We start from the raw sequence: 72089 nt of genomic DNA, 5'->3' as shown, positions 1-72089 counted from the left end.
AGGATGCTCAAGAAACGTGTAATGAATTCTGGTTAGACAACTCAGAGGAGACTGTTTAATGCAGAAGATAGCATTTGAAAGGGCACTGAGGAATGGATAGGAATCTGTTTGGTAGAGAAGCTTTTGCGAGTAAATAAAATCAAAGAGGAGTAGAAATGTTTGCTGTCTTAGATACTGCCTGGGCAAGTGGTCTATTGTGAGAGCAGCACTCAGGAAAAGCAATAGCTTAAACTATTAAGAAAGGTGGCAACGTAACTTACTCTAACAAAGAGCAATGGTGGAGGGGGGGGGACAACTAAGTGGCTCAGTCGGTTAAACATCCAACTTTGCCTCAGATTATGATCTAACAGTATGTGAGTTCAAGCCCTACACCAGGCTCTGTGCTGACAGCTTGAAACCTGGAACCTGCTTTGGATTCTGTGTTTCCCTCTCTCTGCCCCTCCCCCACTAGCCCCCTCTCAAAAATAAATAAACACTAAAAAAAAAGAAGCAATGAGGAAGCACTGAAAGTCTTTCAGTGGATATAACATGATATAACTTGTATTTTAGGAAGTTAAGTTTGGTGGCTGTATCAAGAGTAGCTTGTCAATGAGACTTCTGGTAAGATGGCTATGGAATTAACTCCAAAGAAAGACAATGAAACACTGAACTAGTACACTCGTTATGGTGGAGGAGAGGGAGACTGAATGCTAAGATACTGAGAAGAGAAGGATCAACAAATGTGGACATGGCATGAGTGTTAGGGGTGAGCTAAAGGTAGCACCATGAGAAAATTACAATTAACTAGCACTTCCCAAATATGAAAGAAAAGGTGAAACCTATTCAGGATGGAAGATGGGCCCCCTTTTGGCTGGGAGAAATGGGGTAAATGGTTAAAACACAGATTAGATATAGTTGTTCTCTTAGAATGTACATCAGGCTTCAAGTATTTCAAGATGAATCATTTTTGAGTCATGGGGTACTATAGCTTTTATTTATTTATTTATTTATTTTTCAACTTTCTCTTTGTTTTCAATTTTATTGAAATTTCATTTTTTCAATTTTATTTGAAGGAGAGAGCATGTGCATGCACTTGGGGGAGGGACAAATAGAGAGGGAGAAAGAGAATCCCAAGCATACTCCACGCTGTCAGTGCAGAGCCCGATGCTGGCCTTGAATCCACAGACCAAGAGATCACGATCTGAGACAAGATCAAGAGTCGGAGACTCAACCAACTCAGCTACCCAGACACCCCTGTGCTGTACCTTTTAACACTGAGAAGTTGTAATGCTGAGAATGAGAATCATGACAGTGAGAAAAAGAAAACTAAATCTCTCAGAGTCTGTCTTTTGAACTGACCATTACACTATAAAATGAACAGTTGAGGTCTAACCCTATCATCCTTCCTAAATGCAGTGAGTTTGTAAAACAGAAATCTAAGTGAACTATAATCAATTTTTTTCACACTTGTTGAACCAAAATATAGACTAAGTGCTATTCAATGGGGTTTGCTTTTTTAGTACATTGACAAACTGGTTATAATCTTACGAATCAAGGTACCAAAACATAAACAGGATTCTACACAAAGAAAAAATCTATTTCCTAAAGGTATAGGGAATAAATGTCTCCAATAGAATGCACAAATAATTTATGATCACTATTTAAATTGGTAATTGGAATTTATTTCTTTAATAAATTCTTTAATAGAGCTGAGTATTAGATAGGATTTAAACTTTATTCCCTTAACCATCAAACAAATGTAATAACACCAAATTGCAGAAGCAAAAGGAAAAAGGAAATAAAGGATAACTGTTTACTTGATAGGATCCTGATAGTTTGTGTATATACTGTGTGTGTATACATATACATATATATATATATAAAGAAATGGGATTATATATATGTTATATATATTATATATTTATATATGTTATATATATTATGTATTTATATATATTTATATATTTATATGTGTGTGTGTGTGTATATATATATATAAAAGAAATCTAATCTTTCATGCGTAGAAGAACAAAATCAGATATTTATATAGTTCCTCAGTTTGGGGCTATAAAAGGCAAGAACCTAGAAAGAAATGCTTTTCCAATCTAGTCTGGTTCTTTGGCCCATGATGGTTAACACCTTTTCCTATCCGCTTAGTTGTGCCTCTTAGTCCTCAACTACTAGCCTTAATTCTGTTTTGCAGGCCAGCTTGAATGGGATCTATTTGAGCTGCTCCAATCTGCTTTTAATCTTCACCCTTGTCATGTAATTGGGATTCCGAACTGTTCTAGGATCCATTTCTGTCAATTCATGATAGGTGCTTTTGACGTCATGACAGATTTTAGGGATAAAATGATAAGACATACCCGACTTCGTCATAATCTGTAAAGAAAAAAGATGAAACATCAAAAAATAATATTGGATGATAATTACAATAATAGAGTTATATATCCATTGTAGGGGTGGCAGAGAGGAAAGAATAATGAAATGACAAAAAAAGGCATGAAAGAATTTGTTTGCCACACCTTATTACACACATGTATTTGTTTCTCTTCCCATATCTTTATTTTCATAACCTGCTAAAGTCCCATTCTCCCTCAGGAGAATTGAGTTCTGCCGTTGAATATCAATCTTTTTTGATAGTGGCCATTAGAATTCCCTGATGCTGCCTTTTGGTTCCAGATCCTCATTCTGAATGGCACCTGCCCCAAATTCCCTATTTGTGCATCTACTTTCTGTCCTGGATACCTTTTGCCTAAACTGAGATACTGTTGTGACTCTTGGATACTGAGCTTTGCATCTATTGTAGATCAAGCTGTCCCTGAGGTAGAACTTTAAAGAATCAGGTGTGAATGATCTATAAAGAAGCACTCCCTGGATAAACAAGTGAGGGGAAAGAGGGAAAGAAGCCAAGCAGTAGTGTGATTTCAGGTGTAGCTCCAGACACAGCCAGATCCCATAGGGAGCTCTGGAATATAAATTACATTTTAGAGATTGTCTTATCTAGAGGGAAAGGAGCTGGGATTTTGTATCCTTCTAGGAATCAGTCATTGGCTACAGGTAGACCTGGAAGTCTGTGGTGGGGGACCTAACAAAGCAGGCACTTGCAGGCTAGATAACTCAGTCTACAAGGGTGAGTCTCTAAAAGACTTAGGTTCAGCTGTTAGCACAGCAACCAGAAGATGGTGAATGCTAAGAAAGAGGGTCAGAAGGAGCACCAAATCTTCCCCATTTTCATGCCTGTGATGCCTAGTGGGCAGGCATGTATCAGGTGCTGGAATCTCCTCAGCCTTTTCTTCCTGCTAGAGTTTGCTGGGTTATGTTGTCCCCCAAAATGCCTGCATTCCTAGAAAGCTATGGACCCTTCAAAGCTGAGAAAAAAACTGAGGATGTTCTTGCTGCTTAGGAGGCTAGTAAAATCCCAGATGAGCAGAGAGCTTTTGGTTAATATTAAAACACTATTCCATGTTGAATACAGATTTTGAAACTTTAATACATGCAAAACAAAGGTAAGATTGATCTTTGGGTTTGAAAAGCATAAGCTGTTTCCTGATCAGTATCAAAAGCAGGATAAAATATTTCCAGGATATTTGTATTCAGATTTATTGTGCTCCAATCTTTCTGATTAGAAAATTTATTCATGTTACAACATAAAAACAAGTGTAGGATAGGGGTATACAGCTTAAATAATTTTTTGCAACTTCAACCATACAGAGTATTTTAATATTTTAAACCATGATTTTTATTTATATTGTGTGATTAGTAATTAAAAGTAACAAAAAACATTTGCTTTTTTCTCTATTATTCTTACATGAGGCTTATCTTTATAGTGGTTTTCTGTCCTTTCTTCCTATTTCTCTGAAATAAAATATTTAAACAGTTCATATACCTAGGGTGTCTGGGTGGCTCAGTTGGTTAAGTGTGACTTGATTTTGACTCAGTTCATGATCTCACAGTTCATTAGATTGAGGCCCACATCTGACCCTGCACTGACATAGGAGAGGCTGCTTGGGATTCTCCCTCTCCCTCTTTCTACCCCATCCCCTGCTCATGTACTCTCTCTCTCAAATAAATAGATAAACTTAAAAAATTAAAAATAAAAAAATATTACAGGAGTTCTAAAAATGTACATCTATATACCTCTTATGAGAAAGACAAATAATAATGATGTAATCGTATGGCAAGAGTTTGCTGAGATTAACAACTTTCAGCTTAAATAGAAAGCTAACAGTGATTCAACCCAGTATCTAAGAACCTAAATTAATATTTGTAATTGTCAATATGACACCGTTATTATTGTGAACCAAATGGACGAACTTGGACTTAGGGTAGTTTAAATATATTCTATTTTTACTCTATTTCTTGGAAATTGATAATTTATGTACAATAATTCTTACCTAATGAGACCAGTCAATTATCCATTTTCCTGTCATTCTGGATAAATGGACACTGACTCTATCTTTGTTTCCATCATTCCATGTTTGTGGTGACGTCATAGTCCAATTTTAAAGATAATTTTATTTATCACACTGGAATTGTCCAATGCCTGGAAAGGTTACATCTGTAAAGTAAACATATAACACTATGGAGCCGAGTGGAGCCCAAATGATTTGTTTACATTTAACATTGATTTTTTTTAAAAGCTCATTTCCCTGTTTTGTTACAGATGGCTGTGGAAAAAAAACAATAGAATCCCCGAATGAAAAAATCCCCAGATTACTTTGTTGTAAAAGCGGGTCCCTGACATTCTTCCTGTTTGGCTTGGAAGATGCTGACATCCACTTTGTTACCTTTGTCTCCGGAGGTAGGAATAAAGGTTGTTCATGCCTTGATACTTGGATGTTTCTTCAGACACAGAATGGTAGCAGATTAAAGGGAACCACATGTTGAATTGGCGTGATGGCAGTGTCAACGGGAGGGGAGAGCACACTATTTGTACACATTTGTGACTGTAGGTTACTTTTCTTCATGTTCCAATTTTGGTAAGCTTATGCAAATAGGTAAAATTAGCAGTTTCCTTTTGTTCCCAACAAAAGTCCATGAGACTGCTGGGAAGACAATGCTGCCATTTGCCTTGTTACCTTGTTACTTCTGAGTAATAAGGAAGAAAAAGATAGATGGCTGGTTAAATACCTCGCTTCTTACATTGGTAAATTAACAGTTTTACTGCTTTCCCTTACTTAGTAGAGTATGAGAAAGCTGATAGTCTCTGAAGTCTGTGGAAATTTTATTTCATAATCTCATTGAAACTGTTGGAATTGTCATTCGTGCATTGAGTTCAAGTTGTATTTTACTTAAATGGCCTGCAAATTTTTTTTTTTTTTAAAAAAACAATCTTTTAATATGTTCTTACTTAGTGTCTGGATCCTTGTTTTGCTTTCTGTGTCAAAGGCTATAAAAAGGAGGGCATGATGCATTTTCCTGGTACTTTGAACAACATATAAATATTAAAATTAAACAGAAATTCACAAAACATCAGAGGCATTGTTCCTTTAGTGGACTCCAAGTGGGACACATAGGAGTTGTCCCTTTAGCAGTTACTCTGGATATGAGGCTGGATATCAACTTATCAATAATTTTTCCTTTTAAAACTATATGCTTTATATATACACATGGCACAATCTAAAGAGTGTTTATTAACACGGGAGAGCAAAGATTTTAATTTAGTTTCTCTACAAAGTGATATGTCAAAATGAGTCCTTCTGGCCCAGACTTCATTTCCTGGCAACACTGGAAGTAACTTGAACTGCCAAAGCTCCATTTTAAATTATGAAAATATGATCCCCACAGAGGCAGAGGTCACTGATGGACTTTACCAGGCTTATTTAGTATTTTCTGAAAGACAGTTGCCCTGGAAAGTAGTTAATAGCACAGGCTATCATATCCAATTGCCAGTGTATCAGGAATTCTGCTTGGCTCAACCTGAAAAATATATCCAGAATCTGACAATTTATTGGCATTTCTTCCCCCTTTTCCAGGACACATCACCTCTTGCTGTGATTCCCGACTATAATCTCCCGACTGGTTTCGCTGCTTCCACACTGCCCCTACTGCAACACACACACCAGGTTCATTACCACCACGGTCGTATGAGCAGGCCTTTGAATCACAAGTCAGATAAGGTTGTTCCTCTGCTGATATCCTGCAATGGTAGCCCACATCACTTTTCTTTTTTTTAATATTTTTATTTATTTCTAGGAGAGAGAGGGAGACAGTGTGAGCAGGGAGGGTCAGAGAGAGAGAGGGAGACACAGACTCTGAAATAGGCTCCAGGCTCTGAGCTGGCAGTCAGCACAGAGCCCGACGCGGGGCTCGAACCCACGAACCGCGAGATCATGACCTAAGCGAAAGCCGGACGCTCAACCGACTAAGCCACCCAGGCGCCCTGGTAGCCCACATCACTTTGAATGAAAGCTCAAATCCTTACTTCAGCCTCCACTGCTCTGCATGTCCTGCTTCCTTTTCTGCATCACCTCTTTGACCTTACTTCATGACCTCCCTGTCCTTCCCTCTAGTCTTCTTCTCCAGCCCCACTCACCTCCTCACTCTTCCTGCCTCAGAGCTGTTTCCTTCTCCCCCCTCTTCCAGATATTTCCATGGCCTACTCTCACTTTTTTTCAACTCTTTGTGCAATGTTTCAAATGTTAGGTTCTCATCGAGGCTGCCCTTTATCTCCCTATAGTACCCACACCCCCACTGGACACTTCCAATCCCTTAATCTTCTTCCCCACCCCTCCATCCCCCCATAGTAGCACTTACTTACTATTTTCATTTCTCCCCGCCTCTTCCACTAGAATGTGAACTTCATGACACTGGGAATTTTGACTCTTACATTCACTGATGTACTCTCAGGGGCTAGCACATTATAGATGCACAATAGGCATTTGTTGGTTGAATGAATGAATGAATACATTGCTATTTTCTGGCAGTGACAGAAAAGAGTGCTTTGGGTTACAGTAATGCAACCAACCTTTTATTGGGAATGTGTTGGTATCTTCAAGAGGATGTCAATAAATGGTTCCTCCTGCCTAGTCTAGGTCTAAACCAACTGATAAACAAAGCTAAATTTCAGCAGACAGAGGACACAATATCACCATATTACTAACAAGATTATTGAGAGAACATGTTTATGACTGCAGGCAAATCACTTGCCTAGTATTGAACAATCAAATTACACACGTTTCCACAAAGCGGTACTGGACCATAGCCAATATTTCCCAACAGGAGCAGAATGGGTTCCCAGAGAAGCAGAGAAGAATCCCCACTCCCCAGAATAAAAAAATAGGGAGGAACTGAGCTATCCATACACTTTCTCCTACCAAATTCACAAATGACATGTTTTCCTTCTTGGGGGTGGGTGGGAGGTGGGGCAGTTGAGGTTCGGTGAAAGGATAAAGAGAGGTTTCACATACAGAAGAAAACACTGGGAATGGGAAAGAAGAATTGTCCCCTAATGATATTTATAGTTTTCCTCTCTTGAAAAAAATGACTTTGGTTAAAAGTAATATATCTCAGATATTTGGAATTGTTGCTTTTGCTTTCAGCAAACACATAGAGATGAAAAGTCAGTCAAAGTGCTTGGAATAGAAAGAATTGCTCAAAATTTAAAACTGGGACCCAACCCATCAGCTGTCATAGAAAAGTTAAGAGAAGGCTATGCTTTTGTTTTTAATTTTAATTTTTTTAATGTTTATTCAATTTGAGAGGTAGAGAGTGAGCAAGGGAGGAGAAGAGAGAGAGGGAGACACAGAATCCAAAGCAGGCTCCAGGCTCTGAGCTGTCAACACAGAATCCAATGTGGGGCTCAAACCCACAAACTGTGAGATCATAATGTGAGCTGAAGTTGGATGTTTAACCAAGTGAGCTGCCCAAGCTTGCCATGGGCTATGTTCTTAAAACAGCAATCTTTCAGTGGCCCCTCAACTCTAGCAGTGTTGCACACGTTTTCAAATCACAAATCACTCCTTTAGTTTTCTTCAAATAATGAGAAACACATCATGAAGAAAGCACAGTTTGGTGTTTGTTATGTGCTAGAGATAAAATAGTGCACAAAATAAATATTGTCCTTATCCTTACAGAATCAACTGGGTTAGAAGATGGGAAGTGAAAATAGACTATCAGTAGCTCCCAACTTGTATGCATATTGAGGCTAAGGTGAGAAATGTTTAATCAATGTTCACAAAATGCCTCTTATGCTTCAGGCACAACATCAAGTTCAGAGCATATAAAAATATGCTTCCAAAAAAAATTAGAGTTTGAAACTGGAATGATAGAAGTAGTAGATAATTAAAATACAGTATAAAATGTATTATGTTTTGACTTGTACATGGAGCTATGGGATGCAGAGAAAGAAAACTTAATTCAGGTTTAAGTTTCAAGAAGGATTCTTGGAGAGAGGAGTTTAAGCAATAGCATAGAAATATCAGAGATAAAAAGAAAGTGAGTTGGAAGATAGATGTGAGATGCTTGCATAGAATACAGGATAGTGAACTATACAGAGATGAAAACGCAGCATGAGAAAGTAAGAGATGGGAAGGCTAAAGGATCAACTTCTACATATGTTTAGGTAGAGTGAAAGGAAGGGGGAATGGAAAGAATGGGGGAAAGAAAAAGCTCAGATTTTTCCAGAATAAAGTAAATGAAGCCTTCAAATTTAAAAACCATACTGTGTTCTAATGAATAAACCACACACATGAATGAGAATGAAGTAGCTGAGCAACAAGGAAAAAGTAAAAATTTAAAAAACCAAGTAGTAAAGAAAAAGGGTTATTTACCAAGGAATAACAACTGGATAGCAACAGAGTTCTCACTAGCAACAACATGATGGGAAACATTAGAATTTTATCTTCAAAGGAGTGTGGGAAAATAAGCAGTAGACTAGAACTGTCTTCTCAGAGAAGTTATCACTCAAAGTGAAGATGAAATAAAACCACTCCCAGGATATACAAAGACTAAGTGTTTATTACCCATGGGCTCTTGAAGAAAGTATTCTAAAGAATGAAATTCAACAGAGAAGAAACGAGGACTGCAGAAATCAATGGTGATCAAAGGACAAGAAAACTGGAAATTTGTGTGGTGAAGGTCTGGGGGAGGAGGTGGTGAGACGTGTCAGGAAGAGAAAATCAGTGGCCAGACAGGCCATCTTGGTATTCTCAGGGGTTTGGACTTCTCCTGAAGGTTTAGGGACTGGTGGAAGGGTCTTAGCAGGGCAGAGACACTGTGTGATGTGCTTTAGTGAGATAGCTCTGGTAAGAAGATAGAGAATTTGGGAGTGAACAAGACAGATGCCATGAGGCTAGTTAGAGGTTATGGGTGTAGTTTAAATTAGAAATGATTAGGGCCTGACTAAGGGTGGAGCAAGGAAGAAAGCAGTCAGATTCTGGAACAATTATAGTAGTAGGATCTCAGGAGTCTGTGAATGATTCCATGTGGGGAAAAAGAGGAAGCCTCAAGATGTCATTGGTTTTTTTAGGACAGCTTTGATGGAGCCCAACTGTAGCAAGAGGAGAACGGGAGGTGACCATGGGAATGCAGATGACCCATGAGAACTCATCCATGAATGGGTGGTAAGAACTAGAGAAGCAGTCAGAGATAGACCAGAATGAAGAAGGATTTTATAATGGGAGACTCATTCCCAAATTGAAATGCTAATGGGTGAGAACAAGCAAGAGATGCAAAGGTTAAAGGTAGCGAGGATGAAAGGTGCCTGATAGAAGGGCACAGGGAGGCAGAGGCTGAGAGCCTTGTATATAAGGGAAGATAGGGAAAGAGGCAGATAAAAGAAACTCACAACTTCCTCTTCTTTTGAAAGTCGCACCATGACTGCACAAAGCAGTGATAAGCACATGCCAAGAAAATCAATGAATAGATGAATGAAAAGGTGGATAAATGATAAATATATCCAGGCAGGTCCAGAAACACAGTATAACTCTGAAAAAGGCCAACATGTTCTGAAGACAGGTGTGGTAGACCTCTAGTGGCCAAAAAGAAAACTCAAAAATCTAATGGCTGAGAACAAAATTTAAATAAGATGGATAAGGTAAATATATCTGCAAAAGAATAAACAGATAAAAGCATTGCTCTACAAAGATCCTGTTGTACCTAATCTTTAATGTGTTCAGTTTCTTTTCAATAGAGTTTGATAGTATTTGCATTATGAGTTTACTTTCATAATTGACTACTTAGAGTGATTGGCTTATGGAAACGAAGCCAGTAATCTTTTAATTAATATTAAACCTTAACAACAACAACAAAATACCTGTAGGAGGGGGATAATTACTGATTTGTGAAATTTCATATACAAGGTAGATAAAAGTACTTACTCATTTTCAAATAGAGAAAAGAGGAAAGAGACAATTATAACTAAATGAGCCTTTGATTGCAGAAGCCTCAAATATGAGAAGGGTGTATTTAAACACAACAATAGCAATAGGGGGTTAAAAATATGTAAAAATAGGGGCACCTGGGTGGCTCAGTTGGTTAAGTGTCCACCTTCAACTCAGGTTATGATCTCATGGTTCGTGGGTTTGAGCCTCACATCAGGCTCTGTGCTGACAGCTCAGAGCCTAGAGCCTGCTTTGGATTCTGTGTCTCCCTCTCTGTCTGCCCCTCTCCTGCTCACACTCTGTCTCTCAAAAAATAAATAAATGTTAAAATAAATTTAAAAATAAGTAAAAATATAAAACTGTAAAAAGCAAGCTAACAAACTATTTCAATCCTTGAAAATGAATAATAATGTTCCATTGTCAAATTACTTTGAGTAATCTCAAGGAAGAATTATTCATTGACCTGAACTATAATTCTTTTATGAACCTGAGTGTTTTCTAATGAAGATGAAGTTGAGTTATCCTAAGTTAACAATCAAATAAAGTTTGATACCAGCTTCAATTAAACTCAAAAGATCTCAAGTTTGGAAATCAAGATATTATCTTGGATGATCCAGATTTTCTGTTACAATATATTTTATCAACAATATACAAGGCCTTAAGTAGATGAAGGAAAATCAGCCATTTTAAAAGCTCAGGTCATAATTTCATGGTTCTTGAGATGGAGCCCCGCATTGGGCTATCAGCACAGAGTCTACTTAGGATTTTCTCTCCCTGTCTTTCTGCCAATCTCCCTGTAAATGCTCTCTCTCTCTCTCTCTCTCAAAATAAATAAAATAAACTTTAAAAAATAAATACAAGTGTTATTTGTGGGAATTATGCAGCTGGAGGGGGAAGTGTGAGAGAGTAAGGAAATACTGAATTTGGGAGTATAGATGTTTAATCCATCATTTGAATTTAAAAGCCTGAATTAGCAGACTTGAAAGCAGCTGAGTTCTTTGGGATTTCTTTGGTTCTGACTCCTTTTCAATGTTCAACTCAATACCACTGTATCTGAGAATAACATTAATAAATGTATCTTCATTTTTTCCTAAACTTTTTAAAGGCACCATATATAGTATTTACATTCCTTATTGGCTCATCTGTCTGGGATTTAGTCATCAGGCATCATTCTATATTTAAAAAAAAACAAAGATATGAATTTGACAGGAATAGAAGCAGTAATCTGAAAACAAGTAAAAAAAAATCATGTAATGTTCAGGCATTTATAATAATAAAACATCTCTTAAAAGTATAGTCATATGCACAAAGAAGGAGAGATTATCTCTGGATTTTTTTAATAGATAGTTTTATTCTGCATTTCTTGTACATACGCCCAAAGTTCTCTGCCTTCAGCATACATTTGTCAGTTTTTAATTTTGTCCTCTGAGCTTTATTGAAATATATTTGCCAAAATAAAAATTGTATATACTTAAAGTGTACACCATGCCTTGATATACGTATACATTGTGAAATGATTACCACAATCAAGGTAATTAACATCCATCACCTCACATAGTCGCCATATTTTTTATGGTTACAATACTTGAGATCTACTCCCAGTAAATTTCAAGCATACAATGTAGTATTATTATCTATCATTACCATGCTGTATATTAGATGCCAGAACTTATTCATCTTTTTATTTATTTATTTATTTATTATTTATTTTTATTTTGTATTTTTGAGAGAAGGATCATGAGTGGGGGAGGGGCAGAAGAAGAGGGAAAGAAAATCTTAAGCAGGCTCCATGCTCAGCACAGTGCCCCACGTGGGGCTTGATTGCACGACCCTGATATCACAAGCTGAGCCAAAATGAAAAGTTGGATGCTTAACAGACTGAGCCACCTAGGTGCCCTCAGAATGTATTCATCTTACAACTGAAGATTTGTACCCTTTAACTAACATTCCCTGCCTCTCACAACCCCTATTCTACTCTAAGAATTCAACTTCTTTAGAGTTCACACATAAGTGATATCACACAGTGTTTAACTTCCGTGTCTGGCTTATTTCACTTAGCATAACGTCCTCTAGGTTCTCCCGTGTTGTTGCATTGTGAATAATGTGTCAATGAACATGGGATTGTAGATATGTCTTTAAGATACTGATCTTATTTCCTCTGTGTATTTACCCATTGTAAACACTGTGGGATTCCTGGATCATATAGTAGTTCTATTTTAAATTTTTTGTTAAACTTCAATACCATTTTCATAATGGCTTCTATGAATTTACATTTCACCAGCAGTGTGTAAGGGTTTCCTTTTCTCCACACCCTCTCCAAAACTTGTTATAACTTGTCTTTTTGATAATAGCCATCTTAACAGGTGTGAGGTACTATCTTACTGTTATTTCTATTTCCGTGATGTTTAGTGATGTTGTGAGCACCTCTTCATATGCCTATTAACCATTTGTATGTCTTCTTTGAATAAACATCTATTCAGGTCCTTTACCCATTTTTAAAACCAGATTACTTGGGTTTTTCTACTCTTGAATTGTGTGAAGTCTTTATATATTTTGGATGTTAACCTCTGATCAGACATATGATTTGCAAATATTTCTTCCATTCTGTAAGTTGCCTTTCTACTTTGTTTATTGTTTCCTTTGTTGTGTAGAAGCTTTTTAGTTTGGTGTAGTCCCACTTGCTTACTTTTGTTGCTCATATATTTGGTGTCATATACAAAAACTGTTGCCAAGACCTATGTCAAGCAATTTTTCCCTGTTTTCTTTTAGGAGTTTAATGGTATAGATATTACATTTAAATCTATACTCCATTTTAGGTTAATTTTTGTGTGCAGTATAAGGGTCCAATTTCATTCATTTGCATCCAGTTTTCCCAAAACCGTTTATTGAAATAACTATCCACACCCTACTGTGTATTTTTGGTGCTCTTGTCAAAGATTAGTTGACCATAAATGTGTGGACTTCTTTCTGGACTCTAAATTCTGTTCCATTGGTTTAGGTATCTGTTTTTATGTCAGTACTGTACTGTTTTGATTATTTCAGCTTTGTAATATAGTTTGAAATCAGTAAATGTGATGCCTACCCATTTGTCATTCTCTAAATGTTATTTTCAAGGGTTCAGTTTCCCTTATTGACTACAAACTATAACATGGCTTACAGAACCTATTGTGTCTTTGTGGACAAGTTCTAAAGCATCTCTTGATATTCTGAGAACTGTCCAGAGCTGATCTACATGCAAGGCCAGACAATAATGCATATTTTCTGGAATAATGTGATGATATCAGCCTTCGTTTAATCATTTTTACACTTAGATGTAGGAAATACTAAGGGTAGCTATTGATGGGGTCAAAACTTCACAGAGAATAGCTGTAAATATCAGGAATAAGAAGGCAGGAGAACCTGGAGAAAGTTTTATATTTGATTCAACAGATTTCTAACCTTAGGAAAGTCAGACTCTTGCAAATAAAAATCTGTTTCAATATACAACCGTATTCATTCCTGCATTTAGGACTACTATGCATATAGACCATAGCAGTATAGCTTCTCAACAATGTTATTTATTCTGGCAATGCTGAGTTCTGTGGGCCCACGACTTCACTGATGCTCTTGCTTTGACCCCTCCCTCTATGCCTCCCCTTCTCTTGCCTTTTCTTCTTTCCTTTCCTCTCTCTTTTGTCTCTTAACAATTACATATTGTTCCCAAATAAGAGAAGGGACTAGTGGGTTCAGGTTTGAAACTACCAGACATTTAATGTCTTTGTGTGTGTTTTTTATTTAGCTAACTTTTCTTCCTTCCCTCCTGTCTTCCTGCCTTCCTCCATCTCTCTCTCTCTTTCTTTCTCTCTCTCTCTCTTCTTTCTTCCTTTCTTTCATTCTTTCTTTTTTTCTTTTTTGGAGAGAGAGAGCATGCACCAACAGGGGAGAAGCAGAGGGAGAGGGAATGAGAGAATCTTAAGCATGCTCTATGCCCAGTGCAGAGGCAGACACAGGGCTCAATCCCATGATCGTGAGATAATGACCTGAGCTGAAATCAAGAGCTGGATGCTTACCTGACTGAGCCATCCAGTTGCCTCTATTTAGCCAACTCTTAATTAATTCATTTAGCAAGCATATGTTTGCTAATAAATATTAACACATAATTATTTTTATAAAAAAGATTTGCTTAGGAAATAGTGACTTAAAAAAGAAAGGAAAACTCAGTCTCTGCTGACAGTGCCTTCACAGGCTAGTGGGTGTGATTAAGAGTAAACAAATAATCACCCCAAATAATTTTTATCATGAATTAGAATGAATGCTATGACAAATAGCACAAGTACATGTGTGTGGGAAGGTGCCAGAGGAGATATGACATTTAACCTGAGACCTGAGAACAGAGGTTATGGTTCTCCTGGGACGATTTTTATAATGTCTGGAGACACTTTTGGCTGTCACAACTGGGAAGGTGAATATTTACATTTCCTGATCATGTAGTGTGCTTTGGTTTTTGTCCATAACAGAGATATTTTCAAAATGAAAAAAATCTAGTTTTAATCCCCATAAATGATATTGCCTAAGAATCTCTGCATTGATTAGGCTTCAATTGTTTGAGAGTGAGAGTAGATAGCACCTAACATAAAGAAATTATTACTTACTTTTCAATGTCAAATCGGATATTTTTGAGCACCTGGGAAAATAATTGCCTTTGAACACACTTAGAGAAAGAAACATTTTTTTGAGTTCTAATACTTTCCTTTCACGTATCAAGACACCTGCCTATGACTCATATCATAGTGTTTTACAATAAGAGGTTCAGCAGATTGTAAAGGAGGTTCTGATGTCAGGGCAGTTCCTTTAGGCAGGAAGAAGGAGAAAATCCTTTTCATGCTGGGGGAGGGAACCAAAGGAAGGGGAGGAAGAGGAAAGCATAGTAGGATGTTGCTTCTTTGTCCTTAGTAATACTGAGAAAGGTATCTAAAGCACTGAGAATTTAGGGAAATCCGGGAGTCAAAGGTATGCTTTATGTATCTCAGGGTTTCCCTTTGCCTTGTTCTTTTCTCTGACTTGTTGCCATTGTTCCTGCACTAGCTTCCCTCAGGCTGGCAAAATGGCCGCCAGCTATTGTCATAGCTCACATCCACTATCAGACCCTGAGAGAATGCTTTTGATGGAGCATTCTCCACAAGTGTTCCAAGATCCAAACTGATGAAAGAGATTTAGATCATGCATCTTAACCAATCTGCACGAGTCTGTCACTGTAAGGGGAATAAAACGTGCTAATCACTTCGTTATTGTCATATCCCCCACAGAACTCCAGGAGAGGAGTCAGTTTCCCTACAACTACATGGACCCCAAACGGAAATCAGGCACTATTGGTAAAAGGGGAATGGATTCTGAAGACAGACACAAATGCCCACCTTTGTCTTCTCCTTACGGCACCTAATAGCCATACATACTCTCAACATGCTCAAGCTGACATGGAATGCATATACTTCATCTCAAAAAATACAACCCAGACTGATCTAGTTACTGACTGAGATTCTAGGAGCTTTGGTAGGAATCAAAATCCTATATATCACACAGTTTGCCGTCTACATTTATTTGACTTATATTTGATAGACTATCTGCATTATTCTGGGGGACCCTTGTCTAGAAGATGAAGTGGGAAAAAAGTTTTTTTTTAACTTGCTCTTCCTAGAGTGTTTCAATAGATCATTCAAATTGTGGTCATTAGACTGTTTACTCTTCAAGGCTTGCTTCAAAACTTTCCCCTTACTAGGTCTTCTGATCTTAAATTATTAATAACAAACTTGGCCCAATCCCCATATGGCACTCACACTGAACTATTTTCAGGTACAATAAACAAGAACCAAACGCTAACAAATATTCTGTCTTTGACCTTGTTATTCCAAAATGCTACCAATGTTCTATCAAGGAGATGGTTTTCTTTACTGTGGTAAGCAATAAACATGATCAGAGGTCCACTTACCCCCTCCCTTGTCCTTGAAGTGTGAGTTCTGCTTACTTTTTCCACTCCCAGAGGCTGCTCCAAGGATATAGCCTTGATCTGGTGATCGTGATGTGGTGTTTAGAACATCTGCATGGTATATATGAGTGAAGCTGGTTAAGACCTCTAAATAAACTATAAACATTTGGTGGATGGCTGCAGGGATCCACTTGTCTTGTGCTGGCCAAATCAAGTCTCATGTATATATGTTCCTTTTGTTTATTAAAACTGCCACCTGAAGTGGCATGTCTCTTCCTTTGGTCTTTCCCTGCCCTCCATGCATGGGGACCAGTTTCAGATTATACCCAGGGAGCTCCCGAGAAGGTTACAGACCAACAGCATATCACCTGTTTCTCTATGCTGCTTAAAGGCTCGTCTCTAACTTAGAGTTAAGGAGTTTAGGGATTATATTCAGGGCCTAGGAAATCACAGGCTTGGAATTTATTTGGCAATAAAGCTCAATTAGAGTTTAGAGTCTTCCAGGGGCACCTGGGTGGCTCAGTCAGTTAGGCATCCGACTTTGGCTCAGGTCATGATCTCACAGCTCATGGGTTTGAGCCCCGCGTTGGGCTCTGTGCTGACAGCCAGCTTGGAGCCTGGAGCCTGTTTCAGATTCTGTATCTCCCTCTCTCTCTGACCCTCCCCTGCTCATGCTGTCTCTCTCTCTCTCAGAAATAAATTAAAAAACATTTAAAATTTTTTCAAAAAAGAGTTTAGGGTCTTCTAGGCTATTTGTTTCATATGCCAGCAGTCAAAGTCAGAGATCCAGATAAGGTGTAATCCCGAAGTCCGGTTCTAGCCTTCAAAATGTCTTTGGTAGGGGCACCTGGGTGGCTCAGTCAGTTAAGTGTCTGACTTCAGCTCAGATCATAATCTCATGATCCATGGGTTCGAGCCCCACGTTGGGCTCTGTGGTAACAGCACAAAAACTGGAGCCTGCTTTGGATTCCGTGTCTTCCTCTCTCTGCATCTTCCTCTCTCTCTCTCTCTCTCTTTCAAAAATAAATAAACATTAAAAAAAATCTTTAAAAACAAAAAGAAAAAATCTTTTTGGTAATAAGCCCCCATTTCCCTCTCTTGCTCAGAAAATCTGTGGGTCAGGGCATAGCAAACTGATCTGATCTCTGGTATCATAAGCCCTCAGCATGATTTCTTTCTTCCTTCATCTCTTTCTTTCTCCCTCTTTCTTTCTTTCTTTCCTCCTTCCCTTCCTTCCACCCTCCCTCCGTCCCTTCCTTCCTTCCTCCCTTCCTTCCTTCCTTCCTTCCTTCCTTCCTTCCTTCCTTCCGTTGTCATTTCGGGACAATAGGAATCAAGAAAGTGCTATTAAAATCCTATCTCCAAGCAGACTGTGTGTGAATGACTTCTCAACAGAGGGATTAGTCTTTTTCTTTTCTTACCAATAGGAGCTAATTAGCAGAGATCTGCATGAAGAACAGGAAGTGACATTATTCTCCTGAGCCACAACTGCATCTAAATTGCTCTCCCCTTTCCTCCACTGGCACTCTGACTTACAGTAGACAACTGCTTTCCGGGTTCCAGGTACTAGATTCTCAGGCAACTGAATAGAAATCAAAGGTAGTATTTCTCTAAGCAAGGTTTTATTTTCTTCTCTCTGCTTTCTGATGCCACTATCAAAACTATCTTATCTCTTTTGTGCAGGAATTTATTGAAAACCATAAAAAATAGTTAATATTCTTTCCTCCAAGGTCCCTTAATGCTAAAGTCTCAACACGTACATGATCTGGTTCTCAGGGTACAGAAGGACAAATACAATTATTACCTTCACTACTATATGAGAAAAACTGCAACTTCTAACCACTGAATAAAGGTGTCTCATTGGCCTCTACTCAGCCTCTTTGGCTTAGCTAAGACCATGTTTTAGAGTCTCTTAATGTTAACCCTACTCTTAGTCCCAATTTCCGTTATCAAGAGTCTTAATGCCAAATGACAGAAAGAAAGTATGGTTATTTTATAGGGGGAAAAATGTGAAAAAGAAGCACGGTTTATTGGAATGAAATAGCACCCCACAGATTCATCCGGGATCTGAGGGATAAGACAAGGTGAATGAACAGGACCCAAGGGACATGAAGATTAATCAGCAAGAATCACCATAGTTATACTACAGGATGGGTCAGGTCTAGGTGCCATCACCAACCTTGCTGGAACCTCATCATAGCTGTTGAGATGCCCTCATATCTAACTGTCATGACATATTCTTATGTCAGACACCCAAAGTCTAAGTGCCAGGGTGAACTTCTAGTGGTTTACTTTAAGTCGTGTGTCCATCCCTGACCAATACAAGAAGAAAGGAGAGGATCTGTGCTCTCTTATCTTCCATAACAGTTGGTGGACACCACAAATCATAAGGTAACAAAAATAATATTGAGGAGAATGAATGCTGACAGGTCAAAAGAACTGACACATACATTGTATTTATATCCTGTCTTTCTTCTGAGTAATTTGTCATCCATGGTATCCCTTGTCAATAAATAATTTTTATGATTAAAAGAAAATTCATGATCAAGATTGCAAATTCATAATTCTACTGTGATATTTTGACATGGAAGCCTGATCTAGAAACCACTGATTTTTATAAAGCAAACAGTTAAAAAGATCAAGTGATCAGAAATTTTTTCTATACATTATTGATGGGAAATCTAATCTGTAAACTATCTCACAGCAAAGGATTTTTACCTCGTTTAGGGAGTTTTTTTCCATATCAAATATTTTTACTTCTCTATTTTGTTTATATGAAACTTACTATGTGGGATATGGCAGAATCCATAAGTAAAGAATGAGAAAAAGGGGAAAAGAGAAGGATATGAAGTGGGAAGGAAAACAGAAGGAAGAGAGAGTTAACATTTACTTAGTACTGTGCAATTTTCTTCATATAAATAATCTCATCTAATCTGGCAAATAACTCTGGATTATTCAAATCTATAGAATATATTCTTCAAATACAATTTTACCTGAAAACCATTATGATAAAGCAGGTAACCGTTGGGTAAATAGCTCTGGATGAGCAGTTGAGGGAATAGGTACCCTTTCATCTCCCTTAGGATTAAAAGACTAGGGGCATCTGGGTGGCTCAGTTGGTTGTGTCCGACTCTTGATTTTGGCTCAGGTCATGATTTCATGGTTTGTGATTTCAAGTCCCACAGCAGACTCTGTGCTAACGATGCAGAGCCTGCTTGGGATTCTCTCTCTCCTTCTCTCTCTGCCCCTCCCCCACTCATTCTGTCTCTCTCTCTCTCAAAAATAACTAAATAAACTTAAAAGTTTAAATTTTTTTCACAAAAGTAATTTAAAAAGCCTAAATTCTGGTCAGTGTATTTTTGGCAATTAAGTGAATTATGTGTGTTCTAACTTTTCACAGCTTGGTAATATGTACACTGAGTTTAAGTCCACAGTTAACTTTTCCATGACTATATGAAATTTAAGTTTATTTTTTTTAAGTTTATTTACTTATTTTGTGAGAGAGGGAGAAGGAGAGAAAGAGTGGGGAAGGGCAGAGAGAGGGAGAGAGAAAGAATCCCAAGCAGGCTCTTCACTGTAAGAACAGAACCTGAGATGAGCTTGAACTCATGAACCACAAGATGATGACATGAGACAAAACTAAAAGTTGGTTGCTTAACTGACTGAATCACCCAGGTGCCCAAGTTTCATTTTTAAGTTTCATTTTTAAGTATGGAATCAAAGACTACCTATAACTGGTAAAGACATTTACCACACACACACACACAGATTAAAGCAAAAAACTTGTTTTCTCAGAATATTTCATGCCTTAACTGTTATCTGTAATGGGCCTTTTATGCATAGTAATAATTTTAACATGTAAAAACATACAAGGGGTAAGGCAAAAATTCAACTAATCTCTTGCTAAATGAAAACAACCTTTACTTAAGATCACATACTAAGATCCCAACCATATGGAATCACTCACTAGATGAGGCAGTTACTGGTTCAGTTATTATAAAATAGTTCCTTGTAGACATTCTGTAGCCCTTTTTATGATTTTAAAACATGACAGACTAAGGTCAAATTCAGATAGCTAAAAGAGGCACATGTAAGGTTGAAAGCAGCAAGTAGAATCTGTGCATATTATAGGAACTGCCAGTTAAAGCATGAGAGATGGAATGATCAAGGAAAAATGGTATTATTTTGTCACTTTCATTTGTAGAAAAAAATGAATGGAAACATTTACAAGTATTTGTTTCATTACAGAAATATCCTATTACATGGGGCGCCTGGGTGGCTTAGTCGGTTAAGCGTCCGACTTTCGCTTAGGTCATGATCTCGCGGTTCGTGGGTTCGAGCCCCGCGTCGGGCTCTGTGCTGACTGCCAGCTCAGAGCCTGGAGCCTGTTTCAGTCTGTGACTCCCTCTCTCTGACCCTCCCCTGTTCACGCTGTCTCTCTCTCTCTCCTAGAAATAAATAAAACATAAAAAAAAAAAAAAAAAAAAAGAAATATCCTATTACAGCTCCATCTCATGGACATCATTATCCTGTAAGAGAAAATTGTTCCCTTTGTGGACTACAGACTTGAATATATTCATAGAAAAAGGCATGCAAGTTAAAATCTATGCTATATTTTCCCTTTCTGTTTGTACTGCGCTCTCTTTGTAATGGCAGGTCATGTTCTTAAAGGGATCCTGGGGCAAGTTTCCTGCCTACACCCTGTATCCAAAATGTCAGTTCACTGAAACAAACTACCAAAGAAACAAACTTTGTTTTAGCAGTTTTAGTTTTTGTATACTTAAAGAAGAAATAAATCATTTATTTGTGGTAATGTTAATTCTGTACTTTATTATATATGGCTACTATCAAACCAAGGAAAAATATGACTATCTCAAAGTTAGTAGAAGGAGAAATTTGGACCCAGAGACTATAACAGATTCATAGTTAATACTATAGAAGGAAAATATCAGAGGCTACCACATGTCACACCTACATCAGTCATTCTAAGAGGCGCTCACTGGCTTTCCTATACTGCTTAGCCTTCCTTGAATCCATCTTCTCTTCCAACTAGCGAATGGCACCTTCTCAAAATAAAAATCTAATCATGTCATCCGACTTCTTAAATCTTTCATTATGCTTGAGATAAAATGCAAAATCCTTTTATGACTGACATATTCCTTTTACAATACAAGTATTGCCCTCATCTGCTCTTTCTAGGTCCTGGGACTTACACTTTCTGACCCTTCTGCCAGAATGTGTTTCTTCCCATTATTTGCTGTCTATTCCTACTCATGTATCAGCTGAAGCACTACTTTCTCAGACCTATGACAGGAGACAAACAAGGAACAGGAAATAAACAAATACATATTCAGATGGTATTAATTGCTATAGAGAAAGGTAAAGAGTAACGACGGGGTTGTTATTTTGCACAGGATCATCAAAAATGGCCTTGCTGATCAAGTAGTATTTGAGCAGAGACCTGAAGGGATTAGAAGTAAAACTTGCAGCTATCTGGTGAAAGAGCAGTCCAGGCAGAGCAGGAAGCTGGCCCTATATTTTATTTATGAAGAACAAAATCTGTAACTATCTAATACCAAAGAATTATTTTTGTAATTCCGTTTGGAGAGATTTTTTTTTTCAAAATCAAGTATTTCTATTACTTTATTAAGTTTATATATAAACTTGTTTTTTGGGACATAGCACTCATGAAGTAAAGGATAAGAGAAAGGGAAAAGAGAGGGATGTGAAATGGGAAGAAAACAGGAAGGAAGAGAGAGAGAGTTATTACTTATTGAGTACTGTGCAATTTTCTTTTATTGTTTGAGAAAGAGCAAGAAGGACAATATGGCAAGCCATGTGAGGGTATCAAGCAAAGAGAACACTATAAGACAACTCAGGGGGAACATGGAGACAAACTATGGTAAAATAGATTTTGACTTGAAAAAAAAATCTAGAATGGAGTGAGTGTAGAGCTGAACAAAGGGAATCTAGGATGGAGGGGAAATGGGTTAGGGGCTTCGTCAGGGTGTGGTACAAATAGGAGACTATTGTATGGGCCTTGGATGTTTCTCTGAATAAACTATGATTCCTTTGTATGTTATAAGAAGAATAGCAACATGATCTGGCTTATGTTTGAATGATCACTCTAGCTGCTATGTTGAAAATAGAACAGAAGAGGCAAAGAATAGTAGCAGGGAGCCTAGTTAGGTGCTTCTTGCAATAATCCCAATGATCAATGATTGTGACTGCACAAATGTGGTAGAGATGCTTGATGAGTGTTTGAGACCTCGGTTTATTTAGAAGATAGTGTCAGTAGAGAAAGAAAGAAAGAAAGAAAGAAAGAAAGAAAGAAAGAAAGAAAGAAAGAAAGAAAGAAAGAAAATGCCAACAGAATTTGCTAATATGAGATGGAAGGGAAAGAAGTGTAAAGAATTATTCCAATATTTTGGCCTAAGAAACTATAAAGAATAGGAAATAGAATTGCCATATACCTCAAGGTGGAAAACTCAGAAAAACTCTTTTATGGGGGGTGGAGGGGCATGGGCAGGCTGCTGCTTCTACTTAAATAAAGAAATCTCCTTAGAAAATGTTGAGTTTGAGAAGCCTATTAGATAATCAAGCAGAAGTGTCTAGTCAAGAGTCAGATATAAAAATCTGGAGTTTAGCAAAAGATTCAAGGCCAGAGGGCCTATTAGAGCCATTTACAAATACATGGTATTTAAAACTTGAGACTAAAAGATGTTATTTTTAAGATAAGTGTAGATAAAAGATAGCAGGTCAGAAGACCTCAAAGACACCACAAATTTAAAGATCAACAAGATAAGGGGGCTCTAAGAAAGCATTAGCCTGGTCTGAAATAGAAGAACATCCCAGAGATTTTTGTTTTAAGTGGTGAGTTTGAAAAAGTGGGGAGCAATAAATACTAATACAGAAATGAGAGAAGGTACATCACTACAGGTCCAATGGATGTTAAAAAAGGAATACTATGGACACCTCAGTGCCCACAAATTTGATAAGTTAGATAAAATGGGCCAATTCCTTGAAAGACACAATCTGCCAAAACTCGAGAAGAAGTGGTAAATCTAAATTGTCCTATGTCTACTTAGAAATCAAATAAATATTTAACATTCTTCTAAAATAGAAAACACGAGGCCTAGATGGGTTCACTAGTGAATTCTAACAAACACTTAACAAATAATTTGTGCCAGTTTCTCTATAATCTCTTCCAGAATATAGAAGCAGGGGGAGAATACTTCCTATCTCATTCTGTGAGGCTCTAATTACCCTAAATATAAAAATATGACAACATTGCTAGAAATAAACCCTATAGATGAATCTTTCTCATGAACATAGATGCAAAGTTTTCAACAAAATATTAGCAAATTGAATCCTACAGTGTATAAAAAAAATTATAGGCCATGACCAACTGGCATTTATTCCAGGTATGCAAAGCGATTTTAACACCCAAAAATCAAATACTATAATCCATCACATCAATAAGCTAAAAAGAAAAATCACATAATAATATCAATAGATGCAAAAAAAAAAAAAAAGCATTTGACAAAATCTAACACCCATTCATGATAAGAAATCTCATCAAACTAGAAACAGAGGGGAGCATCTTCAACAAAACAAAAATTATCTACAGAATCATACAGGTTATATCATATTTAATTAAGAAAACCAGAAGCTCTTCCACTAAAATTAGGAAAAAGGCAAGGGTATCCCTTCTCACCATTCCTTTTCAACATAATACTAGAAATCCTAGGTAATGCAAACATGAGAAAAAACAGGCAACATAAATATATTTAATATATCTAAAGATATCCATATATTGGAGTTATCAGATTTTAAATAACCATTACTTATGTTTTTGAGAAAATAGATGACAAAATGGAGAGTTCTTCAAAGAACTAGAATCTATAAAGAAGAAACAGATATTCTCACACAGAAAATTATAATAACTAAATTTAAGAACTCAATATTTGGGTTTTAGCAGATTACATTGAGCAGAAGGATTAGTGAACTGAAAGATAAGTTACTTAAAAGCTATGTTAACTAAAACAATGAGTGAAAAAATGTAAGGAAAACACAGAAAGCAATGTAAAAGTGACTTACAAATCATAGTACAAAGGTTTTGTCTCTGATGTATATAAGTCACCCCAAATCAGAGTATCTGCAGCATTCTGTGGACAAAATCTTTTGTGACATCATGAGAGAAATCCTGTGTTCATTAGTGAGGGTGATATAGTCACCATGCCACTTTCTTAGAACCAAGGCCTGGCTCCAGAACATGACTTCAAGGCTCCAGGACAACCCTATAAGTATGATTCTTTGAACTCTTTAGTCATCTGGTTGACCTCAATGAATGGTGTACAGAGACAAAGAGCACTTCTAAGAAATCTGACCCATGCATATCCTAGTTTAGGCTCCAGGTACCCTGACATTGCGGATTCTGGCTGATTTTAGCCACCAGAAGGTGATTATAAAAACTTTGAAAAAAGACAGTCTAAACTGATAGGACCTGGGGAGTTTTGAAGAGGGGACTGAGATTTGAGACCCAGGTTGGGGGTTGCACCTACTTGGGTCTAAAACAAGTAGTGAGAATTTTAATGATCTTTTAGGTAGCATATGATCTAACTCAAGCCAATGAGAATCATTCCTTGTTTTTTTTTTTTTCTTGAATTATTGGAGAAGAGATTTTCTTCCCATTCAAGTTCTTAAACTTTGTATTATATAAGCTTTTATATTTTGTTACCCATATTTGCTACCACTGGGGTGAATATGATTGAGAAATAAGCCAACAAAATTGAAAACAAAAGTAAGTGATCAAGAAAGAAAAGGGAAAATATGTTCTTGAAGACAATGGTTATATAGCTGTATTGAACCATTTAGGCAGCTAATTTATTCTAGAAATATACGAGCCAAAATATTCCTTTATTTACTTAAACTGAATAGATACGGAATTTTCTTACTTGAAACAGGAAGAATCCTTATTCATATGCACAAGGTTTTTATGTTCTCACTTCTTTGTGAGGATCTTGTGTACTATTTCTGATGTTTCTGCCTAGACCATGGAGTAGAGCAAAGTCTGAAAGGTGACTGACTCTTATGGGATGATAATAAGTGTTACATTCATTTAAATTATTGACCAGATATTCTTGTGGGACAGCATGTGCTCTGAAACATGAGTGTAGATCTCAAGGGAAGTATCAGGTTTGAGACACACATTTTAGTAGCACTGTCATATTAGTAAGAGTAAGTTTGGGCATTGTATGAGATAGACTGAGAAGATGATTGAGCATGAAATATAAGGGAGCTAAATATGGAATAGGGAATTAGAAGAGAGAAATCAATAAAAAAGAGAGATTGATCTGAGAAGTAGGAGAAAATCAAAGGGTGAACAATGAAGAAAAAGAAATGAGAATAGCATTATAAGAAGAGTTTGGTATATGTTATAAAAGGAAGAGACAAATGACTTGTGGCTACTCAATTTAGCTTTTGAATACTGGATTTGGCAACTTGAGTTAACTAATGACCTTTATGGGAAGAATTGTGTTAGCAGAAGAGACGAGAAAAAAAACTCAGAGGTTGACAGGTGTATCAGTTAAGAATAGGTTAAGCTCAAATTTAAAAAATGATTTATATATAAATAAAAATTTTAAATATATTTGTCTGATAAATTTTAAATATCATGAGTAATTATATTCTTCTTTAATGTTAAATTGGGATTAGTTTCTACGATCTTTATTTGATTTTGAGGCCTTAAAAATAATTAGTGAATAATTTCTTTTATATAAAAGATTACTAAGCTGATTCATAAAAATCAGAAAACTAAGCTTTCATATAATAATTTTTACATATATTCTTACATCTATATAAATGTATACATACATAACACCAACTAATTAAGATCAACATAGTATATAGACTGAACTATATGATGTTAAAATATTATTTCTATTTTAAACTAAAATATTACTTTAGATAATATCATCTAAACTTTTATAGTCTACTACATATATAAATGTTTTTAAAAACTTTTTTAATGTTTATTTGTTTTTGAGAGAGACAGAGTACGAACGAGGGAGGGAGGGGCAGAGAGAGAAGGAGACACAGAATCTGAAGCAGGCTCCAGGTTCTGAGCTGTCAGCACAAAGCCTGATGCGGGGCTTGAGCTCACAAACTGTGAGATAATGACCTGAGCTGAAGTTGGATGCTCAACTGACTGAGCCACTCAGGCGCCCCATATAAATGTTTAAATATATGCATTTAATGCTACATCAATAAATACAAGAAGCTAAAGTGTAATTATAAAAAGAACTGGCAACAACAAAAAAAGTAATAATAAAACAAAACAAAAGTTAGGTATTTATTTTTTTCTTTCATGAAAGAAGTCATGAAGAATATCCCAGAGGTGGTATGAAACTCCAGTTACCTGGTTCACAGGCTGTTTTATCTTTCTACTCTACCATTTAATCCTGGCTTCTTGAGGTTGTTTTCATTGTACCAGATGATGGCTGGAACTCCAGACATGACAAGTGTATTCTAGACAAGAGGAAGGAAAAAGGATTAAGAGAGAGAATATCAACATTCCTTAAAATTTTTTAAAGTATTATTTATTTTTGAGAGAGAGAGAGAGGGAGACACAGAATCTGAATCAGGCTCCAGGCTCTGAGCTGTCAGCATAGAGCCCAATGCGGGGTTCCAACTAATGAGCTGTGAGGTCATGACCTAAACTGAAGTCAGACGCTTAATCTACTGAGCCACCCAGGTGCCCTGGAAAATATCAACATTCTAAATATTAACATTTGTTAAGACATTTTGTTTGAAGTTCACCTAATTTCTGCTTAGGGTCCATTGGACAAGACTAGCTGCCAAAAAAACTTGGGAAATAAAGTATTCCAACTGGGCATGTTGATCAGGATTCAGTTAGACAGGAAGAACAGCAACATGGATACTGGATAGGCAAACAATCTCTGTCTCAATGGATATAATAAGAAAAAGGAAAATATAGTATATTTTCTGAAACTTTGGTAGACATACAGGGAAATAAAAGAATCAGAATTTTTAGGATGGGAAAGACTTGAGTGTTTTTGTGATTAGAAGGGAAGAATACATAATATAAAACACAATTTAGTGATAAGGCAAGATACCAGGAGGGGTAAGAGACAGGAAGCAAGAGTACAGGAGTTTCTGTTAGTTCCTTGAGTTTCCTACTGATTCAAGGAAATCAATGTCAAGACAGTCTACAATGCATTGTTAAACTAGGGCTACCATCTGCTTTACATGGGATTTTAGAGTTTAATAACATAGATACAGTACTTTAGTTTTGCTCTAAAAAACTATGAACATAATTTGTGAAGGTGTATGTTCATTGTAAAAAATAAGCTGTTAAGCAAAAAAAGGATTGTTCTTCACAGATTTGAACAAGAAGTATTGACAGATAAAATATTTTCTAGATGAAATTTAAAAATATTTGGCTATGTATGTGTGTGTCTATATATAAAATAAAATAAAATATATAATGTATATTATATATAATGTAATAATATATAACTAAAACATATAAACATATAAAATGATTCTTTGGATAAAAGAGCCTTTAAACAATCAACTTATTATATCTTAAACATTATTTTCAACACAAGCATTTATCTTTCTTTTTTACTTTTAATCTAGCCTACACACACACACATTTACTCTTAAAAAGGTCCAACCAAGTAAGTATATTAATTGAACATACAATTAATGCTTATGGAAATTGTCTTTGTAGCTTAGAAGGATCTTTTAGGATTTACTGGCAAGTATGACACAATATCTTATTCTTCTGCCTCAGTGTGGTCAGTTCCAAATACTTTCCTCTAGTAACATAAAATAGCATAAATAATTTACTGTTTTATAATTTTTCCATGCTTCAGTTTTATAAAGAAGATTATATAGAATATTTAGAATGAATATTATCAATAAGTTTCTTCTTGTGGATAAGAGGCAGGATTTTATCTTTCATTTTAGATTGAAAAAGTTAAAGGCATTAAGTCATTCTCTAGTTCACATTATGTGTATAAATAATTTCCTTTTTGTTTGTTTAGAAATACCATTTAAGTATTTTTAAAGTTTTATATCTCTACATTTACTTTCTTTATCCTTAAAATATGAATTAATTAATCTAGTCCCATTTTAGGTTTATTCAGTGTCTAATGTTATAGGTCAAAATCATAATTTAGCAATTACCATGCTTTCTGCAAGTTAAAAAAATCCTGTGTATTTAGAAGTTTAATTCATGTTTCTGTCAACTTTTATCAAACACTAGTTAATGTTTCAAAAGTTCCATTGAAATGAGAAGCTTAAGAGAGCTATAAAAGTTCAACTCACGATGTGTTTTCAGTTTGTATAATTGATGCTTTTAAAAATCATGAGTCTTTCATGAAGTACTGTGATGCTGAAGTTATAATGACTTAAAGCTGATGATATTCATATCAACACAGAGATATCACCTTCACTACAAATATTCAATCAGTGGATCCAATGCCTGCACACCATTGTTCTCCTCTTCTCCAAGTGGTTCCTGGCAAATAAAAAATGTGGAAGAAGTGAAAAAAAAGAAGGATGGAAGGGACAGAGGGAGAGTAAAAGAGAGAAGGAAGGAGGGGGAAATGTTGGAATAAATGAGAAAAGTTCTTTTGACTTACAGGCGTGATATTTTAGAGGGAGGTGAAATGAATTCTAGATTAAATTTTCATTATATTTAATGAAATTAATTGAATGAAATGAAATTTTCATTATATTACTTCTTCCGTGAATTGTTTCCCATAGTCTCTTACTCGCTTCAGTCACAATTCTACTTTGTCTCAATTGCCTTAATGCCTTATTGTACCTTTTAAATAATCTAGACCACTTTTACTATGGTTTTTTAAGTGTGAATTTTTATTTTCTACTAGACTACCTGCTATTTCATAAGAAGTACTGGATCCCATTTATTTCTGTAATATATTTAACCCAATAACAGCTATATAGGAGGTACTCATTAAATATTTGTTGGGTAATAAATTAACTCAATTTTTTTAGAGGCTTTGAAATCTATTAGAATTAGAAGTATTTAAAGCCTAATAATGGGACATTAAGTATTCTTCACTGATGATCCTTAAAACAATAATCACAACCATAATTATTCAGGCCTTTCCAGCTGTTTTTTTATTATGTTTGATTTAAAATTTAAATCTTTCCTAGCAAATTTTGCTTCCTCCCTCTCTTTATAGTATTGACATATATTTAGTAATACCAAAAGACATGAATACAGATAGATTTGCAAAAGCTTATATTTATTAAGTAACTATCAGCTGGGAGTGGGAGTTATCAAGTTTGTCACCTTGAACAGCTTGGAATCCACATGTCATAAAGGAGACTAAGTAAATAGCTATTTTTTTTTACATTTATTTATTTATTTTGAGAAAGAGAGAGAGAGAGTGCACCTATGCATTAGTAGGGGAGGGGCCGGGGGGAGGTGAGAATCTTTAGCAGGCTCTGCACTCTCCGCAGGATCCCAATGGAGGGCTCAAACCTGCAAATCATAAGATCATGACCTAAACCAAAATCAAGAGTCAGAAGCTTAGCTGACTGGGCTACCCATAGACCCCAGTTTTTAACAACAAAAGTCTTTTTAAAAATATTTTTAATCTTTATTTATTTTTGAGAGAGAGACAGAGTGCAAGTAGGGAAGGGGCAGAGAGAGAGGAAGACACAGCATGTGAAGCAGGCTTCACACAGGGTCGCTCAAACCCATGAACCATGAGTTCATGACTTGAGCTGAAGTCGGATACTTAACCAACTGAGCCATCCAGGAGCCCCTTAACAAAAACAATCTTAAACCTAAAACAAAAGCATCTGTACTTCAACAACCTGGGCATTTATGCAGTCACAGTGACCAAATTAACCTGTATTTGTTCTGATCAGAGATACACAGATACATATCTCCTGTTAGTTAGATTTAAATTGGAATTGAAAAAAAATAAATTGGAATTGAAACCATTAAAAGATGCTATTTCTATGCAAACAATTCTATTCTCTGTATACATTATACATTATAAATTGAGTTGGCCTACAACATCAAATAATCAATTTTTAAAATATTGTTGGCTACCTTCTAATTGACTTGATGAAGAAGTCACATGAACAAAGGTAGCAAAAGGAGGCAGAGGAGGAGGGAAAAGAAGAGGAGGGAATAGAGGAGGAGTGGAAAGAGTAGGAAGGCCAAAAAACAATGAAAGCAACTATAACCAATTTGACCACTGGATAAAGCAATTTATCTTTCGATGGCTAGATGTCCAAAGAGAAGTGAAAGAGAATGCATATAAAGAGAAGAGGCCACAATGAGCTTCTTTGAACTGACTCAATACTATCTCTGGGCTCTAATGCCAAAAATAGGGTAAGAAGCAATCTCTGCTGATTTTGAGGATTGGATTTAATTTTAAATTAGTTTGGTAAAAAAATAAGCATAGTGGAGTCAGTCACTAGGAAAAACATTATTATAAATTCAACACTAGATCAATGGAATAGAATTGAGACTACAAAATAAATTCTTACATTTGTAGTAAGTTATTTTTCAACCAGTGTGCCAAGACGATTCGATATAGGAAAGAATAGTCTTTTCAACAAGTGGGACAAGTGGATATCCACATGCAAAAGGATGATGTTGGGCTCCTACCTCACACCATATACAAAAATTAATTCAAACTTGGATCACAGAGCTATCACTATAAAACTCTTAGAAGTCAACACAGAGGGGCTCCTGGGTGGCTTAGTCGGTTGAGCGTCCCACTTTCGCTTAGGTCATGATCTCGCGGTTCGTGGGTTCGAGCCCCGCGTCAGGCTCTGTGCTGACAGCCAGCTCAGAGCTGGAGCCTGTTTCGGAGTCTGTGTCTCCCTCTCTCTCTGACCGTCTCCTGCTCATGCTCTCTCTCTCTCTCTCTCTCCCAGAAATAAAAATGTTAAAAAAAAAAAAGTCGTCAACACAGAGATAAGTCTTTGTGACCATGGGTTAGGTAATGGTTTCTTAGATACAGCATCAAAAGCACAAGTAACCAAAAAATAAAAGGCACACAGATGATACAAAATTGAAAATGTTTATGTTTCAGAGGAAAAAAAAATCAAGAAGGTGAAAGACAACTCACATAATGGGAGGAAATATTAGCAAATCATATATCTGATAAAAGGCTTGTGTCCAGAATATATACAGAAACTTTTCCGTTTAATAATAAAAAAGGCAAATAATTCCACTGTCTTAGTTTGGATTGTATTAATACAAAATACCATAGAATAGATTTTATCAGTGTTCTGGAGGCTGCAAGTGTGATCAGGGTACCAGGATGGTCAGATTCTGGTGAGAGTAAATGTACTTGTATGCTTATTCATGATCATTATTTGATCTAATCTCATGGTAGATAGTTTCATAAATAAACCTCATTAACTACATAAGACCCCTGTAGTGATCAATTTAGCTTAAAAAAAAGCATTCCATCTAACATCATCAATTGGAAATATATTTCAGGCAATGGCCATTTCTTTTAACTAATGGTTTGTAAGCTGAAACTCAAGTCAAATCAATACATTTACTGAATGTCTGTTATTGTGCTGGGGCACAGAGACAATATTAAGTATAAAATCAATGGTTTTAACCTCAAGAAAGTTTTGAAGTTTCTTTGTAGTTCAGACGCTCATTATCAAACACCCGTGAATTCTTTAAGATCTATACTTTCCCTCTCTGAAGTCTTTTTTTAGGCAGAGATAGTTGGGTAGTATTGTATCTATTTAGGTTTATTTTAAGTATCTATTTACATGTCTGGTTGCCTTTCCACATTTTGAGCTCCAGGGCAGTGACTTCATTCATTCATTCATTCATTCATTCATTCACATGACAAATATTTGTCAAATACCTATTACCTTGCTAGGCATACAATGATAAAAAGACAAAGATGCAGTTTCAGTTTCCATAGAATTTTTGGTGTAATAATACATAAAAGTAAACAGGTATTGTAAGTTAACTGAGTAATTGCTTCTCACATATGCAAATAAAATGTAACTTTTTTTTTCTATAAACTCACTTTAGAATATAAAGTAATCATCTTTAAATCTCTTCCAGCACAAATAATCTTTGGCTTGTTTCAGGCTTTTTGCTGTTAGTTTTCAGTCTTTAAAATTTCCTTTTCTCCTGCACCGCCCTCCCCCCCTCCCCCCCAATTCCAGGTAATTTATGAGTTTTGAGGAAACTTACTTGACCTTGTGGGCATAAGAGAGATGGGGGTGGGAGGCATACTGATTTACATGAATCCTTGCTGGTTTTCTGCAAAGTGTGGTGTCTTATCTAGTCCCTGACTGTTGCTGATACCTACTTGGAAGTTAATGGTTCCAGTCACATACCAGTGGTGTTGAAATCCTGGAGTATTTTAACCATGACCTCCAAACACTTGTTGGCCAGTTTGTCCTCTCAGTACTGTGTATCTCAGATGATGTGGAAGCTTCTCTATCCATAGATACAGCACACGAGACCTATAGTATTTATTTAGACTTATCTACCTCCCTGCATTATTGATGTTATTGGTTCTGTGCCAAGTTGGGTGTCAAGTCAAATGTTGGGCTTCTCATAGAGGCCTGAGGCTTCTGCCATGCAATACTAGGGGAGGTAAACCATCATGTTTGATGTTCTTCTATCTAACTACTTTAGAACAAGACCCTAAAGGGGTTATATATCCTTCTTTTACCCTAACCTCATAATGACAAGTGGATTGCACTTAGAAAAATAGTTGCCATGAGTCTTCAGTTCATTCCAATCTGAGATGGTTTCTCAGTATTTCCTTGTTTTTATTATTTTTTTTTTTTACAACCTTGACACTTTTGAAGAGTACAAGTGAGTTATTTTACAAAATTTAATCCACTTGGATTTTTTTCTTGATCGTATTGAGACTATACACTATTGAGAAGAATATCTCAGGGATGATGTGCCTTAATTAATGCATTAAACATCATATCAAGGATAAATGATGTTGATATGTCTTATTACTGGTGATGTTAAACTTAATCACTTGACACCTGCCAGGTTTTTCCATTGTGAAGTTGCTATTTTTCCCTTTGTAATTACTAAATATTTAGGGAGAGATACCTTGTGACTATGCAGAATTCTATTTCTGCTTAAATTTTACCCATTAATTTTAGCATTCATGACTGGATCCTGCTTGAGGCAATTATTACTGTGGTGTTTTAATGATGATTTGCTATTTTCCCTATCTCTTCTATGTTTTTAATTGGAAATCTTTTGTGAGGAAGACTTGTCCCTTCCCCTGTATTCATTCATTCATTCATTCATTCATTCACTTGTTTGTGTCAGTATGGATATTGATTTCATTCTTTGGATTACAATCCAATATTGTCATTACTTTTTTTTTCTCTAATTGTCCTAAGTTTGGCTATTGGGAGCTTTTTGGGGTTGTCTCCTATGTCTTTTCAGTATGCATTGATCTTTTATTACTTATTTATAAGAACTTCCTTATGCCTGGTAACACAAACTGTTCCAGGATCATCTTATTGTTTCTCTGCCAAACCCTGGAATAAAACAATTTTCCTTTTATTAAGAAATACTATTTGGAAACCAAGTTCATTTCTTCTGAGGTAGCATTTTTTCTAGTAGTTTTACTGGATTGAACTAGGAAATATATGTATGTACCCTAGATCATGCCTATAAACATATTTATTTATTTCTGTCTAATATTTGTAGAAAAAAATCACAAATCCTTTCAATACCTCCATCTCCAATCTGGTACCAGATGGTTCATTCTAGCATCTATCCTTCCCTTATTTGTAACTTCTTTCTCCCATATTGAGAAACCCGATTTTCAATGTCTCCGAGGTATTTACTTATTAGTTCAGTCACAGTATAAAAATAGAGAATTTTCAGAATTCCTGGCTTATTCCCCTGAGAGTAACAAATTTATCAACTGTGGCAGGGATTGTCAAAACTACAGCTCATAAGCCCAATCTGACCAGACATATATTTTTATAAATAGTTTTATTAGAACACAGCCATGCTTATATTATGTAGTCTACAGCTGTTTCTGCATTCCAATGGCAGGGTGGAGTAGTTGTGACAGAGAATTATGGTGGACAAAGCCTAACAAGCTTACAACCCGGCCCTTTACTGAAATAGCTTGCCAACCCCTAAGCTAGAGCAGAGGGCTTGTGTACATTTCTTTCTGTCTGTAGCTTTAAAGTATCTGGTTAAGTAACTGTTTGCTAGGGGTGCCTGGGTGGCTCAGTAGATCTTGTGGTTGTTGGGTTTGAGCTCCGCATTGGGCTCTGTACTGACAGCTCAGAGCCTAAATCCTGCTTCAGATTCTGTGTGTGTGTGTGTCTCTCTCTCTGCCCCTACCCCATTCACACTCTTTCTGTCTGTCTGTCTGTTCCTCACTCTTTCAAAAATAAATAAACTTACAAAAGCAATTAAAAAGAAAGGAACTCCCACAGTTACTTAGATCAGCTCTTTTCTGTAATTATAGGATTCATTTGTAATACAGCTAGATTTGCTACAGTCTGCAGTCCATCCTTCCCTACATCCTATTTGATTAAAAAGATTTTTTTTATGTTTATTTATTTTTGAGAGAGAGAAAGAGAGAGAGCACAAGAGGGGCAGAAAGAGGAGACACAGAATCTGAAGCAGGCTCCAGGCTCTGAGCTGTCAGCACAGAGCCCATCACAGGGCTTAAACTCACGAACCATGAGATCATGACTCATGAAAATGAAAGTGTACAGAATGAGCCTTTTTATGTATGACTTCTTTCACTTAGCCAAGTGCATTTAAGATCTAAGTGTGTTGCTTTGCTAAAGTATTTACTATCTCACCCTTTATAGAAAAAGCTTACTGACACCTATTATAAAGAATAGAAAGGAGTGGGAGAATATGAGTGGCTCTGTTAAAGACTTGACGTAGAAAGCAAAGAAGAAATGAAACATGGTTTTATAATTTTGAATTTGGGTTGTCCAGAAAATGTTTTACCTTGATAGAAATAGAAAAGTCCTGTATTTGGGTTTCTGAAATGGCCAGATACCCTTGTATTTATTATTATTAGAAATGAGAAAATTGAATAGTAAACAGTCACAAATTGATCAAACACAAACCCATGAAAGTGGTAAGTATAATAGTTCAAATTCTTGGTGCTGGGAAGTAGAAGGCATTCGGCGGTAGGAGTAAGGATGCAACCACAGAAGGTTGCATCCTTTTGACCTTCTCTCTCTGAAAAAGAGTGGTCCAGAAAGCTCCTCATAAGACGAGGATGAAAGCCATTTCATAGTAAGTTTTATCTTTTACACATCTTATTATTCTAAAACTTCAAATAGTAGAGAGAAAGTGAAAATACCTCTGCAATTTCACATCCTCAAAGGTTAACTGTTTTTAATCTGTTGGGTAATTCTTTTCAGAATTCCTTATACAGATAGTTATAGATAGAGATATTACAATGTCGTTATACTCTCCCATAATCTGTATTTTAATGTAATAATATATTATCTTGGTCTTTTATTTAGTAATACTTTCAGTTCTACTTTATTATTTTTTAATGATGGCATAATATTCTATTGCATAGCTGTACTGTTATTATATAACAAATATGGTTTTGATGTGTTTTTTTTTTTAACTTCTTTAAATGTTTTGTTTATTTCTGAGTGAGAGAAACAGCATGAGCAGGGGAGGGTCAGACAGAGAGGGAGACACAGAATCTGAAGCAGGCTCCAGGCTCTGAGGTAGCTGTCAGCATAGAGCCCGATGCGGGGCTCAAACCCACGAACTGTGTGATCATGACCTGAGCTAAAGTCGGATGCTTAACTGACAGAGTCACCCAGGCACCCCAATACAGTTTTGATGTTAATAGTGGTAAGCTATTAGCTAAATTTTCATTGTTAAAACTCAAAGAGCCCCATTCTATGCATACATATTCATAATTTCTTCACTATTTCCCTAGTATAAATTCATAGAAGCATAATTTCTAGATTAAAAAGATGACATTTTCAATTTTGTGTTTTGACATGAAATAATGCTCAACATCGCTCATCATCAGTGAAATACAAATCAAAACCATATTGAGATACCACCTCACACTGGTCAGAGTGGCTAAAATTTATAGCTCAGGTGAGGATACGGACAAAGGGGAACCCTCTTGCACTGTTGGTGGGAATGCAAACTGGTACAGTCACTCTGGAAAACAGTGTGAAGAGTCTTCAAAAAATTAAAAATAGGATTACCCTGTAACCCTTTTGCTGCAATAGCATTACTGGAAATTTATCCAAAGGATACAGGAGTGCTGATTCACAGGGGCACATGTACTCCAATGTTTATAGCAACACTATCAACATTATGGGAAGGACCCAAATGTCCATTAAGTGATGAATAGATAAAGAAACTGTGATAGATAGATAAATAGATAGATAGATAGATAGATAGATAGATATAGATAGATAGATAGATAGATAGATAGATAGATAGATATAGATAGATAGATAGATAGATAGATAGATAGATATAGATATACACATACACAATGGAATATTACTTGGTGATGAAAAAGAAAGAAATCTTGCCTTTTGCAACAATGTGGGTAGAACTGCAGGGTATTATTCTAAGTGAAATAAGTTGGTCAGAGAAAGACAGATATCATATGACTTCATTCACATGTGAAATTTGAGAAACTTAACAGAAGACCGTAAGAGAAAGAAAGGAAAAATAAGATACACATAGAGAGGGAGGCAAACCATAAGAGCCTCTTAAATACAGAGAACAAACTGAAGGTTGATGGGTGTGTGGAGTCAGGAGGTGGGGAAAATGGGTGATTTGCATTGAGGAGGGCTCTTGTTGGGATGAGCACTAGATATTATATGTAAGTGATGAATCATGGGCATCTACTCCTAAAGCCAAGAGCACACTGTATACACTATAAGTTAACTAACTTGACAATAAATTTTTTAAAAAATTGTATTTTGAAAGTTTCCATTAGTATTAATAGATATTTTTGAGTACTTTTAAGACTTATTTTCTCTTTTGACCATTTGGTGCTTAGCATATACCACAGTGTACTACCAGTTCTTTTATGAGTTTGGTGTCAATATACCCAACTAGTAAAAATTCTTTAAGAGTGCTATCTTTTCCATTAGGTATGTTGAAAATGTTGATTGATACATGTTACCTAGATATTGATTCCACTGTGCTTCAGCTTTTAATAATCTATAAACACAGGAGTTAGAAAAATCTTCCATTTTAATACATATATATGACTCTTACCCTTGTCCCATATGATTAATTTATCATAATTTTATGAATAGAGCATTGCAGTTTTGAATTGTGCTTATCTGACTTTTCCTGCTATTATGGAAGACATGAACATTTATCTGATTGTTAAATCCAGAAAACTTAGTTGTTGTTGTTGTTGTTTTATTGTTTTCAACTTAATGTTTCTGAGATCCACCTATTTCTCTCTATTCCCAGAATTTGTTTTGCTTCATTTCACTCTTCTAAACACACAAACAGCCTCTTATTTTCTACCTGTCTCTGGCCATGCCTTACAATCAGGTATTCAATTTATTACAGCTAGAGAGAACTTCTCAATGGAAAACAAATCTCAGGATGTCATTCTGTATATTTAGTGTCTTACTAATATTTTGGAGTGTCTGAAATATGGAGTACAGGGGCAGAAAGGTCTGGAAGAGACTGGAGAGATAACCAGGAACCAGCATCTAGAGTCTCAAATGCCTTGATACAGAACTTTACTCCCTAAGGGCAAAGAGAAGGCATTAAGGAGTCTTATACAACGTTTTTTCCCTCTGGTCCTTTTACATTGTAGTGTAAGGCTGAAATTAAGACTCACCCTTAATGTTACCTTGACATCTGTAAAACTAGGAGAGCTTTGAGCAGGCTAACCACAAGGTCTCCTCCCCCTCTGCTCTGGCAGATAGCGACCCCTAGTCAAGCAACCCTCCTATAACAGGAACCAGGCACAGTGGCTGCTTATCCCTGAGCATCAGGCTTTAGTTCCATGCCAACTCAAACAATTGTTCAAACAAACCAATTACATCCTCCTGTAGGATTCTTGCTCATCTGTCCCAACTGCAACCCCCATGTGGCCCTGCATGACATGTGATGTCCTCCTCCCTTGGGTTGTTGAGTATATGTGATGACTAATAAACTGTCATCAATCTTATCTGTCCAGTGTCAGGTATTGTGTGTTCAGCCATCTTCATAACCACAGGGTAGGAATCTCTCCCTTACCAACCAGGTGAAGAGGAATTAAATAAAACATATATGTACTATATCCTATGTTTTGGAAAGAAGCTTCTGTTGATTTCACTAAATTGCAATCACCCATAAGAACTCAGTATTGCAAATGAGATGCTCTGCCTCTTTTAGTGATCCAATTTCTATGCTTCATTTAGATTAAAGCCTTTTTCATGCCCCTAACATACTACTTCAACTTAGGAATCCTTTGGCAAGTATGTTAGTCAGAATTCTCCAGAAAAACAGAATCAACAGATATGTAGATGTAGATGCAGATACAGATATAGATGAGGAGATTTAGTATAGGAATTGGCACATCTAATCATGGAGACTTAGATCCCACCATCTGCCACTTGCAAGCTGAAGAACCAGGAAAACTACTGATGCAAATCAGTTGGAGTACAAAAGTCTGGAGATTGAAGAGCCCAATAGTGTTAAGTCCGAGTTTGAGTCTAAAGGTCAGAGAACCAGGAGCTCTGATGTCCAAAGGCAGGAGGTAGATGTTCCAGATCAGGCAAAGAACAAATTCATCCTTTCTCTGGCTTTTTGTTCTATTCAGGCCCTCAGTGGATGGATGATACTCACCTGAATTGGTGAGGGTGATCTTTACTTAGTCTGTTTCAAATGCTAATCTGTTCTGGAAACAACCTCATGGACACACCCAGAAATAATGCTTACCAGCTATCTGAAAATTCCTTAGCCCAGTCAAGTGGACACATAAGATTAACTATCACAGCAGGGGAGGACAGTATGGCCTCTTCTCCTTCTCTCCATCTATTCCAATCCTTCTCATCATCACTTTGCCCATAGGGTGCCACTGCAAGTTCCTGAGTTGGTTCTGGAGAGAGTAAAGGAGACATGAAAAAAATTTTACTCAGGAGAAGTAAGCGACTTGGTCTTTGGTGCCCTCTGAGTATGGCAGATTCTCAGTATTCATTCTTTTTCTCCTGAAATATTTTTGTGTGTCACAGAAATCCACCTCTTATGCTGTGAGGAAAGTTTCTCCAGTAGTTGTTCCCTATGTGCCTGTGTCTCCAACTGCTTCTTCATTGGACAGCACACTTTCAACTTTTTGCTAAAGCTCCTTGTTCCTGGGAGCAAACCCTCTTGAAGAGGAGTGTTCTTCTCAAATGATCCTTGTGTACCTCTTTCTTCTAAGACCTACATCTAAACATAGGAAGGAATTACATCTTTGTGACCTACCACTACTGAAAAATATAGTCTTTCCTCTCCATTCTGCAGACCCAAATTCAGACTTTTACTTTGGAATTTCTCAGGTGGGAGGCAAATACCAGATATTTATGTTTTCCAAACTATAATAGACAAACATTCAATTCTCTCAGCAGTAGCTTGTTGTTCCATCCAGTAGCCTTGGGGTGAGGAAGAAGCACTTTCTTCCCTACCCAAGGTGGGGGGGGGGGGATTTGCACTATTTTTGGATAATTTGACCTAAAGTAATTCTCTCTTTTATTATATTTCTTTAACTTCTTACATAACCTTAAATTAGGTAGTAAGCCAACAAGTGCAAAAATATTTTTTGGCTGCCTACTTTGTAAGTCTCATATAGGTGATTTAGCAAGCTACCCTAAACTGGAGGGTAGGTAGCATTAATGATCCTGTTTTGCCTTTGGGCCTAACCTAAAACTGAAGCATATGAAGTTTCATTTCAACATCCTGTTGTATTTTGTATCTAAATTTTACTTTGTACAACATTAACTAATTTATATTCTCAACAGACTGACTAGACTCTTTCTATAAAGGAATTTAGTTGCCCATAGATTTGCTACTTGAACAAAGATTTTGAAGCAAAATCAATAGTTTGTTCAAAACTGTTCTGAGTATATACTTATTAAGTCCATTCACATTCATGTTTGAAACAATTTATGTTGAATCATACTCCATGATCTTTTTAAAATAAGTAACCATTTTAATAGCATTTGTTATGGATTGTTAAAGTACGTCCCATCTTGTTTGGCATATTAATCTCTCACATTAAAAAAAATTTTAATGTTTATCAATTTTTGAGAGATAGAGAGAGACAGAGTGTGAGTTGGGGAGGGGCAGAAAGAGAAGGAAACACAGAATTCAAAGCAGGCTCCAGGCTCTGAGCTGTCAGCACAGAGCCCTACATGGGGCTCAAACCCATGAACCATGAGATCATGACCAGAGCTTAACTGACAAAGCCACCAAGGTGCCCCTAATCTCCACACTTTAGTGGGAACAAATGAAAGTTTCTCTCCTTTATCATAAGTGATTGTGTATTTTGAGTCTGAGACTTTTATATTCAGCTCATCTCTGAATTTCAAAATAGATCATGATAGGCATTAGGAGTTCTCTGAAGCTCCTGAAATTAATTATATGCAAACGTTTGTACATAAATTTACAAATTGTTGTCCTACAACTTAATCTTACAAGGACAGTATCTTAAATCAAAACAATTTTAAAAAATAACATGTATTTCAGTCAAAGGAAACTGAGTGGTAAACAACAACAAAAACTTCACTAATTATCAAAATAATTGTGTTTATGCATTTATAGTGTCATTTTACAAAGAATTTGACTTGATTTACAGAAATAAGTTGGGTAAAAAAAAGTAAAAAAAAAAGCAAGGTCTTTCAGTTTAAAAATGGAAACATACTGTCAGCATTTCCCCCCTTCTCTTCTAAGAAATCACAAGAAGACAACAATAAGAAGAAAATTTAACACAAATTTTTTTTCTTCAATAAGACCAATTGACAGGTAAAGTCCCAGATTAAAAAATAGCTGGAAAGTGTTTCAGAACTAGTGAAGACTCAACAACAAGGCTGTAATCAATAGGCACTGCAAGAAATTATGAATTTTTATGTAATCTCAGAGAGGAAGTCTGAGATAAAACTTAGAACACATAAAATAAAAGATTGGTAAATTCAAGCACATAAAGCAAAAGCATCAATAGAATTTTTTCAAGTAAACACCTTGAAGAAAAATGACCAGTTAGAAGAAATATCTGCAACCCACTACATTTAATGGTCTAGTTTTTATTATTTTTGAAACATTTTTTAAAGTTTATTCACTTTTGAGGGAGAGAGAGAGACAGACAGACTGTGAGTGGTAGAAGGGCACAGAGAGAGGGGGACACAGAATCTGAAGCAGGATCCAGGCTTTGAGCTGTCAGCACATAGCCTGATGTGGGGCTCAAACTCATGAACCATGAGATCATGACCTGAGTCAAAGTCGAACGCTTAACCGAATGAGACACCCAAGTGCCCATAGTTTTTCTAATATAAAAAGAAATTTTAAAAATCAATAAGGAAAGGGTCATCTATACAATAGAAAAAGGGAAAATGATATAAAAAGGCAATTAGCAGAAAATTCAAACAGATCTTAATCATAAAAAGATGCCCAACTTCAATCACAATAAGACAGTACTATCACTATGTTATTGTTCTTAACCAATCATATAGGCACATATAAAAAATAGCATATTAATGGGAATATCAATTGATAATATTTATAGAAAGTTTTTGTAAAAGTCTCAAAATTTCAAATATTTACATTGTGAAAAAATAATATGCTTACAAGGTTGTTCATCATTGTACTCTTTGAAATGGCAGAAGATCGAAAACAACCCTAGTGTTTTTAGTACAGATTGAGTTAAACAAATTATGGTCTATAAAAAGAATGTAATATTAAGCAGCTATAATAAGAATGTAGGACATCTGTATGTAGTGATATGAAATTAAGTATCTCTCTATATATTTAAAAGAAAATAGCAAAGAGTAAAATCATGGGTATGGCTTGCTCTTTCTCTGCAAAAAAAAAAGAGAGAGAGAGAGAAGAGCAGGAAAGAAAGAAAGAGAGAGAGAAAAGAAAGAAGTATATGCACATGATTGTACATTCTCTGAAGACCTCTGGAAGAATTTAAAAAAAGATTTTTTTTTCTTTCAAAAGTTTATTTAGTATCAAGCAAGAGGAGGCTTTGCTTAACACTACAGAACATTTCAAGACTTGAGTTACAAAAGAATACCACATTATTTGCACTTATAGTTGGCTTCCCTTTTTACGCACGTTGGCAATAGAGGAAAAAAAAACTAGCATATGGCTGACAGATAAAATACTAAATTTCTATGGAAACCTTTAAAAGGAAAGGTGAGGCTTATGTTAAAAGGATGGATTAACATATTTAGTAAACCTAATTTTTTGTTTAACACTAGTTAATCAAAGTTATTTTTTTTCCTTTTGATGACCTATTTTTTCAGATACAGACTGGAAATAACAAAATTTTACATGTCTTTTTTTTTTTTTTTTCTCTGCCCAGGTTGATGTTTCAACAACGTCATTTTAAAGTTCCATCCATTCAGATTTTAAGCATTTTGACTTATTTAAAAAGGGATTGTTCATAGAAAAAAATTACTTTGAACAGTATACAGGACTGGTGGAGATTGGTTATTTCACGTCAGACAGTACAATCAGTATCTGCCATATGGCTGGTCCCTGTAGAAGCCCTTCGCTGTCCTCGCCGAAGGTGTCTTGTGTCTTGAGTTAGTCCGGTCCTCTTGCCCGTAGGAATTGTACGTCTCTTCACTGAGTCCATGTCCATAATCATAGTAATCAGCACCACTTTGGGCAGGGGTGCTATAGCTGTTATAGTTTTTCCTGATTTGGCAGGGGTAGGAAGTGGTGATAAGCTGAAAGGTAGAGGAGTAAGGACAACTTTTCATGTATACATTTTTACCTTTTTAAAAATTTTGGAACATTCAAAATTTGTATTATATTTATACTTGTGTTATATATTCATATAAATAAAGTTAAAGGTAAAATCAAGCAATAATGACAATATGTACACTTATGATCATGTACAGTTATTCTTTTTGGTAGAAGAACCTATGGATATATTTATTTTTAGATGAAAGATAACTGCAGAGTCTTTTATTAATGATGATATTATTTGTATTTGTATCTTCAGAAAATAACTCCAGTTGTTATTTATCTGCTAGAAAAATAATTAAATGCCTAAATACAGGGTAAAACTATGATTCCATCTTTAGTTTACTTTAATATAATTGTATTCCATGGCTCACTTATCAAATTATTCTTTCCTACAGAAGCTATTTCTTCACTGTCATGCATTAATAACAACACAAAATCACTAGATGGTCCAGATATTTCTTGACATGTAAAATGCCATATAGATTTAATACATACAACTCAATGAGTTTGGAGATATGTATATACCCGCAAAACCATCACTACCATCAAAACCATAGACATACCCATCACCTCAAAAAGTTTCCTCCCACCTCCATTATTTATTACTATTATTATTGTGGTGCTGGTGGAAGGAACACTTAACATAGATCTACCCTTTTAGAAAATTTTATATATACAGTATTTTATTGTTAGCTGTAGGCATTATGTGCTACATAATAAATCTTCAGAACTTAATTATCTTATATAACTGAAACTTTGTATACTTTGGCCAAAATCTCCTCATTTCCCCCTGTCTCCATACCCTGACAACCATCATTCTGTTCTCTACTTCTGTAAGTTTGTCTATTTTAGATTCCACATATAAATGAGATCATGAAATATTTGTCTTTCTCTGGCTTTTTCTTTTTCTTTTTTCTTTTATAGTTTATTGTCAAGTTGGTTTCCATATAACATCCAGTGCTCATCCCAACAAGTTTTCTTTGTTTGGCTTAATTCACTTAGCATAATATCCTGGTCTATCCATGTTGTTGCAAATGGCAGGATTTCTTTCTTTTTGAAGGCTGAATAATATTCCATTGTATGTATATACCACATTTTCTTTATCTACTCATTTGTTAATGGACATTTGTCTATACATCTTGAGTATTGTGAATAGTGCTTCAATGAATATATGAATATAGGCATTTCTTCAAGATACTGGTTTCAATTGCTTTGGATATGTACCCAGAATTGAGAGTGAACATGGTAGTAATGTTTTTACTTTTTTTGGAGAACCTCCATACTGTTTTCCATAATGGCTGTGCCAGCTAACATTTCTATCCACAGTGTAAAAGGATGCCCTTTCCTCCACATTCTTATCACAACTCATCTTTTGTTGTTTCTAATTACTTAAAATATTTTTAAATGTTTATTTATTTTTGAGAGAGAGACAGAAAGGAGGAGAGGGGTGGAGAGAGAAAGGCACAGGATCCAAAGCAGATTCCAGGCTCTGAGCCATCAGCACAGAGCCCACTGCAGGGCTCGAACTCATGAGCCACAAGATCATGACCTGAGCTGAAGTTGGATGCTTAACCAATTGAGCCACCCAGGTGCCCCTGTTTTTTTAAATGAATAATGATAGGCCTCAGGTTCATATCTAAGCTTCATGGTGATCAGTGCAAATAAAGATACAAAATTAATGTCTAAATTTGTTTTATAAAGATTTATTTTTATACTATAAAAATGGTTCCTAAAGCAGAAATGCTTAATAGCCCATTTGATCATGGAAATCTCAATAATTTCATCTGGAATATTTGATTTTAAGCAGTGTAGCTTCTTGATGGACCTTCTAGGATAAAGTGGTGGCAAAATGCACATACATGTAAAGAAATCGATATTTTTGCTATGCATGGTTGTTGATTATAAGTCAAACACATTCTGGAAAATGTCTCCCAAAGTTTCTGCATTGAGTTCTAGAGCAATTTATCTTTAGCTGCTATTTCTGAAGTAGTTAGATGGCAGAACTAGTATCTATTGAAGCTAAATCTCACCATATCACCAATTATCTCTCTATCCCCTATAGTAAGAGGATACACATCTGGCATTTCAAAAGGAATTTGAAATAATTATGATTTTAATTTACAAAGGAAGATCAAAATTTATCTGTGCTTTTCATACATCTAAACTATAATCTGACCAGTAAGCGGTTCTTACCTACATTTATTCACTGTGGCATCAAAATATATATGCTGTTTAAATATAAGTCTACAACTTGATCCCTCTTCCTCTTGAGAGTTAAATGGTGATAATGATAGTAACAAGACAATAGCAGCTATTTACTGAGCAGATACTTTATGCTAGGCACTTTGATAATCCAATTACATCCATAACGTTATTTAGGGCTCACAAAGACCTGTGCGGTACGTACTATTACTATGCCTATTCTACAGAAGGGGAAAAGAGGATTTTAGAGGGTAACATTCAAAGTCACACAGCTGCTGCATGGCAGACCCCGAGAGTGTAATGCACAGAATTGTGTACTTGGTAAGTTCAGAACAAATTCTGTTACATGAAGGGTCTTCTGAATTCTAATTTTGTTCATTTTGAAATATATAGATATTTCCACCTAAATCCATTCACAGGTATTCTTTTGGATCTCCTTTCATGGTACCTTTCTTCACCAAATACTCTAACTAGACAAAATTGATCAAATATATTGTCTCTATTTTGTTTTTGATTTTTAAATATTTCTCCCAATTTAGTTTCATCATAAATTTTCCTCACAAGCTGAGGCGTTTTGAAGTGCAATCACAAATTTCAAAATTGAATTTTAATGCCAGTGGAATTTCCATCACTTAATGTGTTTGATTTGTCCCTTGCATTTGTAAGGATTCATTTCAGTGTCTTCTTGTTTGTAAGCTCTGTGACTTTCATTATAATACTCCAAAAGCCTCAAAAGTTGAAGGTTTTTTAAAAGTCTAAGTATTTCAATTAAAGCTTTTCAACTTATTTTGAACAAACTGTGAATTCCGTTGTAATGCAATATTGTAGGGGACTTAGGTTGGTCATAGGGTAGCAGATCTTCAAACATTTATTTATTTTATTTTATTAATTAATTAATTTATTAATTAAAAAGCTTTAATGTTTATTTTTGAGACAAAGAGAGATAGAGCACAAGAGGGGGAGGGGAAGAGAGAGACGGGAATACAGAATCCAAAGCATGCTGCAGGCTCCAAGCTGTCGGCAGAGAGCTGGATGTGGGGCTCAAACTTAAGAACTGTGAGGGCATGACCTGAGGCAAGGTCATAAGCTTAACCGACTGAGCCACCCAGGTGCCCCTGAACATTTTTAAATTAAAGCAATAATAGGGACAGATTTGGTGTCCCTTGAAATAAAAATATGGACTTGTGATTGTGGAACCATGCTTCTAAACAACATTAGAAGGCTTAATTTTCTTGGTTTTAGTACCTGGAACACTGATTCCAGCTTTTAGGTCCCATCTCTGACTGGAAACACTATATTTTTCTCAAAAACACTGAGCAAGGTCCTATATGGATGGCTTCTGATCTCCCACTGTCTTCATTTGATAATACCGTTAGTTTGAGAGACATTCAATCTAAAATGTTATCATAATTACCTACTTCACAAATTGTAAGTTTATCAGACGGTGTTCCAAATAAGACTGAAAGCTTTGCTGTTATTGTCTCCTGTTGCGTTTACTATTATCTTGAAGAAAAATCTATTGGGAAAAATATAAGAATATATGACAATGTTGCCATTTAGCAGAATATACTCTGAAAATTCTCAAGTAGCTCAGCATCTGCAGAGAAAACATTTTCTTAATTATACGTACAAAGAAGAATTAGAGTGAATATATCAACAATTTCAACTTTATTAACCATTAGATATCATTTTAAAAGAGTTCAACAAAACATTTATAATTTGAAAATGTAAAAATAATAAAATCGTATTAAAATATACTTTTCAGAAAAATTCAGAGAATATTATATTAGAGACAGATATCACTATGAAATCCATTTAAAAAAAATATGGGGCACCTGCGTGACTCAGTTGGTTGAGTGTGTGACTTCAGCTCGGGTCATGATCTCATGGTTTGTGGGGTCAAGCCCCACATCGGGCTCTGTGCTGACTGCTCAGAGCCTGGAGCCTGTTTCAGATTCTGTGTCTCCCTCTCTCTCTCTGTCCTTTTGCCACTCATGTGCTCGCTCTCTCTCTTCCTCTCTCTCAAAAATAAATAAACATTAAAAAACATTTAAAAATGTGAATATGTACCAAGAATATTTTGCTTGTTACCTTCTAATATTCAGATAGTGAATATAAAAATGTTTAAAAAATTTTAGCTTAAACACATTTAATTTTTAATTTTAGAAAAAAATTATATACTTTTGAGAATGATGTAAAAATTCTTTTTCATTTTCAAAAGTGTCCAGATTTGGACAACAAATAACCTGGTTATTCTTAAATCATTTCATTTAGGTGTAACCTGCGCTGTCGGAAGGTGGCCGTCCTGACAATGTTGTCTAAGGGAGAGTTAGGCACATCAGGAGAACCAGTTTGGTGCAGTGTAGACAGAGAGAGACAGAGATGGGGTAGTAATAAGTGGATTATAGAAAGAACTGTAAGTTTGAGCTGAAATTAAGTTGTCTAATTCATGAAGACATTTAAAAAATTAGTATAGAAATGTGAAATACCTTTATAATTTTTTTCTGTCCGTTGAACTTGTCCTATTTTTCTTCTATATATTGTGTGAAGTTAGACTGAGACTATGAACTAAAAGAAAAGATGATGATTTAATTTTACCAAGATGCTAAGGTCATGGAAGAATAATGATAAATGATAAAAAAAAATAATAAACGCATAGACTGCAACTCAAAATTGTTCTTACTTAGGATAGAATTGAGAACCTGCAATTTAACCTACTAGAAAAATGTTTAGTTATTTCTAGAATAAGGGTTAAAATTAAATTCTAGGCAGAATTTCAAATAATATGCATATATTTATGATTTGCAGTCACATCAACTGAATTTCATTAGCTCTGAATACTTTGTACTTGTATATTAGGCATTTCAAATATGCTGTTTATGTGTCTTATTGACAGGTGACAGAAAGAATTATTTTCAGCTATAACAGAAACTAAACCGAGGGTGTTTTGGATGGTGGGTGAAAGCAAGTAAGTTGAGCGAAGCTCTCTCCTGTACCTGCCTATTCCCATACATCATTTTCCCACTTCCTGTGGTCAGGAGAGATAATGGATGTGTTCCCATAATAGTCCTTTACTTACTAGAGTTACCAAGGGAAAGTCTAGGGATAAACATGAGAAAATATGTTTAGAGACGAAAATCAAAAGTATTTAACGATTTTTGTGAAGAATAGAAACAATTTTCCAGGGCAAAATGGTGGTTGTTTGTTATTTGTAATATTTAGAGGAAATAGGGGAAACAACGATTTTTTTTTTTTAATCAAAAGTGTAGGAGCACCTGGGTGGCTCAGTTGGGTTAAGTGTCTGACTCTTGATTTTGGCTCAGGTCATGAGCCCACGGTTCATGGTGTCCAGCTCCCTACTGGCTCTGGGCTGACAGTGTGTAGCCTTCTTGGGACTCTCTCTCTCACTGTCTCTCTTTATCTGCCCCATCCCCACTTGTGCTCTCTTTCTCAAAATAAATAAGTAAACTTTAAAAAAAAAAAAGAGTATAAACTGATCAGATGTGAAAGATCTAGAAGTAATAACTTGTTAGAAACCTTAGTCTAAAGTCAGGAAGAAATCAAAAATAAAGAATGACGCTAGGACACACCCAACCTAGAGCAACAGCTTTGAGATAAAATTAAAAGGAAGTTGACTTGAAACTCAGATTTGAAGATAGTTCCCTTCTATGATCTAAGGATCTGGAGTAAGGAACTCCACTGTCCTGGTAAAAATATCCAAACCCTAGTTTGCAAGGCAGGGCCCTTTGTGAGACATCTCAGCTTCTGTTTGTTTCCTACCAGCTCTCAATGAACGAACTTCCTGAGCCTTTCAGTGTGAGGCATGTGTCTAGCCCTTCCTGCCTTCATGAAGACGTCGCTCTCATATCCCTCCTTTCCTAGACTCCCCACGCTGCCACACTGAAGATGCACTTCACACTGAAGATGCACACACTCCTCATAATCGATCAAATGCATCACTTTTGCCATAAATCTTTCTCTGATTCCCTCAGCTGGAAGTACTCTTGCCTTTTTCTGAATCCTCATCTCATTGCTGTGTGTCTCTTTCATCATTAAGGGCATTCTATTTTGATTTGAACAGTTGATGCCTACCTTTCGTAGGCTGTAAACCTTTGAGAAAGAGCATATGTTTTACTGTGTACAGGGAAAGCCAACCTTGCCCCAAAATACACAATAATTAATTAATTATTATATATGTACTTCCTAAATTATTATAATTATAAACATAATGACAAGTTAATTAATTAGTTGACATGCTTTTTTTTTCAATCAGATCATTGGGCCTTGGGGTACTTAATTTAACAAAGGATATTGAGGACTGGAAAACAAATCACAATGAAGATGGAATTACTTAATACTTTAAACGTGTTCATGTTACGTTATAGGAGACTGTAGGTTTGTTCACTTCTACTATATCTGGTTTTTACCATGTAGTAAACTTGGAATGACTGCCTGTCCACTAGATCACAATGGATAGGTTAAAAAGAGTGGGTTTTTTTTTTTTCTTCTAAGAATGGGAAAACATGATCAATTAGGGAACTCTCTTCTCCCTTCTTACTGGAGTGGATGGGAGTAGGTTGTGTTATAACCCGAGACCCTCTTATTTTGAGCTTTCTTTGGGAACTATACTGTTTTATCATTTGTTACATTGTTGAAAGCTTCTAGCACAATGCCTGTGTATAACAGATAATCAATAAAAAATTGTTTACCTTGTCGTTGCATTACCAAATGCCTCTGAAAAATTTTCCTAGTTATGATCATGACTTATGAAATGAAGTTTTTAAGTCTTTGCAAACCATCAACTAGGAAACAGGTGGAACATAATTAGGAGTATAAATGATACTTATTTCCTGGTAAGTAACAGATAACTTATTTTTTATAGCTAGAATGAGAAATAGAAAGTCAGGGTGAAAAGTGATTAGGAACTTTGATTTCCTTTAAAATTGGAATTCTACTGGGGCACCAGGGTGGCTGTCAGTTAAGAGTCTGACTTGGGCTCAGTCATGATCTCACAGTTTGTGAATTTGAGCCCTGTGTCGGGCTCTGTGTGGACAGCTCAGAACCTGGGACCTGCTTCAGATTCTGTATCTCCCTCTCCCTATGCCCCTCCCCCACTCATGCTCTGTCTCTCTGTCTCAAAAATAAACAGAACATAAAAATTTTTTAATTGGGATTCTACTATATATTTTTCTATTATAATATTAATAACATTGTAAACAGCCCTCAGAGGTGGTTTTCTTTAAATAGAAGAAAGTTCGTTTAAATATTCACTTTATTATTTTTTTCTAGTATTTGTACAGAGGTTTAGTAAAGTCTTTACATTGAAATGACATCTTTAAACTGTATACCAAAAATTAGGATTTGCCAGCAGAGACCAATATTTCTATGACTCCATGAATAATGAACGTAAAAATTATTTAAATATCCTTTAAATTTTTAAATAAGGTCTACTTATATTAAATGGAAGTATCAATAAAATTGTAACATTGTAAATACAAAAATTTAAAAAAAAGAAATTCTAGATACTGAGTATGGAATGAGTTGACAGCATTTCCCATTTTGGACAGTAGATGTCACTAAAAAGTTAAAGATGCCTGAGTAACAGCACTCTTGGTACATGGATGTAATTAAGTATTATTTGAATTTAGTTGTGAAAAAATGTTAGAGTGAGAAAACCTTCTTTATCATAAATCTTCCCCCCCCCCACCCGATGCTTTTATCTATTAAATGCAATGTTTCCTACTATTGGACAGATTTAAAGCCTCTGAAAGGACAATGTATTTTATTTCATTTTATTATTCTATCCTTTCCTGTCACATCTTGAAATTCCATTTATAATTTTTATATGCGGCTTGCAGACTCTGAGTATAAAAAGTTAACTAGTAATTTCTATAAACCTCTGAGATTCTCAGGTGAAAGGTGTTAAATTAAATGCATGCCTAATAGCAATATGTACCAAATTACTGTATTTTTCTTTTACACAGGGGCAGAGGGCTCTCCAAATACTATCAATAATGCCAACATCATCATGTTTGAATATTACTACCTAATAGTCAATTAAGAGTTGCTAGAGTAGCCTCTGGAGGCAGAGAAAAAGAATGAGAGCTTCACAGCTGCTTTCTCAACTTAGAAAGGCTGACCGATTCCAACCTTGCCCTAATGGTTTGATCCCAAAATATCTCTGTCTCTTGGGCTGAGGAAAGAAAAAACAGGGTGAGGCAATCCCACCTCCTCAGCCTCAGCAACCACATTGCTTTGAGAAAATCATACTCAGCAGCCACAGCCCCAGGAAAAACTGAGCTACCCAAGATTAGAGGGCCCTGGGGCATTCCTGTGATGGATCCATTCACAAGACTTTTTAGGTCACTAGTTCATTTTCCCACTAGTTCTGAGTCCTAAAACTCTAAAATAGGTGTCAAATGTGTCACCTCCATTGCCTCTGGGAACCGGGGAAGATAATAAAAATTACAGATTGGTTCAGACTGGTTGCTCCACCAGAGGACATTACAATTCAAATTTTTGTCAGCCTGTGCCCACCCAAACATAAATCTATAAACCAGGTTAAGCCTCCAGGCTTTTTAGCATTTGACCCTTGCCTCTAATACTTGGTTTGGATGTTTATGTATACTATTTGGGCAAATAATTAACTTGGGACCTTAGTGAAACAATCAAAGGATCTACACAGGGAGACTGAGCTTGCATTCTAATGAATTCATGCAGCAATTTTTATACCTAATCATAAATATAAAATTATAAAAGATATAGGATAAAATTATTAAGGTAAAATTACAAAGGATATGGAGGAAAGTTCTGGTATCCATATCAATTTCTCCTCACTAAGCACTTTGAGATGATTTCTGATTAGAACAGTTCTGATTCTGTCTGTATGGCCTTTTTTGCTGTCCTTGACCTGCACCAGACTCAAGCCCTAGCTCTTGTATCCAAAACATTGTCAGTTAGTTTAGTAAAACATCCTGTCAAAACTCGTCTGCCTGATTTAACAGCACTGACCAAATACTTTATTGAATATAATTTCACAGAACACATATAATGGAGGGCTGTTGTTTTGGAAATAAATTGCAAAGCAAGTTTATTTAGAAGAGCTTATATTTTACTATTTTGAAATTACTAAATTCCAACAGTAACTCGAACAATCTTTCACCTCTCACCAAATAAGTGAGAACAAACTGTAGGTAAAAATTAGATACAGAATTAGCAATATTTCTGCTTTTAATGATCTTTTTCTTTTTATACATCCCTTTTTATTTTTGACAGCTTTGCAGTTTTTTGACAGCTATTTTCACTTAATATTTATCCTGTGTTGCCACAGAATTCTCATACATATTTCCATTATTACCTAATATCAAGTTGATAGGCCAAAATTTAATTAATCATTTCCTATTGCTAAATATCGAGTATTTGGTGTGTGGGGGTGTCTACAATAAATAACTCTGCAATGAATATAGATATTTTTTCTTTTAAATAATCCTTAGGAATATTCCCTCAGAGTGAGATTATTCCATCAAAGGATACTAAGATTTATATAACTTTTGGAACACATGGTAAAAGTGATTTCTAAAATGTTTATCAATTTATATATATATATATATATCACCAGTATAAATAATTACCTTATTTTTCATTTTGCACACTTACTGGATATAGCATGTTTTCAAATTTTTAATTTCCAATTTTAATTTTTCCATTTATTTGTTTTCTAATTTTTCCTGACATGTGCTCAATTTTTTTTCTTTTCAATATTATGTCTTTTCCTGAAAATATTTCATTAGCTTTTTCCTTTTTATTTCAGTTATGATATATTTTATTATAAAGAAGATAGCTAATACATAGAAGGATCTATCTTTTCCTTTGTGGTATCTTTTCTCCCCGCCTTTTTATCAAGATTGTAAATGAGACCACTTTCCTCCAAGGTCTTTGTTAATTAGTTTATATAATTCTTCCTGGCAGCCAAGCTGTGGGTAATGTCCCTATTTAGTTATTAATCTACTGGCTTTGCGGGGAAGGCATGTGATAAAAATTATCTTTAATAATTCTCATTAACTTTGAAAACACTTGCTACAAATAAACTATTATTTACTGTCTTAGCTAATTTTGTTGGGAGTAACTAAAAATAAAACTTGCCAATAATTGGAAGTACAGCAAATTTCACTACAGTGTGCTCAGCTCTGTGAATTGTAGACAATATTTTTCTCCTTCAACTTCTTTTAATATCCAACTCCAAATATCAAGGAACCAATTTTCTGAAGAATTATTTTTCTCCCAACATAACAAAACTGTCATTGCTTTACAGAACACATAATTTGTCTTAACCAAACAGCTAATTTCCAATGTTAGTTTCTAATTGGTTATTTAAAATGTTAACATTTGCTTTCAAGTTGGTTTGCTCTTTTTTCAAAAGACTGCTTGCTGCCACGTGATTTGTGACTTCTTTCTTTGGATAGACACATCTGGTCTTAGAACATTCCAACATATGGATCAAAGAATGCTATTCTTTCCTTATGTAAGAATTTGAGAAGATGAAATGCTATCATCGGGTTTATAAATATGAAACATATCTACCATACCACTCAGAACCCAGGAAATATTTTATACAGAAAGAGATTTACTACAATTTGTTGAGTGTTCACAACAACCCTCCGGACAACAGTATTAATCTCTCAGGCTTACTATACTCACTTGAATAGACTAAAATAGATTGATATTTGCCTTCTTCACATATTTCAGACGTAATTTCCTTCCTCTTGGTCTTCCTCCATAACATCTAGTGATCTCCAGATAGAAAACTAAGAGAACATGAACATGTGTATGGAAGAGACATTTCCTAAAGCTCACTTCAGATCAATACAACAGAAAGCACACCACAACTTCATGGAAAGTCGTGACAGAGTCATTGCATTTCTCATTAGTGCCCCTGCCCTTTACCTATTAGGACCACTGCCTGTTTCACATTAGGCACCCCCCTGATTTTTTCTAAGTCCTGTACCCATGGGCTGGTGTTTATTGTCATGGTCATTATAAGCCATTATTATTTATTCCTAGAGTGCAAATGAGCCTTTTCCCTTTTCATTTGTCTCTGGAAAAACACCCCAAGGGAATGATAATTTGCAGAAAATGGCCACATGATTTTTTTTTTGGCTAAATGAATTTCATATGGGGCATTGTAAGGGACAGGCTAAAGGGACTGGAGTCTTATGATGTGATACTCCTAGATGACAGAATCTCAGGGTCAGATACGTTGAGAGTCTTCTACTCAAGTCACCCTAGTCTCTGGAGACTGCTGTAAGAAAAAGGAAAGCTCTAGCAAGGAAAACAGGGTATCAGCCTGTGGGAAAGGCTAGAAATAGGAAAATGGGATGGCATAAATTAACAGAGAAGTGCCAAGCTTTTGGGCAGCAATTTCAACATATTATACTCAGGAAATCCTTATAAAAATGCATTCCTTTGTAAGCCTCTTTTGAGGTTTGTTCCTTTGGTAATGTAGCAAAATTGTTAGTGAAGTGAGAGTGTTAAAAAACAAGGTGATCCGCAGCTTAGTAGAAATACCGAACCTCCTAAAACATCATAGAAAGGGTACAGGGTTAAGGGTGACATGACAGATGTTTCATGCTGGTAATTTTGCTTGATGATGAAATAGCTTCTTTTTGTTTTGTGAGTGGGACCTTCATCTGCCAAACTGCTGAGTCTTACAAAATGGCAGTATTCCAATATTTTCCTTCAAAAGCTGAAATCACTCTATTTTTCCATGAGGAAGTCCTCTCTCTTAAAAGTTGGATTTTCATATTAAAGTAGCAATCAGTAATGTCTGCACTATTCTTGGTAGTCTTTTGATTAAAAATTCTGGATACATTAGAAATATGTTATTGCTTTTTAGGTTTTATTAGGAAATTCAAGGAGAAGCTGGAACACTGTCTCTTTAGCAGTTACGTGTTTGGTCTCCCATGACTGTGACTAATAATATATCCTTAATTTAGAGCATCTTCTTCCAGGAAAATGGTTTAGGAAATATACAGCCATAACATGTGATTCTTTTTTGGCTGTTCTTCCCATTGCAGTGTTTTAGGATTATCACTAATCTTTGCCTGTGACCCAACACTGTGCCACTTCAGGCAACTGAGCATAACAAAATCTAGACACATTCTTCTTATTGAAAATGGATCTCATCCTGCTTTGTTTCACAGCTTTCATGTGAAAATCTCTTCATTTCTCCTTGGCTTCGTTAGCTTTTGAAATTAATATCCAGTCCCTAAGTACAGCAGGGCTAGGTTTCTGTTCTGCCAATTACCATGATCTGAATCTTTTCGCGCTTCTTCTCATACATCATTAAAGTATGTTCCCAAATCTACCTTCAAATAACCACTTTATAACTCCTTTTAAAATTTTCTTCTTTATTCCCTGTTTGTGGAGTTATTAAGTCTTTATCTACCTTTGGACTGCTGATTTCTGCTGATTTTGAAAGGCCCAGCTCATGTACAATTTCTATGGTCTTATCTTTAACTACCCTAGTCATAGGTGATTAAATTCTTTTCACTAGATGTGTTTTGAACACATACTATGTATGAGGTGTTAGACTAGTAAGTTTCTGATAGTAGGTTTCATGGAGGAGATATTCATTTAGGAGATGCTTTCAAGGATAAGTAGAATGTGACATGCAGATTTTTTCTGAACAGGCTTTACGGTGGAGGTAACAGAGCAAAGTCACATAAGTGAGAAAGTCTATAACATATTATATTAGAATAGTCAATAAGCCAAACAAAGTAGGGTACAGGACTTGTGAAGGGGAATAATGAGTAAAATTGCTGGAATGGTAGGTCTAAGCTAGGTCATGGAGAGAGATATACACACACACATACGGATATGCATATATATATATATATATATATATATATATATTTTAAAGCAATCTCAAACTTACACAGTTATTAAAAAGTGGCAAGTTTAAGAGAAAGAACTCTTAATTTCTTCAACCATTTGAGACTAACTTGTTCAACTAATATCTCATTAAGCTGTGTACTTTAGTATGTATTTCATATAAAAAAAGACATTCCCCTACACAACCATCCAATATCCAATGTGAAACAACTATTCAAATATGAAAATGAATAAAACATTTATCTCATCCCTATACTTCATTCAGCTTTCTCCAGTTTCTTTTTCAGTAATATCCTATAAAGTGCAATCTCAAACAACTCCAACATTGTGTTCCTAGTGTGTTGCTACATTTTCTTTATAAAATTCATTTCTTTTTCTTGTAGGAATTCTCTCCTAATGACTTTTCTTGAAGACCATGTGGTTTTGACTAGACAACAAAGTGAGGACAATTCTGAGTGCTGTCTCTGCCCCAAAGCCAGATGAAACCTTTTTGGGGAGGCTGTGCAGGTGGGTTCTCGGTCAGCTCCTCTAGTCCTCTGGATGAATCCATGTATCTGAACCTTCATGATGACAACACAGAAAATTCTCTGCCCCACATTTTGACCATCTGTACCCAAGGTTTGACATTTTAAGCCACCCAGCTAATAATTTCTATTTAACTAGATTTGTAGAATAAATATAGAATCATGAAATTATGCTAGAGGAAAGACTATAGAAGAATGTTCTTTACTACCTTTGCTTCCCTACGTCAGGGTTGCCACAGGCCTATGCATGATTTAATTTTAGTTTTGACTTAATTGATCTGTGTTCTGCCCACAGGAAGGTGCTTACCTGACAGCACAGAATTTTGATCCTCTTTCCACTCTGGTCTCTATGTTCACAGTAGAGTCTCACTAGGGCCTTTGTCAGGAACAAGTCATCCTGCATCTTTTGGTGGGACTTCGGATCATTCAGATTTCTATTTCAGTTAAGGAAATGCTTTTGTCTTGCTAGTAATAAATCTTCAGACCAGAAAATGCTTTTCATTTGATTTTTAAAACAACTTCTTGGAAAATGAAAATAATGCTCATCATGATATAAAATTTGAACTGTCTTAAACCATCCGCGTACTAATTGTATCAAGCTAAGAACATTTCAAAGCTGCGTCTCTATGTTGTGGTTACACTTGGCTATGACATTTCTATTATATTATTTTTCATGATTTTATATCTTTCCTTACTTTCATCTGATGCTCATGGAAAATGTACCTGGAAGCATCACAGATTTCAGAGCGGAATTTTATTAGAGTCTGTGGCTCTCTCTTCTCAATGCCTCATTAGTGAAGAGGTGGCCTTTTTGAAGCTGGCTGCCAAGCGTCCTGCTGATTTTATTCCCTGCTAGTATGGTTGGATCTTGACAAGGGCAGGAAGGAAAAGAAAGAAAAGCTATCCATGACCCAAAGGCCTGTGACTCTGGGGGGAAAAATGTTCCCAATGGGACTGTCATGACTAAATTTCAAAATTTGTAAGCATATTTAAATAACATTGGATTCACCTTTCAAAACACATCATTATTTTTAAAATACAGATGTGAAACATAAGCTTCTACGTATGTTTACAAAATGTATAACAACCAATACAGATAAGGATAAGAATATTTCCATTTTATCTGTCTTCTAAGGGGAAAGGATGCTTACCTGGGGTTTACTTTTTTTTTTTTAATTTTTTAAATGTTTTTATTTATTTCTGAGAGCAAACGAGAGAGACAAGTGTGAGCAGAGGAGAGTCAGAGAGAGAGGGAGACATAGAGTCCAAAACAGGCTCCAGGCTCTGAGCTAGCTGTCAGCACAGAGCCCGACGCTGTCTGAACCCAAGAACCGTGAAATCATGACCTGAGCTGAAGTCGGATGCTTAACCTACTGAGCCACCCAAGGTGCCCTTTAACTGGGGTTTGTAAAAAGAAATTTAAGGAGCAGAATTTCCAGTGTAGTTATCCAATCTCTTCTTTCAAGGGGATGCCCTTCCATCTTCCCAAACAAGTATTCCCATTCGTTGACATTTACAAGTAGAATATTTGGTCATAGCAATAGTAAAATATGTTTCTTATTTTCCCTTGTTAAAAGGAAATGTGTCACCTATTGTACTAGTTCTGGATGAAGCTTACAGATTTACAGGCAATTCCTGATAACAGTGTTAACAAAAAATTCCATGGCTACTTAGTAGTGAGCTTAAGGTTTGACCTTATGATACATACTAAATATTCCTACTGAAGTATTTTGACATCTTTATTGTTTTAGTCATATATTAGTTTTTTTAGTTATACTAAAAAAAAGTAAGTTACACCTTAAACAGAGTAAAACCCACTAAAGCAGACATTGCTATTACTGGAGTTCTAGTTTGATCACTGAATTCTTTTCCTTCACATCACTAAATATAGCAAAAGTATGAGGTGCCTTATATAGCATAAAACATGGCTTCTAATCCATCAGAGGATCACCATGTAGTTTATAAATGGAATCTCTAAGAGGTGAATGAGCAGTCCTTCTATGTACGATTTGATGTACCTATAGTTTAACATTTAAGTATAGCAAGTTAAACCTTCTTGAAGCCAGAGTTCCCTTTGTTATCAAGTAAAGATGATAATAACTAATGTGTTTGCTTCAGTGATTCATATTGATGATCATGTGAGAAATGCTTATAAAATTAACTTATAAATGGTGAAGCATTATATGTATGTGCATGATAGTTATTACTATTACCTAGATTTATAATTACTTAATGTCTCCTTTTTTCTGTAAAAAAAATTGGCATTGTACAAAACTAATGATTTCATATCTGTGAATTAAGTTAGCCATAAATTCCCCACGGTCCTTCCGTTTCTGGCTCACGGTCCAGCCGGGATGACCACTAGTAAGAATGAGACATGGGGCGCCTGGGTGGCTTAGTCGGTTAAGCGTCCGACTTTCGCTTGGGTCATGATCTCGCGGTTCGTGGGTTCGGGCCCCGCGTCGGGCTCTGTGCTGACTGCCAGCTCGGAGCCTGGAGCCTGTTTCGGTCTGTGAATCCCTCTCTCTCTGACCCTCCCCTGCTCACGCTGTCTCTCTCTCTCTCTCTCTCTGTCCTAGGAATAAATAAAACATTAAAAAAAAAAAAAGAATGAGACATCGTAGGTGCTGAGATGTAGGGCATACAGGTACCGGAAGAGCAGGGCAGCGGAGGGGCAGCTCCTTCGTTCTTCATCTTGCACATAGCAATGTGAACTTTTGTTACGAAAATATGTGGGACATAAAACTTTCTCTTCGAAGAGCCATTTTTATTCTAGGGAAATCCTATGCACATTATTTTATCCCATTTCTCTTTACTTTCTTCGTTTTAAAGAATATCTGTCAAAGGAATTTTAAGGAACCTAAATAGATTTTGAAATTTCCTTTTAAAACCTTAAACCTTATTCATAGGTCTCTTAACAACTACTTTTAAGACTTTTCTAGTTTTAAAGCTACTCAATGAGAAAGACACCTAAAAAAACCACATTTGGAAGATATGAATATGTATTTCTTGTGTGAGAGGGAAAAGTTTCCCTTGATTCTCTTAGGGTCTCTGGACTGGGTCTGAAAATTAAACTGACAACGGTAAGTTTACAGGAGGAAAGCATACACACTGACTTCATGTAAGTTTCATGTGACACCGAAGCCTCCATAGGGAAGTACAGACCCAAAGAAAAAGTTAAACTTGAGAATTTTTATGCTGGGTTTGATGATGAGTGGATAGTCCTATAAAAATATGACAGATCAAAGAGTATGAGCTAAGTGTAGTAAATTAGCGGAAACTTAACAGGGGCTGTTTGTTTAGATTGGCCGTGGTGTTCCTTTGTCTTCTGAGATAAGAATGTTCCTTTCCTCCAGGTACGGGGGGACCTCTCACATGAGGGTTTTATGACCTATTTCTGAGGAGAAGGGCAGAAAGAAGGTCAGAGTGACCTTTTTGCTTCTATTATTTTCTTACATTTCTTCAGCTTATAATGTTTGATATTGCAAGGTGCCCTATTTTGGGGTAGCTTGTCCTAAGCCCCATCACACTATTGGTAGAAGCAAAGAATTAAAGACTGAACACGTACCTCCTGATTCAATCTTTAAGAACATCAATCCCATTCCTACCCTATTTTACTTCTCTCTTCGGAGCATTTATCAGTCCTGTTAGAGGTGGGAGGGTATGGGAAGCATGAGGGAAATACACAGCATACTGTGGGCCTCAAGGGCCTTAGTTTTAGTATTTGTAGAGATGGATATTAGCACTGTAAAACAGAGGACCATGGAAAGTATGTAATAATGTATTTAACTGAATATAACCAAGGGGGAATTTATATCTTACAGGCAATTAGTGTTACAACAGCTATCTATATAGGAATTTATGTTGACCTAAATGATAAAATAATTAAAACTCACTTTTGCTATCTGTCCCATGTAAATATTTTGCATACTGACTTTTCCTGTTCTGCCCCTGCTCCTAACTTTTACTTAGATCTTCTAATGACCAGAATGAAACATGCTAAAATTCCAACATGGTTGTCAATGCTTTGTTCTTGTCTCCTCCTCTTCCTGATGCTCCTCCTTTTTGGTGAAAGGGTTTTTTGTTTTTGTGTTTTTCCATTTTATAACCTCAAATTTGGCTAATAGGGAACTGAAACTTTTACACATTGAAGTTAACTCACAAATTTTAATAAAGTGATAGTTCCGGATCTTTCCAAAACCATTCAGTGGAATATAAAACGGCTACTGCTGAGATTTTGTTTTCATTAAATCTTCCCTGAAGTTGCTTATATTGTACTGCCGAATAAAATTGTCCACTGTGTAATAAAGGCAAGGTAATATGCACAAAGTTACAAGCTTGTAATTACAATTTTTAAGTCAGACAAGGAAAAAAATTTTCCTGAACTTGTAATGAATGTATATCACTATACTTCACGTTCTGTTTCCTTCCTCTTTTATGCGGGTACCTCCAGAGAATTTTTCAGATTCTTGCTTTTCCTTTCTTTTTCTACTGTAAAACAACATACCCTGTTTTTGAAGAGACTTCTTGAAGGTAATTTTAAACCTATTGCTTCCAAGGGGGCAGTGAGGCATTGGTGCTTTCTCTATTCAGTTTATCTTTTGTTTACAGGTTTATAGGAAATGAGATTATCACCATTTTCAATTCTCTCTATATTGTAGTTTCCTAGGAGACCAATAGAAATCCATTACTAATTTAGTAATGGTGAATGGAAAGGTTGAACTGAACTAAAAGTTGGGAGAAACCAAGCAGTTTCTAGGTCATTCTTGAATTTATTCATTAGGAAGTAAAATGTCTAAATTCTAAATTTTAATATGTTTGTATGCAATATTAATCTCACAATGAAAAACTGCTTTCTGGGATTGTTATGAATTACTCAAAATTCCCTTTTTAATTAACTTACATTATATAATTTTCTGAATGGTAACAATCATAGAATGTTTTTATAGGAGAGTAAAAGAGATAGCCTTACCTCCTCTGCTCATTTATATTATGTAATTATTTACTTGGGAAGAAGATCATGAACCTTCTGGACTAGGATTTATCAGTCTATAAGGATTTTCCAAAAAATGCCTCCTCTAACTTTGGGCAGAGTGCAGTTTGTATCAAAGAATTAGAATCTTGTCAGGTACTTTTATGTTTTCTAATTTTATTATATAGTTGACTGAATTATGTCATAAATGCTGTGATCACAAATTCTGTAAATCTCTTAATGCCTTGACCACTAATTATTTCATGTATAGTGTATGCCTTAGGATTCTACCATGATTAAAATTCTGTGGGCTTGTGTGTGTGTATATGTGTGTGTGTGTGTGTGTTGTTGAAAGAGTAATGATTAGGCGCTATAAAATCTTATTAATATGAGGTGAATCCAACTAGCATAAAAATGACCAAAAAATCATTATACTTTAGTCAGTTATTTTAGGAATAAAACAATAGCATAGTTTCCAAGCATAATAAGGGCAGGGAGCATATCTGCCTTATATACATTTGTTCTCAAAGTTTTGGAATAGTACCTGGCATATGGAAAGGGCTGAGAATATTTTTGCTGAATGAATGGATGGGAAGGATTTTTACTCAAAATGTCATTACTAGATTTCTTTTTTTTTTTTTTTTTACAAATAGTTTATTGTCAAATTAGTTTCTACATATGAATGTCATTACTAGATTTCTATATGTTTTATAACTGGAAGCCTTTCCCCCTATATTGACTGAAACAGAGCCAAATACCATGCAAACACATATATCTTCCAGCAGGAAAATAAAATACTACAAAGACTTTTTGAATACAAAGATTTCTGTCTAAAGGACTATTAAGCATTATAACCTGGTAAAGATTGTGTTAACTTTAGTGTTCAAAATATTAAAGGAATGAATTATTTGCTTTAAAATGACTAATGTCTATGAAATAATTGAATATAATATTTCAATGGTCACCATCAGCTTTTTGCATATTATTTTCTTAGGACATATTGAGTCTGTGCATAAAAACATGTGTGTAGGTCTTAATAGCATTTGGTTAGAAACATCAGGGCTGATGTTTTAGATTTGTTTGGTCATATGGTTTAATCAGCATTAATCTCTTCCTTTTCAGTTAGTATTTTTGAGAAAAGGATTTTAGAAATTAATTAAAATGGATTTGTGTTTGAACTATGAGAGCAATATTAGGAAAATTTTATGGGAAAAATACCACAAAATTTAGCCAGAGGACCTAGCTTTCCAGGACACTTTACACTGCCTTGTTAATGAATGACCCATTGAGATTTAATTTATACCAGCTCTGCTATACTGTAATAAGATTTATACTAGCTCTGCTATACTGTAATAAGCAGCTATCATGTCTCTAAAGCATGAAGTTAATGAAATAATGCCTATTTGGAGTTGGCTATTACATGCACAGAGATAGTTTTTCTGGTTTAAAGTTAACTAACATGAAAGACAACTTGACATTTTAAATGACATGAGAAGAAAATGAGAATGATATGTCACCATGAGGCAGACAATGCAAATATAGTTATCAAAGAAAAGTGGAACAAATATAAAGCACAAACACTTCAAATTATGCTAACTTTGAGAAAATAAACATCTTTTCAGGAATTTTTAAACCAAATAATTTCAGCTAAGTGACCTATTCTTCACCAAAGTTTAGCCTACTTCTTTATTTATATTGTATATGCAATGCTTGATACTATATCATTAGTTTAGAAAACTGGCAGGAAATCTATTAAAATTAAGGAAGCACATATATGGAAATAATGTTTAGCTGTATAAGAACACTTCTCAGTATAACCTTTTATATCTGCGTCTTTGAAGAGGGCTTAAAGTGTCCTTGGAAATGCTGAGATTGAGAAACCATCACAAGAAGTTTTATTTTTATGAGTCATTTATTATGGGGCTGATAGATTCTTCCTAATAAAGAGTTGAGAGCAAAGCTTGCTAAGCCTCTGGATTCTGGATCATCTCAGTTTTCACTTGGAGTTAGGAGACTTTAAAAACGTTTCAAGGTATTCTATAAAAGAAAGTTAAAACTAAAGGTGAAATTCCTTTGGGATGCCCTGAGAGTTGTGAACTTTCATAATGGTGGACAAATAAGCCACCTGGGACCAATGTTAGAATCGGATTCTAGGCCCCACTCATTCAGTCCTGTCTGGCGCAGGAATCAGTATACCAGGTGACTCTGATGCAGGTGGTCTTAACACTACTCCTTAAGAAACACGGACCCAGGAGCAAGACTAAAGAAGTCAGAGTAACTTGAACACTATCCAACACTGATCAAAATGTATACAGTTTGTGATGGAAATAAAGCTCTCCTCCAAATTCCTCTGCTCCCTCTCCAAGCAACAGGATAAAGAAAACACAGTGATGGCCAAGAAAGGGAAACAGAAGCAGTTAATGAGACTGAAGGACTTCATTTGGAACTGAAGCACACACCAGTTGAAGAGAAAGAATGTCAAACACTATGAATTAACAGAAAAACTAAGTAATCCGCTGCAGGTGAATTTGGGATTCAATAATAAATATTAGGTGAATAAATCTTTAAAGTTTTTATCCTGTTGTGTAATGGTGTCAGGTTTGATATAGCTTGGAAGAAATTTACCCTTGAAAGCATTTAAATGATACTATTCTTTGTTTGTATTGGGAAAAGGAAGAAAGCTGATATAGGAAACCTTCCTGAATTGTCACAAAAAAGGGGAACCACTTTAAATTATATGCATACAACTATCATAATATGTTCTTGGCATTTTCTTTCTAAAGTATACCTAATTTACACAATTTTAAAAAACACTTATTATTTTTAGAGACAGAGAGAGAGCGAGAGCACGGGGAATGGGAGGGGCAGAGAAAGAGAAAGAATCTCAAGCGGGCTCCCTATTATCAGCACAGAGTCCCACTCAGGGTTCCATCCAATGAACCATGAGATCATGACCTGAGCCAAAATGAAGAGTCAGATATTTAACTCTCCAAGCTACCCAGTCACCCCCACAACAAATTTTTAAGTTACCTGCATATTATGGGTCAAATACATGCTTTGGGATAGTTTCATCCCATATGCTTTTAAATGTTGGCTTGTCTTTTATTTTTTCAATGCAGTTTTTACTTTGGAATAGTTTTAGATTTTCATAAAAGTTGCAAAGATAGCATGGAGAGTCCCATAAACCTTTAACCTAGTTTCTCCTATCATTAACATCTTACACTACCAGGGCATATTTGTCAAAACTAAGAAACCAATGCTGGTGCATTACTATTAATTTGAACTGCACAATTTCACTGGTTCTTCCATCAATGTCTGTTTCTGATCCAGAACTCAATTCGGATAAAATACCATATAGTACTTTGCGGTCGGGTTTCCTTTAGTCTTCTCTGGTCTTGTGATAGCTTCTTAGTCTTTCCTCGTTTTTCATGACTTACGGTTTTAAGGAGTATTGGTTAGGTATTTTATAGAATATCCCTGAATTTGGGTTTGTCTAATGTTTTTCTTGGGACTGGAGTGAGGTCATGAATTTTGCGGAAGAATATCACATGATGAAATGCTATTCTCATCATATCATATCATATCAGGGCATACATGCTATTAACATGATTTTTCACCAATGATTTTAACATTGATCATCTGGTCAAGATAACGCTTGTCACATTTTTCCACGGTGAAGTTATTTTTCCTTTTCTGCATTCTAGTCTATGATAGCAAGTAGCTAAGTCCATCCCACATTCAAAGGATAGGGGAATTAAACTCCATTTTCTAAAGGGGAGAGTATCTATATAAATTATGAGAAATTCTTAATTAAGAGAGATTTGTGTCATTTCCTCCATTTGTTTACATCCATATAGGCTCATAGATCTTTATTTTGTACTTTAGACTATAATCCAATACTACATTAATTTTTTTATTGTCAAATTTTTCTAGTTTTGATCATTGTGATCTTTCAGGTTGGCTCCTTTGTTCCTTTAACACCAACCCCACCCCCACTGTTTAATACATCATTTCTTCCTGGCACTGCAAAACGTCACGGGTTTACCTTGTGTTTGTCTGCCCCATCCATGCAATCAATTGGCTTTGATTTTTAACCTTATAAAAGCAGTGAGTAAATGCATTTTATTTCCTGTATATAATACCTTGTGCAATATCATGAATGCTTTTGGTGATACTGACTGTACAGGCCAAGAACAAAACAGCATTTTACTAGGTACATTACACTGGACAAAATGTATTGAATGCTCATATCTGGCCTGAAGACATTGTTTGGAAAGTGATAAAAGAGACACTTTAGGTTGGATTGCACACTTTCCTTTTCACTTCCTGTCATTATGTGGAAATGGTTTGGAGAGGACACTGTGGGGAAGGGCGGTGGTTAAACTACTTACCATACACAAAATCAGGCATGACCTTAGTCTTTGTTTTATTCAGCAACTTGTTTCCATGGTAAACAACACTGGGCCCAGACTCAAAACAGCTGGGAACTATCTTCAGAAAAAAATAAAAATAAAAAAGAGAATAATTTATTGCTTTTTTCTTTCTCTTCCCCTCATCTTCCATTATTACTTGATTAGCATGTACTAAAATCTCTGGTACTTCCATTATTTCAGCCAACAGATAAGTGGAATCATCCTCCTACATCCATCTTCTCAGTGTCCTTACGTTTCTCACCATTGTCATATCCAAAACAAGTAGAGACTAGTCTCAGGTTCTTTCTACCTTCTGGTACAGCTGGAAATCAAGTCAGTGGCTGACTTTGCCTCCTTTGTCCCTTAACACTGGGGAGATGTACTGCCCAACAGGTAGTGACTGCATAGTGCAGGTTTGTGGGGTCAGCATCTACTTAAAAAGTACCTTCCTAGCCACAGTCACTGAGCCACTGTTCAGAACTCAGGTCCCCCTCACCCCCCAGTCCCCTAGCTTCTCCATGCCCCTGCCAGTCTGCTTCAGCTGCTGCCTTCCACAGGCCCTTTCCACCAAGGAAAAAGAATCGTATCATATGTCCGCCATCCAGAACCTACACTTTTTGGACTCTTTTGCTTATGCAAATAAGGGTGATGAACTGCTTCCTGTTGGCACCGAGGATAATATCCATATAAAAATTCAAAAGAGAAACAGCAGGAAGACCCATATTACTGTCCAAGGAATTGCTGATGATTATGATAAAAGGAAACTGGTGAAGGCGTTTAAGAAGAAATGTGTCTGTAATTGAATATCCAGAATATGGAGAAGTAACTCCTCAACAGGGTGACCAGAGCAAGAGTGTATGCCAGTAGTGTATGCCAGTTCCTCCTAGAGATTGAACTGGCTAAGGATGATCAGCTGAAGGTTCATGGGTTTTAAGTCCTTTGGGCTCACTGAAGCTTAAGGGAGGATTTCCTTGCAATGAATAGAATTTCCCATCTGTCCCTTGTCACACGTATTTTTGTTTGTTTATTTTGTTTTGTTTCACTTTTTCCCCACAAGTTTAAAAGCCTCACAGCTTGTATAATATAACCATTTGGGGTCTTTTTTTTAAACTAGGAATAGTATAACTCCTTCATGCAATAAACTGAAAAGAGCCATGCAATCAATCAATCAATAAATCAATAAAAAAATAGTACCTTCCTATAATGGTTTTATCTAAGGAAAATAGGGAGTTATTGCCCCCAATAGGTATTAGGAAAAACAAGCAAATGAACAAGTGAGATAAAAATACCTCTGCACATCAAAGGAAACCATAAACAGAATGAAAGGCAAGAATGGTAAAAAATATTTGCAAGTCATATACCTAATAAGGGGTCAGTCTGCAAAATTTAAAAAGCACTTGTACAACTCAATAGCAAAAAACAATCCAATAAAAAATGTTCAGAGGAACTGAATGGCCATTATTCCAAAGAAGACTGGCAAATGACCAAGAGGTACATGAAAAGTTACTCAACATCACTAAGCATCAAGGAGTGGTAAATCAAACCAAAATGAGATGTCACCTCACACCTGTTAGAATGACTCTCATCTAAAAGAAAAGGTATAACAAGTGTTGATGAGGATATGAAGTAAAGGGAAACCTTGTGTGCTGTTGGTGGGAACGTAAATTGGTGCAGCCACTATGGAAAACAGTATGGAGGTTCCTCAAAAAGTTAAAAATAGAAATACCATATGGTCCAGCAATTCCACTTATGGGTATATGTCTGAGGGAAATGAAATCACTACCTTGAAGAGATAGCTACATCCCAATGTTCATTGCAGTGTTATTTACAATAGCCAAGACATAGAAACAACTATATATATGTAGTTATGTATATATTTCCTATCTGTGTATAAAAAACACAAAAATATTATGAAATATTATATAATATTTTATAGTTATATTTATAATAAGAAAATATTATTCAGCCATAAAAATGAAGGAAATTCTGCTATTTATGACAACATGGAGTGACCTTGAGGGCATTATGCTAAATGAAATAAGTCAGAGAGAGGAAGATATATACTGTATACGTGAAATCTAAAAATGATGAACTCATAGAAAAAGAGAACAGACTGGTGGTTGCCAGGGGTGGAAGAAATGGGTGGAGGTGATCAAAAAGTACAAATTTCTAGCTCTAATATAAAGAAATCTTGGATATAATGTCCAGCGTGATAACTATAGTGAACAATATTGTATTATATATTTGAAAGTTCCTAAGAGAGTAGACCTTAAAATTTCTCATCACAAGAAAAACAAATTGTAACTATGTGAGGTGATCAATTTTAACTAACTGTATTTTGGTAATCATTTCAGAATATATCCACATGTCCAATCATTATGTTGTACATCTTAGAGTAATACAATGTCATTTCAATTCTATCTCCATAAAACTGGAAAAAAAACCACTGTGTTTTCCCTAAATTATCTTATAACAAATAACGAAAAGTGGTCTCAAAGTCGACTTGAAAACCCACCTGACTTATACTTGAATCCTCACAATGATTAGTTGGTGGATTCACATGTGTAGAAAGACATACCACTGTCAAAATATATTAATGAAACTAAGGTGGTTCTGGAGCCACCTGAAATAGATCTCTTGGATCATTTATTTAATCTCAATACACAACACTTGAGGTTTGCAGATACTTTCTCCCTGAAGATTTTGTTTTCCCTAATATTCTTTCAGTTATCCTGATTGTGTTTTGGGTAAAGACATAATTAGGTCGTTGTACTAGATTGCAAGGTTTGTTTCAAAGTTTTGGCAACCACAAACACAAAAACCAGATTGTCATTACTATGGCAGTAGTAGAAATTACTACTAGTAGAAACTCATAGTTTTCGGTACCTAGAAAAATGGACTATGATTTTTTGGTCTCAAATGTCATTGTGGAGATGTGTCAGCAAAAAGGTAAGAAAACCAATGCACTGATTATTCCTTCAGACAAGTGATTTTCAAACTTGGTGGTACATTAAGAATCACCTGGGAAACCATGAAAAAAATAATGGTGACTGAGTTATACTACCTTGATGGGTCCAGGCATTTGCATCTTTTAAGACTTCCTAGGTTATTACAATGTGTATCCAATGTCATAGAACAGTAATTGTCAAATTTTAGTGAACATTTAAAATATCTGGATAATTTGTGAATCCTTGGGACCAATGCTAGTACTCCTATTTATCGAACAGGTGTGGCATCCAGTAATCTACACTTTGTAAAGTAAGTCCTCAGATGCTTTGGTTCTTTGCATAATACTTTAATCTTAACTGCCATAACTTTTTAAAAAATTTATTTATTTATTTATTTGAGAGTGAATTGTGGAGGGGCAGAGAGTGATGGAGAGAATCCCAAGCAGGCTTCTCACTGTCAGCACAGAATCTAACACCTAGCTCAATCATGAATCCTGAGATCATGACCTGAGCTGAAATCAAGAGTTGGCCACTTACCTGACTGAGACACCCAGGCATCCCTTCACTGCTATAACTTCTTGTGATACCAGTTAAGGGTGTGTCAGCAGCCAAGCCCCTAGACTTTCACTCTACCTAGAGCCGGACAAAACTCAATGGAAATGTTTGGTTTTTTTCTGAGCTCTGAGGCCTCCTTTTTTCATTATGCCTTCCTTTTCAGCTAGATAACTCATTCTTTAACATTCAGCTTATATGTTATCTGCTCTTGAAATATCTGTTCTTGCAAACTCCCACTATCTCGGCCCTTGTGTCCATATGCAATTGTCTCACTGTTTTATAAACCTTAGTATTCTTATCTGTCTTCCATAAAACACTAAATTCTTTCAGATGGCCAACTGTGATTTGTTGATTTCTGTGGTTCTAGTGTGTGCTTCAATTGCTAATAACTGGGTGCCCCCCAAATTCCAAGTCTAATAGGCAAAACATTATACCGTTAAATATTCTATCTCAGTGATAAATGCAATATGCCATGGAAATACAGATATTTTTGTTCATCTGTGGATTTAATTTATTCATGACTTTTTTTCCTTCTCTATAATTAGCATGAATAATTCAGAGGAGGCTATATTCTGTCTAGCTGTGAATACGAAGTTCACATGCAGTTGACTCAATTTTCCAAGCTATTGGAGAGGAACAAAAGCAGATAATCCAAAAATTGCTTACATTTGTGTGTGAAATACATTTTGGCATTTCCTTTGGAATAAGTGTGACCAATGCTCTAGGAATTCCCAATATTTCATGCAAAAGACTCAAGCCACATCTGTAAGACCTGATTATCCAGAAGCCAAAAAGATCCTTCCTGTACAGTTTCTTCCACACACCGTTCATATGGTCTACTCTCCTGAGGACTCCTCTGGAAGTAAAAGGAAGTTATTTAATGAAATAAGAAGAAACCAGAAAGGGATTGGCATTTGTGATGTGTGTGTTTTAATCTTGGACTCCTCCGCCTCAAATGTAGTAGTCTCCTATTATTTCCACACATACAAGGATATTTTGTTTATGTCAATAAAAGAGTTAATCAAGCAAAATAGGTTATGATATCTTTAAGATCTTAAATGCAAGCTAAAATAATAACAAATTTCTGGGGGTAATAGAGTGGATTTATATTTTTCCCCACAAATATTTAAGCACTTGCAGAGAAACATTTTTCCCCAAGAAAGACTCTTAGGTGCTTCTACAAATTAGATAATTGAACTTTACTCAAATAGGTACTTTCAGTAAAAAACAAACAAACAAAAAAACACTTCAAGTTTACAAAATCCAGATTAGAATGTTACCATATTTCTTATTAGAAGCATAAAAATATGTTCATGTATTAACCTGGTGGATTGTTTTTACTATATTCTTCTCTCTTTATGTGATAGTGATATATTTGTCAATATTGATAAAGTTTACAAAGCAAATATCCTCAATAAATCTTTGATTTTTGTTATGGGCTTGATCACTTAGGCCTCCAGCATTCCCTCTACCCCTTCTCCATTGAGGAAAGACTTGGGGATCTGACATTATGTTCTCCCTCTGACTGGTGATTGGTTCTGAGAATTGGATTTGTCCAATTGATCCACTCAGAGGACAGCCCAGAACCTTTAGTCCACAACTGGGATGGTGTGCATTCTCCTTTTGCACTAGAAGGAAAAACATCCATTATTTCAGTTGCAGCTGGCAACTATCCTGTGACCACAAGAGGAGTCAGTCTTAGGATAAAGATTCTTGGTGAAATCATTTGGTCATCAAATCAGGCATACTGAAGCCTGCCCTCCTCTAGACTTTGTAGGTGTGTTAACTAATAAATCATCTATTGCGTACAATGATTTTAGTTATAATACCTGTTATTTGCAACTGAAAAAGCTCTTAACAGATATGAACACCTATGACTTATTTGTTTATTTGTCAGATGGGAGATAAGCAAAGTAGTTGTTCTAACATGGGACAGAAAAAAATAACAACCCCACAATAAAGTATAAAAGGATTTATCTCTGTGGTATAATATGTTTGAACCAGGCCTTAAAAATTGAGAATTGATAGAATTAGATAATGTGACACAAAACTTGAGTGGCCTACTAGGAAGCAATGTTTCTTCATAATCTTCTTATGTTTGCTTTACACTCCATCTAAAACATTTGGTCACACAGGGCTGCCTGGGTGGCTCAGTTGGTTGGGCATTCAACTCTTGATTTCAGCTCAGGTCGTGATCCTGGGGTCATGGAATCAAACCCTGTGTTGGGCTCTGTGCTGAACATGGAGCCTCCTTGAGATTCTCTCCCTCTTTTTCTCTCCCTCTCTCCCTCTTTCTATCCCCCTATGCCTTGGCTCCTCTACCCCACTTATATGTGTATTCTC

The 72089-nt window shown here is 35.8% G+C and overlaps 1 long non-coding RNA gene and 1 pseudogene across 1 annotated transcript; both read left to right on the top strand.

Annotated features, from left to right (window-relative positions):
- Positions 1-24527: 24527 nt before the first annotated feature.
- LOC120240615 lies at positions 24528-57309 on the top strand. Its single transcript, XR_005530664.1, has 3 exons — positions 24528-24572; positions 56719-56842; positions 57155-57309. It is a non-coding gene; the product is annotated as an uncharacterized LOC120240615 (long non-coding RNA).
- Positions 57310-66800: 9491 nt separating this feature from the next.
- LOC120240614 lies at positions 66801-67177 on the top strand (annotated as a pseudogene).
- Positions 67178-72089: the final 4912 nt, after the last annotated feature.

The sequence above is a fragment of the Hyaena hyaena genome, unplaced genomic scaffold (genome assembly GCF_003009895.1).
Source record: "Hyaena hyaena isolate Hyena2069 unplaced genomic scaffold, ASM300989v1 scaffold_255, whole genome shotgun sequence".
Classification (NCBI taxonomy): domain Eukaryota; kingdom Metazoa; phylum Chordata; class Mammalia; order Carnivora; family Hyaenidae; genus Hyaena; species Hyaena hyaena.
The sequence above is the reverse complement of the archived record's forward strand: the minus strand, read 5'-3'. Positions and strand labels throughout refer to the sequence as shown.